The 72,089-nt window shown below is 25.8% G+C and overlaps 3 protein-coding genes across 3 annotated transcripts; all 3 read right to left on the bottom strand.

The window, feature by feature from the left end:
• Positions 1-24,795: 24,795 nt before the first annotated feature.
• Positions 24,796-25,810, bottom strand: LOC129611460 (general odorant-binding protein 28a-like). Its single transcript, XM_055524638.1, has 4 exons — positions 25,663-25,810; positions 25,494-25,582; positions 24,933-25,066; positions 24,796-24,871 (listed from the first exon to the last, which is right to left on the bottom strand). Exons 1-4 carry the CDS (start codon positions 25,808-25,810, stop codon positions 24,796-24,798), a joined length of 447 nt encoding a protein of 148 aa, XP_055380613.1.
• Positions 25,811-30,341: 4,531 nt separating this feature from the next.
• Positions 30,342-31,757, bottom strand: LOC129611462 (uncharacterized). Its single transcript, XM_055524639.1, has 4 exons — positions 31,622-31,757; positions 31,440-31,528; positions 30,517-30,650; positions 30,342-30,417 (listed from the first exon to the last, which is right to left on the bottom strand). Exons 1-4 carry the CDS (start codon positions 31,755-31,757, stop codon positions 30,342-30,344), a joined length of 435 nt encoding a protein of 144 aa, XP_055380614.1.
• Positions 31,758-33,671: 1,914 nt separating this feature from the next.
• Positions 33,672-35,239, bottom strand: LOC129611493 (general odorant-binding protein 19d-like). The gene is made up of 4 exons (XM_055524674.1): positions 35,048-35,239; positions 34,891-34,979; positions 33,858-33,991; positions 33,672-33,797 (listed from the first exon to the last, which is right to left on the bottom strand). Exons 1-4 carry the CDS (start codon positions 35,187-35,189, stop codon positions 33,722-33,724), a joined length of 441 nt encoding a protein of 146 aa, XP_055380649.1. The 5' UTR covers positions 35,190-35,239; the 3' UTR covers positions 33,672-33,721.
• Positions 35,240-72,089: the final 36,850 nt, after the last annotated feature.

A 72,089-nucleotide genomic window follows, 5' to 3' on the forward strand; every position in this document is an offset into this window, starting at 1 on the left:
TTTTAAAAAATTTATTTTGATTCACATAATATACTGAATTCGCTAATTAAAAAACTTAATGCATTGCACTCTATATTCATTTTACCGGAAATTCATTTCTATAATTAAACAAATTGCTACATTTTTACTATATTTTGAGTAATTTTCATTATAAAATTCGGAGGGTGAAAAGTTCAAAGGAAATAGCGCTGAATTTATTATGTGTACATGAAACATACTTTCGAAATTCAAAATTGGAGCAACTTTAAAACTTAGTATTACCGTAATGAATTTAATTAAATCATTACTGTGCAATTATTGTTCAATTGGTGGGGGTGACTGACCTGGAGATATTGCCAGTGTTATTTTGGAATACGACACAAGGTCCTTAATGGCAAAAATACGAATCCGAACAATTTGAAATTACAAATTTCATGGATTTGTGAAAAATTTTTCCTTTATCCTTCTTATGCTAATACTCTGGATTTGTAATTCTTGTCGTGATCAATTATTGCAATTTATTTAATTTTTTATTTTTATCATTACATCACCGGAATCGGATTTAACTTAAATTTGCTCTTCGTTATGACTTGGCTCTTTTCATTTTCCTTAATAAACTCAATTTTGTACCTTATTTACTTTGGCTATAGTGTACGGGGTAATTTTCATAATGAATTATTTTCGCTTTAAATATGAAATATTAAGATATTTTAAAATAGATTTAATTTATTATTGTGTGTGCGTTATACAAGAAAAAATGAAAAAGAAAAACCATGAAAATTCAAAATGAAATTGCGAAATTGAAAATTTGTTGCATTTTATTTGTGAAAAAGTGCAGTCAGTAACCTCAATATTTATTTTTAAATTTTAGCCATAAAATTTGAAATTTCTTAGTGAAATATCAAATACATACTACACAGATATTTAATAGTAAAAATAACAGAATTTTTGATTTGGGTTGGCATTATGTATTTCATTTTCCGCCATTATTTTATGAATTTTATTACAAATGCCGTCTTAATCTATGTCGTTGGAGTTTTTATAATGCAAATGAGGTTGATTTATTTAATTTTCATTCAAAGGGTCCGAAATTATAAGTTTCAATAGTGTTAACCTCTAAATGCCATAATAAAGTGGAAGCATCCGTTTCAATTTCTCACAGTTTAGTTCATTTTATTGAGACGATGGCCGCTTTTAGGACTCTCTCTGAGAGAATAAATATTTTCTAAATGAATTTAATATGAAAATTGTCGTGTTTTTTTGAAACGTGGTAATGTCACTTGTTAACTGAAAGCGTTTAAAGAATAATATTAAAATTTATTACCGTATAGTAGAGCATAAACATTAAGTAAACATACTCTTATAAAAATTATGTACATCTGCTAAAAAAAAATAATAGTATTTTTTAATTTCTTATAGAATTTAAAAATACGATTTTTGCTTTCAGTTTTTTTTCTTTTCAATTGCAGTTTATGCAGAATATCTGTGTATGAAATTGATTTGTTAAAAAGATCATTGATCGACACTATAAGTATTTTTGTTATAAAAATAAAAATTGAAATACGGAGATGTGTGAATTCTTGAGGGTTTTTATATTGCCAGTGAAATGTTAAGGAAATTTTGAAAACATTCAAGTATCAATACAAATCGAATAGATCGAATTAAAATTTAGGATCCAATTTTATATTTATTTGACTGAGATTCTATTAAGTTTTTGTTTGGAAAAGTTGGTTTAAATTTTTGATCCTGACTTTCAGTGGTGTTTAGATAAGAACACTACTCAATCTATATTACTGCCTTTTCACAAAAAAAACCTTTTGTATTGAAATTTACAACTGCTAGTTCATATTACTTTATTGATCGCAGTATGGTCATTCCCCAGTATGTCAAAATTCTAATATGTCAATTTTAAAAATTGTTTACTTGCAAATGTTTACAATTTTGAAAATTTAGCGATGACGCAATAGACATAATAATTGTCAAAGTTTTGACAAAATGTCAAAATGAACTATATGTGTGAGTTCATTTAAACAGTTTCGAATAAGCCTTTATCAATTTTGAAAGTTTGAAAATTTAAATTTCCATTTATTTCAGATTCAAATAAATAATTTACTGCATTATGCTTGATACTCAAAACATTTTGTATACGTATTTAAGAACTTATTAATTATGAAAACTTTTTAAAAGACATTTTTGTTTTTCATCTCAGAGAAAATTTTGATCTGTCAAAATAAGATATGTATGTAAATATTTGTGCTTTTTTAACAATCAAAATGTACCCAAATAGCACCTTACGTGGCTCGAGAAAAATTTTAGATTTTATGACAGTTTTTGAAGAAGATAATTGAAAATTATCAGTTTTTTGAAAGTTAAATGTCATTCATTAATAAAATCGTGTAAACATAAAGTAGCCTTGAAAATAAACTATTTCTCATTCACAATTTATTTATTCACTAACAATTTAAAAATTTTCTAGCTTCCAAAATCGATATAGACTTATTTGAAGCTGTTTTAATGTACTTAATCATATAGGTCAAACACACTATGCCCCAAACTTTATCGTTAATTGATAGAACTAGCTTTATTCGTGCTCATTTCTTCAATCAGAACTTTAAGATTTTTCTATCTCTTATCAGAGCAGACTTCAACTCTTTAAATCAAATCAGATTCATTCTTTGACATTAATTTTATTTTTAAGAAATTGGAAGAGAAGAAAGAGTAGCCAATTTAATTTAAAAATAGTGTCAAATTGGTCAAATTTTAAATGCTCCAATAAATATCTTTGTTTAATAATTATTTCAAATTAAAATTGATCCACCTATGCCCCAATCAGCTTTTTGCTTCCATTTTAAATTTTTTATTATTTTTATAGTTTTTCTTTAATTTTTTCTTTTACAAATCAAATTTGAACATGTTAAAGCATGTTTTAACAAATTTTTTATTTTTTTTTTTCATTTTTGTGTTAATTAAATGACTTTTGTCCAATTATTGCAAAAAATTGATGAAATTAAAGTTTTTCCATGTTTAGTAATGTTTTTTTTTTCTTGTTTAATTTTTCATTTCAAAGCAAATTTTTAGAAAAAAAAAAACTTTTCTGTTTTTCCGTTTTCTGTTACGCGGAAATTTGTAACAAAAAATTAAGCTAAATGAGTGCAAAAATAAAAAATTTTACTTTTTTTACTAAATTTTTTTTTTTAGTTTTGATGAAATTGATACCAATATCATTGGCGCAAGGGGAATAGAAAAAACAAAACAAATAAAAAATTGAATTGGTTCACAAAATAAGTAAAACAAGCAAAAAAAAGAGAACATTAAAAATTGCATGCGAGAGAATTTTTTCATTTCATTTGAATTGTGCAACACGAAAAATATTCTTTGAAATTTACAAAAAAAAAAAAATTACATGAAAATTTTGTACATACATACAAATTTTTTTGAAAAGATTTGAAAATGGATGCTTTTTATTTTACGCTCTAGAAATTTTTCTAAAAAATTAAAAACAAATTTTTTATTAAAAAACAAAAAAAATGAAGAACAAACAAAATATTTTTGCTTTGTTCCTTTCTTGTGCTTCTTAGATTCGTATATGTTCCATTTTTGCCAATAATATTTTGTACCTTTGCCTATACATATACTTAGCATAATTATGAAAATTTTAGAATTTTACAAAAAAACAAAAAATTAAGTGGAAAAAATTCCCTTTTAACATTTCCTCAGACAATATTTTTGCATGCATAGCTTAAATATTGAAATTTTTAATATTTCAACAACAAAATTAATTAATAAGACCTTGGCTAAATTCGTGTTTGCTGTTCTGACTGCGAGAAATCTTATCAGTTAAAATTGCACTGCAATAGAACTACTAAACTAGCGTTGTTAACAAAAACTCTGGTGTCAAAAAGTTTAATTTATTAATTATTAAGTATTCTTTACTTATTTAGGGATATTAGGTTAGGGATATAAAAAAAATTTTATGCCGTCGATTTGACGTTTGATATCTTTTGCAATTCTACCATCAAAAACGGAATGCTTTTTGCAGCAATCTACAAAAACCTGCTGCCGTTACAGATCTTTATTAGAACTGCCTACGCGAATTCAACTCTTTTCATAAACGCGGTATATCGCGATATACTCGTATAACTAAAATTGCGCTACATATTTTTATTCATAAAGAAATATTGCTAATCTAGCTTGTTTATAAAAATGGCTAATTTTTTACAATACATATAGTAAAATTAGTGTGAGTAGCGCAGTTAAATTATATGAACTGTTTTGATTTTATAGAAGAATATTTAAATATGAATTGCATATTCTTCACGTAATGTTTTTCCAGTTCATATTTCGTTTAACGGTTATTATTCTGCAGCATTGCATTTATAAAAATATCTATAATTTTAAGAAGCTTAACAAAATAATAAGTATTAAAATATTCGTTAGTATACGAGAACATAGGTGCAACATGAATTAAGTTTTCCCTTATAGCCTTTTTTCAAATTACAAAATATTCAGAGCTTTGAGAACTTTTGCAAATTTCCAATATATATCAGATATTTTATTAAATATGCTTTTTTTCCAAATTTTTTATTTGTAATTTATATAACGATTCAATTGAATAATTAAATAAATCCTTGTTTTCTCGTTCCTTGTTTCTGGGTTTCCTTCCTTCTTCTGGGTTTAAATCCTTGTTTCTGGGTTTTTAAACTCAAACCAAAATAGAGGAAAATTACAAATTTATTGTAATATACTAAATATACTAAATATTAATTTATTAGACTTATTCTACCAAACGCGTCGTATTTAAAAATTTGTGAAGTGACAGATTTGCTATTCTTCTAGACGCACGTCTCACTATTTGTCAAAAAGAGCGTCCATAATGTTATTCTGCATTTTTGAAAAATGTCACATTTAGTTGCGTATATTTTGTTTTCGACAGAGATATTAAAGTTGCTGAAAAAATAAAATTTTAAAATTTTTAGTTTAAATATGTATATAATTGATATTTTGAATTTATCTTTGATTTAAGGGAAACTTTTGCTTATAAAATGTTTTTTCTGTAACTGAAAATAAGGAAAAGAATTTCGGTAAATTACCTAAATATCGAAAACAAAGCTACAAATAATTACTTGGAAATTTCATTAAAAAAATTTTTTTTTGAAAATTCTATTTCAACTCAATTGAATCAATTCTAGTTCTCTCGCTAGTTCTATTGGATTAAATTCAGTACGTTGTCGCGAATGTTTTTTTAATATCGGGAAAGAAATATTATTTGAATAGGTACCTACTACATTGCAATATTGTGGAAGTAGCATATTTCGAAAGAACGAGACCAAACCTAAGAAGCAAGCGTTATTTTCAATTAATTTTCAATATGTGTAAAAACCATGCAGCGAACATTTAATCAATTACATTTTGATATTTTATATTTGAAATAAGTAGTCCTTGGTTGGCAAGTTATAATGCATACTTCAACAGATAATATTTATTCGTATTCATTTTAAAAACAAAAATTTAATTTTTCAATTGAGAGGGCCCAATTCTATTTCAATTATTAAAAATGTGCGGTATCATACCTATTAATCATATTTTTTTTTATTTTTTTTTAGAAAACCATGTTAACATGAATTGATTCGCACGCTGTTCTGTTTCTAGAGTCATTCATACAAGTAGGACCACATAAATTACATATGTACAAGTAATGATTGTTAATAAAATTACACCTATGTATGTAAATGGTTAATTGAAGATCATATGAGGAAAAAATTGACATGTTATGATCTATTTATTGTTCAATGACAAAATTGAATTGCTATTATGACCGGATTGTGATTGTTACTATAACAAGGAATTAATTTATAAGACAATAACAACAATTATATGGTGTAAATCTTGATTTCTGTTCTGAATTGCGTTTAGAAAAAAACATGTTTTTATCATAAGCGAAATCTTGTAAAAATTCAATTAATTTTTATGAAAAAAACTTAATAAAATTTTTTTTGTACATTTAATTATTAATATGTTAAATTATAAAATTCTATTTGTTCTAGTTGTACAAGGTCTTTGAAACTATTTAATATGTTAATTTAATTAAATAATTGTATTTTAATTTTATTTTGACAATATTACAAAATTTAATACAAAAAAATTAAAAGATACTGTATTGTCATACCTATATGGTTTGTGAAATATAAGATTTATAACTATGTTAAGAATTATAGAAACTTAAGAATGTAAACTAGTTGAGAAATTTTTCAATGTTTGTCAAACTCGCAATTGAAGAGAGCGAACAAACAGGCAAAAGGCACGATAGGGCGAAGCTAATTAATGCATATTTTAATATTATATTAAGGAAGATTTAATGCTAACATATTAATGACAATCTATTCAACTTTGTGTATGAACGGTCGGGGAAAATGGGAATGGGAAAAATATTATGTAATGTTTAATAATTTCTTATAAGGAAGTTAGATATGAACCTTGCTTTAAATCATTTCACTTAAAGTCGCGAATATTGGGCCCCAAGAACAATTTAAAGGAAGGAATTACTATAGTTTTAAATAGGCTACTAGTTCAAAGAGTTTTGATTTACGAGTATGTACATATGTCATACTCGGTAGAGTAATAAGAAATTGTGTTTTAATAACAGAAATAATAGTGCACCTATTCATTAATTTATGTAAATAATTGATATATAAGATGTAAAAGAAAATTAGTGCTTACAAATGTGAATATACAAGAAATTTTAATTTAAGTTTAAGTGTCAATAATTGGTCATTAATGTAAAACTGGCACTGTTCTACATGCGTATATGCATATAAAATTTGCATATTTGCGTTCTACAGGCGTATATGCATATAAAATTTTCTAATTTAATATTTTGAGCACTTCAATTAATTTTTCTAAACAATTATGCTAGCGTTATATAGTTCTCATAGTTTAAGTATGAGAACCAACGAGTATAATAGTAAGAAAGTTGTTTTGAAAAAAACCTTGTATACATATTTTTATTGCATCTACTTGATGCATTTTTATTAGCGATATCTTCAAATTTCCCATAAACAGCAATATTTTCACAAATTTCAGCCAACTTGGACTAAGCTCAACAGCCTAAAAATGTAAAATTATTATTTTGAACCCACAAATACAAAGTAAATTCATAAAACAGAATAGTTGTCCTAGTGTGTGGTGATTTTTACAAATTTATTTTCTCAATGCCCGGAATTCTTTAGTTTCTTTCTTAACAACTAAAAAGAGTTTATGTCATGTAATAAATAAAGTTGAATACATTTTTAATTATGTCATTGACTCATAAAATGATCTTAATCTTTTAAATTATTTTTTTTTTCAATATTAAAATATTTTTCCGCCTTTGGTTTAATTACACATTTTTATGTATTTTATGAGATTAATTACTTTGTTACACATCATAATAATAATTTTTTAACATCTGATCTTTACTAACTGTATTAATATTTACAACAGCATCTGTTGATTAATTTGATAAAAAACTAAAAAAATAAAAATATTTTAATTACAAATACAAAACAATAATTAATCTTCATATATAGATAGTTTGAAACACTGTTTAATTGACTTACCCTATATAAATAATTTGCTTGTAATTGAAATGAACACATTTCTTTTAATCTTGTAAAATTAAAATTGTAAATTTATTATTTTAATTTAAAAATTTCTCTGATGCCTATATAATGAATTCTCTGTTTTAATTTTAATATTCTGGAGTGATTTTCTTGTTCGAACTAGTTAAACAAATAAAGAAGAACATTTGGAAAAAAATGTCTGTAGTTATGGCACTTAACTTTTCAATGACATAATTTTCAATTAGGACCAGAACGTTGTAGGGACTCAAGGTTATTTGAAACTTTTCAAATTCACTAGAACAGTGACTCTTACTCTATCTCTAATTTGTTTTTAATTTTCCAAATCCACTGTGACACTAACTTCGACTCCGATTCCGATTTGTTTTTAATTGCCCAATTCGATTTTGACCATGATTCCAACTACAATTAGTTTTTAATTTTTCAATTCGACCCCAAAATCCGTATTTGAATTTTTGAAAAGTCTTCAAATTTTCTACTTCAAAATCTGTCAGGGATACAAAACTTTGAATTCCAAACCTGATTCATATTGGACACAAAGCTAATACCATAACCATATAGCTATGTTTTATATGTACAAGGTTTGCGTCTAAGATATTATTTAGACTTTAGAGATTTATCACTATTACAACTATACGAGTATTAGGAAATTAAAGCACTGCAATAGTGATATATTTAACAATTTTTGAAAAAAAATAATGTTCTTATTGTAACTTTGTCTGTCTCGTAAAAGCTAATAAAATTGTTTATTTCAAGCCATATTTTTTTTCGCTTTTAAAATAAAGTACTTACTTCAGAAATTTTTGCTATATAAACACGTTATTTATTGTAATGGTAGTACATTTTAGATTTATGTAACATTATTATTAAAAAAATATTATTGTGTATGAATAAGTATGTATGTATGAATATAAGATAAGCAATATCTCAAGCAACTTTACGATGACGCCATTGAATAAAGAATAAAAAAAGATTTTCAAATTACCGCTTCTATTATTCCAGCATCTAGATCTTTGATAATACAACTTAAATAGGCATGTGCAGCTTCACATCTATTATAAAAATAAAATAAGAAAATTTAATTAAAAATTTTATAATAAAAATTATAGAATTAAGAATATAAGGAATAATTTTAATATTTTATTGTCTGAAATAATTGAAATGCTCAAAATGCTCGTTTATGTTTGATTCATTACGTCATATTTAATTTGAACTGTTTCCAAGTTGAGCTGATTTTTCGAATAAACGTTCTTTGCTTCCTTGAAAATGAAACGTTCTTTGCTTCCTTAAATTTGGCAATGACATCTGACATTAATATGTCCCTAAAATATTTAAATTCGTACATGGAAATATCCCAGAGAGAGAGAGAGAGAGAACAATTTGCTTCAAAATGAGAATATGTAATTCCAATTTTCATACTAAATGTTATTTTAATGAATAAAATAGGGCCATCGGAAACGTGAAAGTGTCATGGTATCAAGAGAATGTTGAAAATTATTTGGAATATTCGGATATTAAGTATAAAATTTAACTTTAATTTCACATAATCTTCGGATAATTGCGAAATATTTTATTCAATGAATCTTGAATATAAAAATTTTTAAGTTAATTAAAACTGATAGTAAAGTTTTATTGTCAGTGACAATTTTAAGTAAACAGTAAAACTGTGGAATTGTTCCAGGAACAATTTCCGGTAGCTTCCCGCAAAAATTTCTTAACATATATTTAAAGAATCTAAATGAGATTTTACTCTTAATAGTTCTTAATGAAAATCTAGTTCTACTTGAATAAAATTCGTTGTATCTTAAATATTAGATGCATTTAACCATTCGTTATTGAAAAGTCACATTAAATCAATTTTTCATACCTATTGGAATCCAAATTTTTTGTACACTCTTTAATTTTGCTGACATGATCTTTTAATTTTTTCTCATCGTTTCCAAATACTGGTTTACCAATTTCAAATGTTTTATCACTACTAATCTTACTATCAGCTCCCATCTTAAAAATAAAATATTTAACAAGAAACTTTAAAAAAAAAGTTGGGTCTTAGAAACTTACGATACCCAATTTTTCCAATAAACAAGCTTCAAAACATTTTGCTTCTGGTGAATCGATTTCTTCATGATTTTTTATTTTAGCCAGAATATCTAATGAAAATTTATGATTAATTAATACAATTTTATTTTTTTAATAATTTTATTAGGTAATTAAAAGGGTGCAGTTTAGTGACAATCAGGTGTACGCTGGCAAAAATCTTTTAACTCCTTAAAAATTGATTCTTAAGGTAAAATTTTGTTCTACATTTATTTAATTGCATACAAAAATTTAAAAAAAAACAAACTCACCATCAGAAAAATTCATTTCCTTAACACATTGATTTTTAACTTCAATAATCTTCGATTTTAAAGCATCAACTGGTGCTCCATTAGAATTCGCCGCTATTAGAGTAATGGTAAAAACGAAAAAAATTAAAATTTTCATTTTTTGTTTCCCTTATTTTTGCTTAAATGAATTTGTATTTCCAAAATTCAAAAATTATTTGATTAGTTATTATACGAAATTTTTGTATTTATAGAAACTTAGAAGAAAAAATTTTTTATAATCATACTAGATTAACGAAATTCTAATAGAAGTTCTTGCACAGGGTGATTTATTTTAAGAAAAAGACGATGATACTAATTTAAAAAAAAAACTGCAAACAGTAATAATACAAGAGCTGGAACATTTATTTACTAATTCAAAGAGATCCCTATACACTCTTTGGAAAAGGAAAATATAATGGTTCGTTGCATACATTTAGGCGGAGATACAATATATTTGCTTTTAATTGAGATAGCGGAGAGTATTATTCAATGTAAACACAATCAATTACTGTTACGTTATTAAATTTATATTCAAATCACTTTAACTGATACAAGTGTTAGATTAGTAAGATGAGTGATGTCCGAAAGGTGGATCGAAAATTCGAGAATATTTAATATTTTCTAAAATTTTATGGCCCTGTACAAATAAATATGATTATAAAATAATTTTCAAAATAGTAAAAAGAATATTTTATTAAATTATACATTATGTCGAATGAAATGTGCTTGATATTTGATTTTTAATTTAAAAAATGATTTTCCATTTTACATATTCTTCTAAACAAAACTGATAATCATGTTATATTGAGAATACTCAATTAAAATTAAATTATCAAAATATTAAATTAAATTTTTTAAGCAATGATCTACTTAGTCATTCAATTTTATTACATAAGAATTTTTAAAATAAAGCAAATTACCTACCTCAATATTCTTTGTCCAACGATAAATTGGACGAATAAATATTCTTTTAAGTATATTTGGGCAGTTATAGTCACTCGTAGCGTATGAATGCATGAGCAACGTTTAAATAAAGAGTAATTATTTGCTATATTGAAAGATTTTGTATAATAATTCGAATCAATATTTAAAGAATTGAAAATAGTTCAATAATTAAAATATAAATTTAAAATTATTTTGAGTTGATACGGCTAGGCAAAAGATTTGGACAAATATAGTGTTAAATTTTGATTTTTATACCTTTGTAGTTTGTTGTTGTAAGAATTTTCAAAAGAAACCATCAAGAAAGCTATTATAAACAGAGTTTTTTTGCCTTGACTAGTACTAACGTACTTGTATTCTAGTATATCAAGAAAAACTAAAAAATACTAGAAAAAAATTGAAAATTCGTACGGAAAGACGGGGCACTGCGTTCGGACAGTTCTTACTAAAGAGATAGTGGATAAAAAAGCGACTTTAAAATTCATCATGTTGTAAAGTGAGAAATAAGAATCGTTTATGAAGTATACAAAATAAAAAGATTTTCTCGTGTAATATAAAAATAACAGATTTTTTCGTGTTTATTTGGAAAGTTAAAAAATATTGCATAAGAGAAGACTATGATGTCACAAGATATGAATTGTGATTGTTTTGCTGTAATTTTTCTCTACAAAAATTAAATTTTTAACGTAGAACTTCCATAAAAATCGTATATGGAACAGTTATTTTAATATAGTGATAAGTTGACTTACAACATAAAGAGGAATTTTTGGTTCGCTGATCTTTTCTTTATTTAATTAATTTGTTTATTTTTAAATTTATTTATTTTTAGAAAATTATTATTAAAAATTATTATTGGAAACATTTTACACAAAATTTTAATTCTGCACCCTTCAATTTTACTTATAAAGTCCTTTTAGATTATGTATAAATAATATGCTAATAATTCTGTGGCTGGGTTATCACCTAAGCAAGAAACAAATTGGCTTGCGAACTGGCATCTATACCAAAAAAATAACATTGTGCGTAAATTAAAGTAATTTTTTTAATTAAATTAAAAAATTTCATTTAAAAATAAAAAAAAAATCTCACCTATTCATTTAATTAATTTGACTACATGCTGCTATTGCAAGTGTAGCAGCTTGTAATACTTCAGGATCCGGTCCTAATACAATTTGTGAGGCAATTGTAGTAAATTGTACAACATCAATATTATTATTAGAACCCAACTAAAAAAATGTTTTTATAAAATATTAAAATTTTTATTTTAATTTATTAGAATACTTACAACTCCAAGTTGATCAAGTAAACACTCTTCGTAACAATTACCTTTATTGTACTACAAATAAAAATAAAATTTTTTTTTTAATTGAAATTTTATTTAAAAATTTTAATTTCAAAAAACTAAAAATTTTTTGAATACTAACCAATTTGAGATATGCAAGCTTGATTTATTTGAGCTGAACAACTTGCAATAAAGAATCCAAGCATGAGTAAAATTTTCATTTTTAAATAAGTGTTATGTTTTTTTTTGTAGTTTATTTTAAAACTGTACAATTTGAAATTTTTAGTGTAAATGAAACAGTTCACTGAATGAATTTTCTATATATAAGCCAAAAAAAGAAGTTAGTATTGCTAAAGTCAAAGTACTTTTTGTTTACTCAAATGTTTTTTATATTAGGAACAAAATAATTGTAAATTCAATGATCAGGGATGATCACCTTTCATATTTTGGGTACAAATCGATTTGATTGATGACAATTGAGTTAGAAGGATTCACGTTATTAAAATTATTTAAAATTTTGATCCCGCATTCGGAAATTTATTTTGAAAAACTTATGATTTAGGATTTTAGTGAATATAAAAGTTGTAGTCAGATGAAATTTGAAAAATCATTTTTTATTCCAATGAATCTTAATGTGATAAATGATCTTTTTATAGTAAATAGTTTATAGTGATATACAGAAGACAATTTTTGTAATTACACAATAGAACTACATTTTTTTTTGAGCATTATAAACTAAATACATGATGGTACTATGTATTTTTGAAATAATAACGTATAACAGTTGCTGCTTCTTTTGTGGTTAAACCCAATTTTATTTCTCGGGGACTACAAAAAATATACCCTTACAAAATGATAATTATATTCAAAAAATATAAGAAAATAATTTTTGTTTTTGCCTCCACTTAAGTTACAAGCTATTTATTTATTAAATAAGAATTCACTTAAATTGTTAAAATTCCCGGGTGAAATTTAATTATAATGTAACATATAAGCGTTAGTCGTAATTGTAAAAATATGTTATAAGTAGTTATAGCCTGGGTGTTAATAAATATCATATTTATTTTTCAAAAATCAAAATTTTTCTCAAAATACCACCTTTTCTCTTTCTTAAAAACAACTTATTGTAGTTTCAAAAAATATTATAAATTTTTATTTTTTCCGGGCAAATTCAGTTTTCTGAAGACTAATCTATAGTTTTTCTTGAAAATAGCATTTTTGGTGATAGCATTTTACAATTTGATTCGACCAACTTTGAAATTGTTCTGAATCATATTAAGAATAGAATGACTTTAAAATTGGGCATCCCTATATGAACAGGGAAATAAAAAATACTATGTTGAGTTTACAATAATTTTATTTAAAAAAAAACATAATAGCCAAATTTTTATTGTTTGAAATCAATAAAACTAAGTCACGATATTGTTGTTAATTAAATTTTATTTATTTTGGGCTTATGTCATTTAGTCAACAATTATAAAGAAAAACTGTAACTAAGTAATCATGTAGAGTATAATAAAGCATTTTAAAAAAATTGAAAATTCTTAAATTAATTTTTAATTTTAAAAATTTTTCATATTAAAATAATAGTGGAAAATATTGTAAATGGAGGAAACTTGTGTAAAAGAGACCCCAATTGTTTGTAATATTTCTGTAATATGGGAACAGAGACCATTTTTTTTGAGATTGCATGCGGATTGCAAATTATGAATGCGTTTATATATTTTGACAGCTCATTCATAGTTATCATTTACTTTTCTCCTGTTATAGAATTGTCAAAAATAAATTGAGTACCCTTTACGTCATGTTTTTGCAGTATTGCGTTTATGAAAGTCTTTATATACTTTTGTACAAATTTCAACTGTTCCTACTCCAAGAAATTAATTTTCATTCAGAAAATAATTTATTTTAACGAAAAAACTTTTATTTCAAAAAGAGTATCATTCCCATTTACAGTAAATATCTTCAATTTGAAGCATGAACGGAATCGACATGAAATTGATATTATGAGCATAATCACATAATCTATTCAATAAGGTAAAATACCTTTAATTAGAATTTTAGTACGTATTTAATTACGTACACAAAATATTATGTCCGAAAATTATTGTGCCATCAATGGGAGAGAAATTTTACCTACTTATATCAGTTCTGTAATTTCCAGTGCACACTAGAACTATTGCACTAGAAGTTTATTAAAACAAGTGCACAAAATTTTCAATATATACGTTACTTAAGTATGTTAAATTTTATAGCGTTGTCAACATCAAATCTACAATGAATTTTTTAGAATTTTACTGTAAAAAGTTGATATTGTGAATTTATACCACATGGCAACCGTTTTTTTTTTTCGAACTTTCAAAATCAGCTGTTTTCATTAGATCTTCAAAATCTTAATAATAAAATATCTATTTTAATTTTCGAATTTCTTGTGATTATAATTAAATAAACCGATATTGTAAGATTTTAAAACTTATACTAAATTTTGAATTATAATTTATTATTCAACTATTAACTTACGAATTTAGAATTTGCCCTCCAAGCAAGTCTTGCAATTAGATTAACTTGGTGGAATTTATTCTGAAATTGTTACAATTTAATATTATCTGCCACATTTAACAAGCTAGACTCTAAAATTGTTACTAATTTATACTGTCTGCAGATTGGTAAAATTTCATTCAATATTTGCATTCGAAAAGTGCTCAAATTAATCATGAGTATATGTATGTATATGCGTAGTTTGCGAATTGAACGGGTTTTTCAGTACATATATGAGTAAAAGATAACCTTAACTTTTTAATTCAGCATTTTCTTTCATATAACTTTTTTTGTTTCTTTCATATTTTCTTTCATATAGCTTTTCTGTCGGTCTGTTGGTCTGTCGGTCTATCGGTCTGTGTGTGGACGCGTGTATCTCAAGTTCTGCTGAACCGATTTTGATGAAATTTTATATGTAAGTTTATTTCCACGTTTATCAGGCTTCGGGAACTGCACTTTTTAGCGGGCCTGTTTTACGTTTTTCAACATTTTGAAGAAAGTATTCAACCGATTTACTTGAAATTCATATATATAAGCTTTTCTCGACCGTCCGCAAAAATTCCTAGCTTTTGGAAGAAATCAGGCATCAGCAACTGGACGTTTACTACGGGCCAAATATATATTTTTGGGTATATAAAGAGAAATAATTGACCGATTTCATTGAAATTTAATACTTGAATTCCTCGTATTAAAACAATGAACATATAAATTTTTTGGAAAGATCAGGGCTCGAAAACTGATTTGCGGGCCGATTTTACATTTTTCATCATATCTACGGAACGAGTTGATGGAATTTCTTGAAATTTAATATTTGAGTTCTGGTTAATTGACGAGCATTTCTGGGAATTCGGGTAGCACAAAGCGAAACTCTACTAAGAGCCAAATTTACATTTTTCTAGGTATGTTAACTATAAGCTTACTAATGTCCTAAAAATTAGAAAGAAGTATTTAAAAGACATTTTTATATTATTCTGGAACCCTTTAACTTAACTAGACAATATACAATGCGGTCGGTTATGTGCTGACCAAATCAGATTTTTTTTATTGTTCAAATGTCAATTTGACAAAATAAGACATTTCAAATATTAAAGTTTAATACCAAAATAACTCCGAGAACAAAAAATCCATCTGTTGTAGATTAGGAGGGCTATTTCAGTATTTTCATCCACGTGCCGAAAAAAAAAATAGGATAACTACACACTATGCATTTGTTTAAAGTAGTATAGTTGCATTCAGTTTTGGTACTCATGAGTAGTTTGAACATGTAAAAGGAACGCAAATAATAATGCTGTAACGCTAAAGTCATTACATTATACAAAACAAAAAGCGTTTTCTGCATGTATCTATTTGAATTATAATTTACATATTTACAATAAGAATCTTAATTTTGAAGTAACCGGGTTACTGTAAACACATGAAATTAAATTATGGCCAAAATCGCACCTGTAATTAATACATATTAGATTTGAAAAATCTCAAAATACAAAAATTACCTGTCCATTTTATAATTTTCACTACATTTTTCGAGTACATCTCTTGCTGTTTCAAGTATTTGAGGATCATCGCCCAAAACAGGAATCATTAATGCGATAGTTTTATCGATATCAAGTACATTATTTTCATCCAACTACAACAGAATTCAAAAAAAAAGAAATTAATAATATTTTTATGTATGAAAAATGAAATGAATTCTAAATGAAATATGTGATAAGAATAAAAAATATATGATTTTATTTAAAAACGACTACAATAAATGACAGACCCGAAAACAAGATGTTAATATTTTTTTTCTAAAATAAAATGTGAAATACTTTTTTCCATAAAGCTGATTAGAAGATTATTGAACGGGAATATTCCCAAGAATTAAAAAAAAATTGTATTAGAACAAAACGGAACTCACATAATAAATATTAAGGAAATGTGCTTAATTACTTCCTTAAATACATGATTAATTATCCGTACAGAGTTTTCGCGGCAAATTAAATTTTTTGCTTAAAATCGATCAAAATTATCTAGTCATAAATTATTTCAAACGTTATAGTGAATTTGTCCCATTTCTCAAATTTTCGAATACGTTTCTTAAAAAACAACCTATTCGGAGCCTATGATTCTAAGTAGTACATAAATGGATAATTTGGCGGAAATATTCCCACACAATTTTAATATAAAAAAAGCTTTTTTTTGTTGAGAACTCCTTATGCGAAATTTGAAGCAAAATTGACTCCTCCCCTGTTATATGAACGTATATGATAAATTTTCATTAGTTCATTAAAATTGTTCAAAATATAAATGTATTGATGGACTAACTTACTACATCGAATTTTTCTATTAAACAAGTTTCATAACATCGACCCTCATGTGTATCAATGGCTAATGAATTTTTTACTAATTGATTGATATCTAAAAATATACAAGCACAATATAATAACAATTTATTTAATTAATCTTAAAGAAAATAAAAATTGAAAATTTTTTATTAACTTTCTGGTGCTCCGGTTTCAGCCAAACAAGATTTTTTTGCAGCATTCACTATTGCTTGTATCGATTCCAATGAAATTTTGGATAGATTTAATGTTAAAACGACTTGGCAGATTATTACAATTAATCCAAAAATCAAAGCAGTTTTCATTTTGCGTATATTATTTTTCAACTCTAAAGTAGAAAATCCACGGCTAAAATAAGAAATTTCGAAAGCTAGAAATTTGATTTTATAAATTGTGTGTGTGTATGTATACAAATACATGTGCTAATGAAAAAAAAAATAATAAAAAAGATTAAGCAAATAAATAAAATTTTATTTATCCAAATGTTTTAGATATAGATAGAAGCGGTGTGTTCCAATTCTCTAAAAATTTTCATACTCTAAGAAAGCTCAGCAAATTTGACTGAATAATAGTTGACAACAAAAAAAAATTAGCATTACTTTTCAGAAAATCACCTTTAGTTAACGAAAATTATATTTTGAAGTAATATAATTTTTGAGGTGCTCTTGCAGGTGATTCAAAAATATTTGTGGCAGCTTCGAATTCCGACTGAAACGTATTTTTGATTTTATAATTCAGAACAATTTGAAATGACAAAAACAAGTGAAAAAATTCGACTTTCCTTCGAATTGAATTTACGTTATTGCAACAATGAAAAACATATTATGCAAATTTAGTTTCGGAATGCCGAAATTCCTTAAAATATTGTTAGTTTTTATGTGGAATTAAATATTCAAATTAAAGTTAATTAATTTGACAATCAGTTGAGTCGAAATTGAGACACACTCTTAAACACATACTAAAATACCTCCTCAAAATTGGTTTGTACCTTTTTATCTTGTGGGGACGTGCATTTGTATTGAAAACTCGATATGTGATAACACAGTGGAACTATTATCTCATAAATCTTATGAGTCCCAAGAAAAAAGTTCCAGTTCTTACAAACTTGTTACTCTGACTATTTTGAGAGTTTATAAGTTTCTTGTAATTTCCTACATATTCTACATTTTAGTAAGCTTAGAATAATCAAAATTATTAATAAAGTAGCAATTTAGTTTCACTCTACTAATTTAAAATTATTTGCTTTTGTTGTAGATAGAGTAGAGTAAGAGTAGCTTTGATTACGTTAGATTTACTGAAGGAATGAGGAAAAAAAAGTGAAGGGAAGAAAATATTTTGGTATCAGAAGAAAAAAATTACGTTATCTAAACAGATCAAAATTTATACTCTATTTTTTAACTAATTTTTATAAAATTATTTTAATATTACTCATAATAAAAGTGTTGTAAATGATGAGGTAGCCGGATCATTTGCGATACATTTAAGGAATGCAGTTGCTGTTTCACATCTGAAATATTTAATAAAAATATTCATTATTAAAAATTTGATAATTTTGGCTATTTGAACGAAATAAATGTTTACTTGTTACTTCCAGTCATTTGTGAGCATTTTCCTATTGCGATTACAGCAGCCTCTTGATCAGAAAATACAGTTTTTCCAAGTTGAGCCAACATGCTAGCATCAACACTGCCATCATCATATACCTAAAAATACGTTACAATTGAGTATACGATTACGGATGATCTATCTAAGCCACCCGGTTCTCTTGAGGAATCTTTCTAAATCCCCGATACTAATTTTCGATATCTCGCCCTGATATCCAGATCCCCGCTCAGAGTCGGACTAGTGAGAAATTTGCGAATTACTCTTGAATTTATTATAATTCAATAAGGTTAACAAAAAGGGTGGATTCTTCATTTTAACAATATAACAGATTCAAATATTTTACCTCCAATTTGATCTAAAAATTTATTTTCGCACTAGGGAGTCAAATTAAACAAGGGGAATATGGCAGACCAAACGATTCTGTTCTTACTGCATATGTGTTCTTTTTAGAAATTACAGGAATTATTAAGCCCTATAGAGATAATTATTTTCATTCTTCATTGCATTTTTTTCACTCATTCACGGATATAAACTCATACAGATTCTTCTTTTTTGCGCTATGCTGAATTAAATGTTATATTTAATTGTAGACTTCCGGCTGAAGTCTACAGTTTATTTTATTCTCTTCTAAAGAGAATAAAATAAACTAAGTTTTTGTTAATAAAATAACAACTTACAACACCAAGTTGAGTAAGTACACAGGACTCAAAACATTCGCCGGCTACAAAAGCTATTAAAAAAAAAAATTAAAAAGAAATTTTATAATTCAAATTTAAATTTTTAAAACAATATTGCACTAACGTTCTGTTTCACAAAATTTTTTGAGTTCATTTACAAATCCATTTAAGAGTTGTTCTGGTTCCTTATCTAGTATCTCCAACCCATAGTCATATGCATTAGCTGAAGAGGCGACGATAAGTAATGCAAACACAAATAATGTCTTCATTTTGAAAATCAATTACATTTATTTATTAGTTAAGATTTTAAAGTTATTTTTGACTATATTGAACATTTCACTTGAATTCAATGAAATTAATAAAGACTTTCGATCATTGAATCCCTTATATAGTCGAAAAAGAAGTCGAGGACTTCTTAAAGTTAAAGAATTTAAAAAATATTTATCCAGTTGGTTTTTAATTAAAATTTTTTTCATCATATCAATATTAAAGCTCCGATTGTTTTATATGCACCATTCTGTTTAGGGTTAATTTTAGCACCAATTTTCTATTCAAAACGATTCAAAAATAATTTAATAAATTCTGTTTAAACATTTGTGAATATTTATTCTTTTTTTTATTGTTAGGATGACGATTAAAGTCTATACTTTAACACGTTAACATCCATGCTCATAATAACAGGTGAACAAAAAGAAAACTTACGTTAAGTGCAACCTGTATCAGAGGAGTAATTCCTAAATTTTAAGAAGATGTATATACTAATGTTGTAGGCCATCTTCATATTCATCGATGAGCACAGGGTCTACGAAGCATTTTAGATTTTCTTAACGGTACTCAATGTGTTAAGTTTCAATTTTTTTATTTCTTAAAAAGCATAAAATTATGTTTTGCAAAATTAGCAATTAAAAATTATTGAAAAAGGTTGACGTAGAAATTTGATTTGTGAATATTAATTTTTTACTATTTAAATAAATTAAAGGGGTAGAGAATTTAATTTTAATTCCCGTCTATTGTACGAAAGTTTTCTTAATGGAAAAAAAAAATCCCAAAAATATGAAATGATATAGAAAAGAGAACTAGGGAATTTACTCGGTCAATCTTTAAATATGTCTCTGAACAAAAATTACAGAGCTTTTAATTGTCGAAAATAACATTATCCCACGAATTCAACATTAAAAATGTTGGAAAAAGGTTTCATATTTCAAAAATTTTCTGAATTTGTTTAGGAGGTACCATGCGCGTTCATTGTTTTACTAGGATTTAGTTATTGTTTTACGAAAAAGGAAAATAATGTTAGTACTGCCTTCATTGAAACTCAAAGTTTATATGTTATAAGCACAATTTTCTTTAAGATTGCAAATCTAGCATGAATATATTATGTAGCTTCAGTTGTTAAAAATGAAAATTATGCATAAATTTAGGAGGAATTTAAAAAACTAAATTTTAAAAAAGTTTATATTAGCATAAACTTATATATATATATATATATAACGTGTTAACCTTTAGGTGTAAAAGTAAAGTTTTATGGAATAGTATTGACGAAGTATGTAGAAGAGATATGACATTTTGGAAACTCTCTGGAATAATAGTTTGGGGGCAATAGTAAGTACAAAGAAATTTTACATTACTCAATAGTTAGAAAATAAGAGAAAAGCCAGTTTGAGATGACGATTAAATTTTAAAATCAATTTATAAACTTGCATTCGTAAAACTTGAATAGGCAACATGAAACTAATAGGAACATCTTTCCTACTTAAACTGCTATTTTTCAAAAACTTCTTCCCATTGTCAGAATTTTTTCTGTTTGTAAAAATTTATGCATGAGCCCAGTGTTCACAGTTCAACGTAGATTCAAAGAGAATGGTTTTGCAAAATAGACGTATATGTGTTACATAATTTATTCGATTTGCTTGTAAATAATTTTTCGGCAACAAAAGTTTCTTTCTTACTACAAATATTAAAGTTCACTGAAATGCAATAAAATGTTCGCTTTTTTATAATTTTTGCATAGTTTATTAAATTATTTTAAAAAACGTTTTTTTTTTTGTTAAGTCGCATATTTTATATAGTCTTTATAATTTTTTACACCAATAAGAATACAAATTGTGCTGTCACTGAATTAGTTGATAAACATGTAATGAAATTATTTGCCAATTCACAACTAAAATAATGTTTAAAAATGTCGTGTTAAAGATTTTCACGGATAAAACAAAAATAATAAAAAAAAAATAGTACCTGTCTGTTCCAGCATCAATGGCACATGATGCTGCAACACTTGCGGCAACATCTAATACAGATGCATCACTTCCAAAAACAGCTGCTCCAACTGAAACAAATGCATCGATGTTAATGCCACCGCTTGCGTCAGACTAAAAAGAGTATAAGATTTTAATTAATTTATAATTCCAAGATTTTTATGACTTACAATTCCAAGTTCACTGAGTAAACAAGATTCAAAACAAGATCCTATAATAGTAGAATAAAAATTTTTTTAATAATTTCTTTTTGATTAAATTTTTTAATGGTAAAAATTAGAAATTTCTGGTCACAAACCGCCAAGATCAGCTAAACAGCTTGCTTTGGCTGCAGCAATATCTGCTCTTAATGCCATTATTGTATTTCCTACAATATCACCAAGAAGGCTTGCTGAAGAAGCGGCAATCAATAATCCAAATAAGAATAAAGTCTTCATTTTGTTATTTATTTTTTTTATTCTAACTGTTAAGTGCTGGAATTGAAATTTACAAAATGAGTAAAGTATTTTGATAAATGAAACCTCTATATAAGCAGAAAAAAGTTTAGACTTATTGAAGTCAAAATACTTTTACTCATAAAAGTTATTTATTCAGATGGTTTTAATATTAGAAATATAAGGATGTTTTATATGACATCAGGGGCAATTGTTTATTAATTTCGGAAAGAAAATTAGAAATGATATTAAAATTAAAATTTAAAAGTTTCTATTGAATAACAATTATTTTGCACTCCGTTTCTTGCTGAATGCCACAAACAACACATCTTGTAAATTCTAGAGAGATTCTTAAAAAGAGAATATTCTAAGCAGATTCTAAGTACGAGTACATTCTCTTGAGAGATTTTTTTCAAAGGTTAGCAGCTCTTATAAAGAAAATGCGCGGAGTGTAACGTAAAACGTCTGGGTAATTTCGATTCTTTTTGTGTTGTATTCCGGGAAATTTATATTAATGATTTTCTTAAAATATAATTTTCTATTAAAATATTTCAAATTGTCATCCCTGATTATAAAAATAGAAAAATATTGCTAACGAAAAAAAAATATTTATTTTATTTTTAAAATTTTTATAAAAATTTATTTTTATTGTTTAATTATTATGAAAACAAAATAAGTTTTTAAATAAAATAAATAAAATGTTAAACACAATCCAAAAAATTCAAAAGAAAAGAAAAAAACCCGAATTTGCTTAAGTTTTTTAAAATATTTTTTTTTTCCTCTAAATTTGCTCTTAGCAAACTAATTTTATTGTCTAACGTTATATTGATGTCATATTTTAATGTACTTGTTTATTTTACTTGACCTTGGTTTACCTCTGATGATCAAAATGTTCGAATATTTAAACTAATAAATTGAACTCTAAAAAAAATGTTAAAAATCTTTCTATAATATGTTTCGAGCTAACATACTTGTAGAACCTAAAACAAATATTAAATATATTATAGAGATTTTCTAAATAACTGGTTTTGAAACGGAAAGCTTACAAGTTTCCGAAAAAAATGCAAAACATAATAAGAGCTTAAACGAATAACTTAAATGACGAAAACAAATCGGTTAAATTCGAATGTTTTGTTTAGTTTTAGTTATTTTCCTTATTTTGAAATCCGTACGGAATTTGTTTTACATAGAGAGAAATTTCACAAACGAGTTCTTTCGGGCTCCGAACGGATTGTGGATTTAGAGTTAAAAAAATTATGTTTTATTATTTTTTATTTGTGCTTGGTAGTTTCACTATGCCTGGCCGTCTATCTCTAAGTCTATCCGTCTATTTATCCGTGATTGCGTCAGTTCGCCTATCTGGACGTTTGTAAAGTTTTCATTCGTGCACAATACAGGTACGTGATTGAAGATAAAGAGCAGAAATTAATTACATAAGTTATTGTTTGCGCGATACTGTCATTAAATAGATAGGTTAGATGTTTCTCTGCCTCCCGCTTCTATATGTTATAAATCAATAAAGTCAGAAAAATGCATTTCCTAAAAGGTTTCCATAAGCCGAACTTTTAAATAGAGAATAAGTAGCATTGCATTTTCTCATCAGTATTATTTTGTATTAATAAACAAACAAAAATCAAAATAAGCAAAATCCCAATTTCAGAATGTCAACTAAATAAAAAATTTGTTTGAATTGAAAGAGTTCGACTGTATACATTAAAATATTTATGTTTATCATAAAATATTACATTGTTGTCTGGCAGAATTTAATTGTTTTCCTTAAGCACGTGTACCCATAGGTCAATGAACGATACCACGGAAGTAAAAATATTTTAAAAATTATTAGATTATCACAGAAATCCTAAACCGGATCATCCTAATTACAGTAATAATTACAGTAAAAAAAATTTGCTATTCCGTTATCCGCCATTTTCTTTGTTGTGTGGAATATAAAAAATATTTAATCTTATAAGGTTTGCTCATAATTTAATTTGATTAACCTACACTCAAAAAAACATTGAACATTACAATTTTTCGAATAAAGCCAGAACACACCAAAATTTGGAAAAGCAAAATATTAATTGTGTGTAAAGTAAAGTAGTATTAGTTGCTTTGAAGGAATTAGGGCAATGAATTAAGAGTTAAAAATAAAGGGTTAAATAAGGGTTACAACTTAAATTTCAAGTAAATATTTAAATGTTAAGTGTGAATTGTAGAACCAATGTAGGTTGAAGGTGAGTAATTAAAAATAAATTATATTTTCTATTTTGCATACTTGTAGGATAATTAATTAATATCGAAAAGATAAGAGTGCTACATAACTAATATTTGTTCTTACTTCAGTTGCCGTTTCATTTCGCTTTAATGATTCTTTCAGCTTTTTTTTAAGATGACTAACATTTAGGTAGTAAGGAAAACCAAATTTAGTTCATTAATAGCTGTGAAATTTTAACAGCTGCCAAATTTTGATCACCGCCATCTGCTATTAAAGATTGAAGTAGATAACACGGCTTGTTCTTATATTAATACAGATGTATATAAAAAAATATTACATTATTGTCTAACCCTTAATCATTTCTTTCAAAACAATATTTTTGTGTAAATAATAAAAATATTGCATAACGATCTTAACAAAAAAATGTTTAGTAAAAATACAATTGAATTAAATGCCTTTGACAGTCGTTTGACAATCAATAAAAATTATAATTGTTAAAAATTTATTTAGCACATTACACATAAAATATTGTATTATCATTTTGGTAATAGAATTCAATTGACATTTATAATAAAACGCTTAATCCTGCTGTTACGGGAGAACTCAATAAGCATGCAATTACATTATGAGCGAATTCACATCTAAAATGATTCAATAATTACATTAATTCACCACATTCAATCTATTCAAAATCCAAATTACCTATCCATTTGATAATTTGCACTACATGTTTGAACTACTTCTGTAGCAGCTTGTATTACTTGAGGATCATTACCAATTACAGGAATCATATATTGAACAGTTTTCTCAACATCGATTACATTATTTTCGTCCATCTAAAATTAAAGAAGTTTTATTTTAATCAAAGATAAAAAAATTATTTTAGGAATATTTAGGATCTGATTAATTAAGTTTTTAATTCGCGTCCATTTGTATTTCATTGACAGCTGTCAATTATAAAAATTGTGAATCGAAATATATACGGTTGAACAACGAATAAGCGATTTTTGACAGCAATTAAAGAATGATACTTTCGAATATATTTGCAAATCTGAAATCTGCAGCTATTTATGTTTGCAGATAAATTCTGTATAAAAAAGAAATTTTCATATTTTTCGTTCTGTAAATTTGAAATTAGTTGGCTTCGTTAATTATAAGTTGTGTCTTAATGTTGGCCGAAAAGAAATTATCCGATAAAATTATTTTGTTTAAGTTGTGAATTTTATAACTATATATTTAGTTGAAATAAAAATTTTGATTTACCACATCGTATTGTTCTATTAAACAAGCTTCAAAACATAAACCTGCACGTGTTGTAACTGGTAATAAATCTCGTACAACAGTGACAATATCTAAACATATTATAAAGAAAAAAAAAAAACAAATTAAAAATTGAAGTTTTCAAATTATTTAAAATTTTTTTTAAAATAACCTTGTGGTGCTCCTGATTCCAATAAACAAGTTGCTTTTGCTGCATTTGCTTTCAGTTTTAACGCATGTAAAGCTTGGTTTACAACGTTTGAGAGTAAACCTGCTTGACAAACTGTTATAAGTAATCCCAACGCTAATAAAATTTTCATTATTTTTTTATATATTATTTTTCCCAGTTAATTTTTATTTAATAATTTCAAAGAAAATAGGAAATTTTCAAAAGTGGGAAATGCTTTTATATTCGAACAAATTTTAATAATTTTTTCTATTAAATAAATAAGTAAAATTTTATTTATTCAAATGTTTTTCTTAAACCTTTTCTACTTGGAAAAAGTTAAAATTTTTAGCAAGTTGATTAATGTAGCCGAATTTCAATTAAATTTATTTTTTTAAGCTACAAGATTAGCATCTTCAAAATTTTATTAAATGATTGAGAAATTTAGTTTTTCTTAGTGTAAACGACAGTATAATTGTTTCATAATTAATTATAACAACATTATAATTTTCATGATTTCTGGAAATTTCAATAATGGTCGAAAATTTGTGAAAATATTAAGGAGTGCAGTGTCATACAATATTTCGATTTTATTTAAAATTATAAAAATTATAGAAGAAAACCACATTGCTTTTTAAAAACAATATGTATTATTTTACAGATTTATTTTTAAACCTAAAACAGGTTTAAAAGCTAGGGCTTCTAAAATATTGTAAAGTTTTTGAAGACTGTTATATTACGTCAACGAAAAAAATATCGGTATTTATAAAAACAACTAAAAAAAGTTTCATAGGCTCATTGAATGATTTTAGTGCCTGTACTGTGAAATTTTTTGTTTTTCTTAAGTAGCCTACTGCTTAAGCTTTGCAGTGTTTATATAAGTGTACCGTTACACACAACACATAAATAGCTAAAGTTAGAGTATGTATTCAATAAAGTCAGCCAAAAAGAAATTTTTGATATCTTGAGTTTTCACCTAGGAGGAGAATATCTTTCTTTAACTCTGCAAGGGTTCGGCTCTGGGCGAGGCCAGACTGATATAAGGTGCTAAACACAAGTGATCAGGTGATCGATTGGGGAAGATCAAGTGTTGTGGGGCTGGAAAAGATAACGAAAATTATTATCGGGTATTAAGATGAATTTCTCAAGAGAACCAGGTGGCTTTGACTCAATAACGGTCTGATGATCATCGGGTAGTGGTAGAAAAATCACAAACTTGCACTAATTGAGGTGCGATGGTCCTGCTGTACCCGGCACGTAAACCACCAAACCAGAAGCCCTACCTCCTTAACCGGTCCCAATAAACTTTTTGTCAAATAATTTTTTTTTGCAAATTAACACCTACACGCTGTAACAAATATGGAACACGCTGTGTATATAGGTATATATTGATTTTAATACTTGATTACTCCAATATTGTATGTGAATATAGGAAAAATAATTGAAAATATCATAAATAAAAGTATAGTATAATGTAAATAATATTAATATTCCTTGAAAATTATATTTTTTTTAATAATAAAGCTCAAAAAAAGGAAAAAACAAAATAAAAAACAAATACCCGATTTTGATGACTTACGTCATTTTAATTTGTATAATGTGTTTGTATTTTTCAATTACAAAGGAAATGCCATTTGTTTTTTGAATAATATTTTTGAAAAAAAAATTAAAATATCGTTCAATTATAATATCATGATTGAATTCAGCGGTTAATTAGATTAGTTTCAGAAAAAAAATTTTATAGACGTTTTTATAGAAACTTGAATATTTTATACTTTCTGAAAACTACTAACTTTACACTTGTCCAATATTTCAAATGCTCATTCATTTCAAAGGTGTTAAATTGGGAAAGGGAGATTTCTTTTTTGTTGAAATAATTAATTTTTTTCGTATTTATTGAATTTGAGACTCTTTTAACTTACCGTTTTAGAAAAAAAATCCAAAAAAAATTTATTGTATAAATTCGGAAAAGAGTGATTTAATCCTTGTTTTAGTTTTAACGACCATAAGTTTGGTACTTTCCATTTTGCTGTGGAAAATTTCGAAAATTCAATTCGCATCCTCTATATGCTTACAGAATTTAAATTTTTTTCCGTTTGCGATTCAATAAGTGGTCAGGAAATAATATGTTAAGACTTAAGACTCCCTCTTGGAGAAATTAATTTTACAAAAATCGATTTGAATACGAAATATCAACTTTCTACTTTCTAAATCCTTTCAAATCAACACTATTATTTTTCCTAGACGGAATTTTTTTAATTTTTCCTAGACATTAAGTCAGAAATAAAATAAAATTTATTTTAACGGTTTTTTTTCCTGCCAATTATATTCTTTTATTCATCCTAAATATATGCAATAAAAATATGAAACTAAAACAATAATTTTATTTATTCATCATTTTCGCCTTCACAGTTCTTAGAGTTGCAAGCGTGTATTTTTGTTTTTGTCCTTTAAATTATTTTTTTTTATTTTTAAATTACTTTAAAACTTCAATACATTTCAAACTAAAAAATTAGTTTTCGAAGAAAAATTCATAACTTATACGCAAATTTCTTATTTACAAAGAAAAAAATGTAAGTCAATTCATATGGCTTGAATTTCGTAAAGGTCCTTTTAAGACTTGGAAATTATTTGAAATAAAATTAACTTATTTAAATGCTCGCAAAACACTAATAAAATGGCGATCTACCTTTGCCGTTTCAAAAATTTGTAGAAACTGAATTAAGTTTTCAAAATGATTCTTATTGTCCGAATATTTTTTCCTAAAATTTTCGATACGACTTTCCTCCTCAAAATAAGTTAGGAGGGATATTAAAACTTTTTGGCAAATTTTACAAAGTGCAAAATTTTAAAAAAGTACAAAAATGTAAAAAATTGTTAGGTACTCCTATTTTGAATATTAGAGCTATTTTTTAGCACTTTTCCACAAAGAAAAATGGGAAAAAAGTGCTTATTATTTCTACTCTGTTCGTCTGTCCGTGCGTTTGTTTACAAAACTTCTACACCCTTAAAGATAAAAAGCTGAAATTTAATACGTACATAGATCTTTACTAGAAACTTATTTCCGTAGAACAAAATTTTTACCTATCTCCCCCCCTCTAGAAGTTATATCCCCCCGAAACCCTAAAAATGGCCTTTTTTAACTATTTGTTGCAATGAAACCATAAGCATTTTTGAAATTTTGCAAACACGTAAAGGCAGAGGCTTGCTTCCCCTAGCGCGGTATACTATAGTTAAACTTTAGAAAAACAAAATGGACGTTTAAATTTACCGTTATCTAAAGTTCTTTTTTTTTACAAATTTTTGATGTCGTTTTTCTTCTAGACCCCAGCCTGTTGAAGCTTGAAATTTTAGGGGCTTTTAGACACTAATTCGTTAGAATTGGTTAGAAGATTCGCTTCATTTCGTTAGAAGAAAGTTTTTTTCCATGTCCACCCCTCTTCAAATTTCTCTGGAAATTTTTAAAATTTGAATTTTTGACACCTTATATTTCCGAAACTGCAAGCTTTTTCAAATTTCTATAAACGCAAAAAGCTAACGGTAAATTCCATTACATTTAAAAATATAATTATTTTTCTTAACTCACGCAATTAAACCTTAAAATCGAGCATTATGTTAACCCCACTTTTATATTAACTTTTGCTTTATTTCAAAGACTGCATATTATATGCATCATCCTAAATATATGCAATCCTAGTAATAGTTTTGTATGTGAATGAAAATAATTTTAATAGTGTGATAGGTATACATAGATTGTATTTAAAAGCAGAATTTTCACTTGTTGAAGGGAAAAAGTGCTACAATACAAACCATTGGTTTTACCCAACTTTATTTCTTTTCTTCTAATTCTCAATAGAGTTCTCTTTTCAATAGAGTTGTAGAACCTTAAAGCCTTAAAAACGCCAATTTTCGACTATTTATTGTAACGATAACACATTTTTCAAATATAGCGAATGCAGAAATATAGCGACATGAATGCTTTCGTTTTATCCCGGTATAACATAATTGAATATTGAAAAGATAAAATGGCTGTAAATATCAACCATAATCTAACCTCCGTTTTTCTTCTAGACGGCAATTTGTAGGAGTATGAAATTTTAGCAACTTTTAGAAAGTAATAAATAATTCATTTCTTTAGAAGAACATTTTTTTTTTATTGTCTTTTTCGACGCCCTGTATTTCCGAAATTGTAAGCTTTTCCAAATTAAGCTATAAAAACGAAAGCGTAATGGTAAATGTCATGTCATAAAAAATTGTACATACTTATTTATCTTAACTCACTAACTTAATTTTGCAATTCAGCCATTTTTAACATTTCTTTAGACTTTTTTCTTTCACTCACCCTAAATGTATGCAATAAATTGCTATATTTCGGTAAATGTGTAGAATTTGTTTTATGTTAATTATTGGTTTTATACAATTTTATTTTATATGATTTTTGTCATACATTTTATAGGCTATTGTAAATAATTTACATAAAAAATCACAGTTCTTATATTAATATTATGTAAGTTGGTGTTATTGCATATAATGAAACTCATTCAAATATTTTTTCCCAAATTTTTAATTTTATTTTGTTATACATAAAAATAATAATAATTATGTGCTAACAATCATAATTTTGTGCTTCATATAGTTAATATTATTCTAGTATTTTTCGGATTATTTAATTATTATCATTTAATTTACAATAAGAATCTTAATGGTGAAGTAACTTGGAAACGGAATATACATGTAATGAAATTATGTCCAAAATCACATCTAAAATAATATTATGTGCGAAAAAGAAAGTTTTTAATATAAAATTTTCCATGTCACTTAATTATTATAAAACTAGATATATAAAATATATTTTTATACCTGTCCATTTGATAATTTGCACTACATAATGTGAATACACGTCTAGCAGCATTTAATACATCTGGATCATCACCTAATACAGGTCTGTTAACTTCAACAACAGCATCAACATCCATATAGTTATTTTCATCAATCTAAAAACAAATATTAATTAATTTGTATAATGTTAATTTTAAAATGAATCTTAAGTATTATGTAAATTGAAAATGAAATTTGAATGAAAGTGGTGCGAAAACTTAAAAGAAAAAATGTTTATATGAAGATGCACACTTTGTGACATATTATAATATTCATTCAATTTTCTTGCAGTTGCACTGTAGTTTGTTCATACAAATTGTATGATGTACTCATTTTTTTTACTAGTAGATGTATTATAAGTACAACAGTGATGGGTTAAATATTTAATTCTATAAATTCATATAAGCTTTAATTGTACTTCTTAGCTATTATTCTAAAAATTGGTAAATGCAAATTGAAAATTGAATAAACTGAAATAAATGTATGTAGTAGAGAATTTTCGTAATTCTGATATGCTCTGAAAATTATAAATTAGATTTTGAAATTCTTCTATGTCTCACAAAATTGAATATTTTGCTCTTGCGAAATTGTAACATACTCGAGTAATTATTTAATATCGAACATTAGTCCATTATACTGTTCTTCTAATTTATAATATTTCTTGCGGTATTTATAAAAATCACAAAAATTACTTTAGAACTTTAAAAGTAATTGTCCATTTCGGATATGAATTTTTGTAGATTTTGCACTTTGGATTTACTCTAATCTAAGTTAGAACAGAATTATCGAAATGCTAAATTAAAGAGCATATATTTTATTACTACAATTTATTGTAGTATAAAATTCTTATTTTTAAACGCCTATACTAAATGTAATGAATAAAAAAAAAAATATTTTTAACTTACAAGTTGGAATTTTTCTAATAAACAAGCTTCATAACATCTTCCTTTACGTGAAATAACTGGTTGTAAATTTCTTACTCTCGAAAAGACATCTAAAAATATGAACAGAAAAAAAATATTTTTAAGTAAATGAATTGTTTGTGTTAAAATTTTTAAAAAAATTTCATAATATTTTTTTAGCAAACCTCCGGGAACACCAGTTTCTTCAATACAAGCACGTTTTGCTGCATCTACTGCTGCTTGTAAAGATGTTTCTGTTTGTGGTGTAGTTTGTGCTGAACAAGCAACAACAAATAATCCAAGTACTAAGAAAAATTTCATTTTTTTTTTAAATTATTTTTTGGGTTTAACTAACTATTTTGAATTTTCAAAATTGAGTAAAATATTTGAAATTTTCACCTCTTTATATATGCAAGAAAAATGTTGAATTTTCTACTTTTTATACAAAAATAAAATAAAAAATTTATTTATTCAAATGTTCAAATTAAAATTTCAATATTTTAGAAAATACAATTATTTTATAATATTCTTGTATATAACATAATAAAATTTTTAGTGATTTATTATATACATATAATAGATGTATGTATTTAACGATATTTTTTAGAAGATATTAGGTAATATTAGAAATTATAAATGTTTTAGAAAATATAACAGAAATTATAGAATTAATGAGTAAAAGGACAAATGTTAAATAAATATTTCAAATGAAAAATGTATTACAGTGAAAGTATATTACTTACACAATTTCCATAAAAAAAAATCCTCTTACTAGATTGAAATCAACTTTTTACTAGATTGAAGATTGTAGATTACAGAATAGGGCAATGGTGCACGAACCAGGAACCAGTGAGAATTCTCACATGATTCCGCGGCATCATTATGATTACCTTATAGAGCTTTTGGTTATAATTGCTTACCCAAAAGCACCTTCACTTGCGGAAGCCCCGGACTCGCACTCTATAGCTTCACCCTTTTTCCTTCACTTCACTCCTTAGCACTTTACGGATTTTGTCTCATTCAATCCCGCAAAAGGGCTACGGTCCAACAAAACAGGAATTGGCCCTTTGCTTCGCCAGCATATCTGTTTCCTCATTTCCTTTTACGCCAAGGTGTCTTAGCAGCCACCCCAATGTGACCGGATTATCCTTACCCAACCAGTTAAGCATGCCGAAGCACTCCCACACCATTCAGAGAGGAAATCTGGCAAGAATCCAGGGTCCTTATGGCAGTCTGACTATCGGGCATTATCGTTATATTGCACCTACAGTAACCCCTATTCAGGGAAATTGGACGCACCTTTCTATTTGTTTTAATTGAACACATACATATATATTTATTCATATGTATGAATGTATATGTTAGAATATAATTTAATTACAGTTTTCGAAATATTTGTTTTCTTTTATATTATAAATGAACAGTTAATGAAAATTTTTCATTATGTGTGTTTAAGCTTTGAAATAATTTGCTAATAACTGTTTTAAATAATATTATAAATAAAATAGATAATTTCTTTGTTTCTGTCCATTCAACTATTTTGTATGAAAACTTTTAAAAAATTTTGAAACAGTTGCAATTTTTTTTCAGTTTATTAAAAATTTCTGAGCAATTTTAGATTAGATGAAAATTTGGTGGAACATGTGTTATGGAGTGGTACAAATAATTGATAATTTTTTGATAAAATTATCATAATTTTAAAATTTCTATTTTATGAATTTTTATTTAGATTACAACAAACAATATTGTAATTTTTGAGTACCAACGTTTTTTCATATCAACTTCTTATACTCGTAATATAGTTACACTGGCATATATTTTAGAAAAATTTCCCAAAATATTCATATATGAAAAGAAAATTTTCTTATAAAAGAAAAAATGTATAGTACACTTTTAGGTTGATAGTGAATTGTTTGGTACGGCTTTGATTATTTCAAATCACATTAATTTTTATTAATTGTTCAATTATCAAATTCTGGCCTAATTATTGCTTTATTTTTTTTGCTTGGCTTTTATAATTATTCCAAGAAATTTAACAATCTACCTCTAGTTAAGGTTTCAAAAAGTTATTAATTATTACATTAAATAGTCAAATAAAAAACTCATTTAAAGCAATATTCTAAATTCTAATATTTACAGTTTATATATTATGTATATTAAAATCATATTTTTATATATTTGATAATCACAATTTGTGCCTTCATATTATAATAATTAATTTATTAATATATTATTATTATTATTAATATCATTTTTCGGATTAATTACTGTCATTTATGTGTATTTTACAATAAGAATCTTAATTTTGAAGTTACTTCAAAACGGAATATACATGTAAGGAAATTATGAGCGAAATCACATCTAAAATTAAAATTAAAAGTGATAAAATTAAAATATTAAAATAATTGTCGTTAAGTTTACCTGTCCATTTCATAATTTGCACTACATAATGTGAATACACGTCTAGCAGCATTTAATACATCTGGATCATCACCTAATACAGGTACATTGACTTGAACGGTTTTCTCAACATCAACATAGTTATTTTCATCCATCTAAAATTTTTACGATATTAGAAAATTATAATATTTTGTAATGAAGCTATATGATAGTTATAACTAGAATATGTTGAAAATTTCGTCGGTTAAGAAGCAGAAAGCATTAAGTCAGGAAACTGTGTTTTGAGTAAATTAAATTTGAAAAAATCGTAAAATTATAAAACTAATCAATTAGTGCAATGGTCTCTTTAATTTCTGGATTTATAGACTATATTCTGGATTTGCATGATTTTTTGCCACAACAAGAATTATATTATTCTGATTTAATTCATCTATGAAATCCGAATCCTCAAAAAATGCACTTAGTGCTTTCTGCCTTTTAACCGACGATTTGATGTACGAAATATTGTTGGGGTACTTATTGGGTTATTCAGAAAAACGAACCACTAATAATACTATTATCGTAAAACATAACTAATTGATTAATAAATAATGAGTGTATATAATAATTTTTTTAAAAATTTTACGATAATTATTTTTATAATCCAGTGATTACTCGTAAATTCTCATTATAAACCTCGTTATCTAAAAATTACTCCGATAGTAACTCAAAACAAAGAGGATATGAAAGCAATTTTTTTTACAGTATTTTTTATTTTTACGATATTACGTTTTTACGATATTACGTTTTTTTTTTTGTGCAAGGATCAATTATGCGACATTTAGATAATATTGTATTGATTAAATCGATTTAATCCATTAATTTGTTTTAATGAAAATCCATTTTTCAGAGATCAACTAGATTTTCAGAAGTATATACGTTATGGAACCTATTGGTCACTATTCTTCTGTCTATAAAATTTTATAGGTTTTCTAATAATTCTCTAAGAATTAAGCCATTAAGTATTTAGTTTTGCCTTATACATTTACTCAAATTAATATTATATTCAACTTACAACTTGGAATTTGTCCATTAAACAAGCTGCATAACATTTTCCTTTACGTGAAATAACTGGTTGTAAATTTCTAACTCTTAAAACGACCGCTACAATTTTTTATTTGAAAAAAAAAAATTCAATTATAGTATTTCGAATGTGTATTTTATTCCTATACCTTCTGGAACACCAGTTTCATCAATGCAAGCTTGTTTTGCTGCATCTACGGCTGCTTGTAAAGAGGTTTCTGTTTCAGATTGCGCTGTAGTTTGTGCTGAACAAGCAACAACAAATAATCCAAGTACTAATAAAAATTTCATTTTTATATAAATTTTTATTTTTATGTCAAAATTTATTTAAGAAATGTATATAATTTGAAATTTCCAAACTATGTGATAAAATTTTAAAAATTTTTAGGCTTTTTATATGTAGAAAAAAACTATGAAGTTTTTTTTTTTTTAAATAATTAAACTAAAATAAAATATTTATCCAATTGTTTAAATATGTTAATTTTAAATCATTATATTTTTTATAATTCAATATTAATTTGTAATTAAAAACACATAAGAAAGATTTACTGTAATGTAAATTTCGACAGATGTTATCTTTAAAAAAAAAGGAAAAAAAAAAATATTAAATTTTAAAACGTGCGTTGGACAATTTATTAATTACGGTATATTAAACTATTAATTAAACCTGCTTCGCAGTCAAATAAAGCTTTTTCAGGTCTTCTGCTGATAAATATAGTTTTTTTTTGTTTTTCAATCTTGCTTAGAAATTCGTTGTGCATAAAATAAATAATTTCGCATATTATTAATTAATATCGTAAGAATCTATTATCGTAAAGGATGTTTCATCGTAAACAAAATTAGTACAAACAGATGATTAATTTTTTTTAAATGCGATATGTATAATTTTTACGGTATATAAACGATAAAAAATATACGATATACGAAATTTTCATAAACTCCGGTTCTCCGTTTTTCCGATTTTGTTGTATTCTGCATCATATTTTTTTTTTATTTTTAATATACTACAACGTGAAATTTCTGTAAAACACGAGTTAATTTTGTTGCTGCATTGTGATTCGTGTTATAGAGGTCGGACCGGACCGTATATACAAATTACAAAGTTCTTCTCTGAATCATTCTCTTTAAAAACATTTCACTTAACGCATTGATTCTTTTTTAATTTTTATAATTATTATCATTTCATTTGAAGTAATTTTTTCCAATAATTTTCAAATATTAAGGAAATTGACTTCTTTCTAATACCTTCAAATTTGAACAAGTTTATTTTTCACAAATACTAATAAAATTTTAAAAATATTTTATTTATTTTAATGTTTTAATTGAATAATAGAATATTGTTATTTGTTAAAGATTGTTGAAAGGAGATAGGCACTTATATAGACACTTGGAATTCAACCTTAAAAAGTGAAAAATGCTTTGAAATTTAAAAGCTATTATAAGCAATTTTAGGGTAATTTTTAAACTGTAATCGACGGTCCACTCTAAACTAAGCCTCTAACGTTTAGTTTATTTTAAATGAAAAATGCCAAAGACTCACTTTTTTGTAAATTATTGGCCCGAATAAAAGTGCTGCAGGCAATAATAAATTAATATTCGTATTTTATAGTTTGTGCTAAAATATCGTAAAAGTTCTGTTTTATTAATTTATTTTATATTCTGTATTATTAAAAACCAAAAATGTAAAAATATTAGAATTCCTAAATCCCAGGTGAAGAAAACAAAAAGTGTTCTAAAAGAATTTTTATTATAGTTTAATCGGTCTAATTTTGCACACATCTAATTAAAGATAACCTTGAATCAAATATTTTTGATTAGGTACAGTTAACAACAAATATATGTATGTATGTATATAAAATAAAGAAAAAAGAGAAAATCAAAATGTATGAAAAGAAATAGTTAAAATAGGCCTATTTCTGAAATGGACAAATGTGCAAATTCATGTGGTTAGAATCTTGTCTGGCACAATTTTAAACAGTATCTGTGATGAACATAGCTAACTGACATGTAAAAAGTCATTACAATTTGTTATGAGTTTTATTAGGTTTAGCTTCGCTATTCCTGAAACTTTTGTATAAATATTTTTATCAAAATACTGGTTAGCTTCACTTTTAATGAAAGTAAGTTATTGCTTAGTATCTTGTAATTAGGAGTGGTGGAAAAATTGTAAACATATTTAAAAATTTTAAACTAAAAAAGCCGCTGACACCGATAATAGATCTCAATAAATAGAAAGAAAATTTTATAAATTCAAATTGATTACACTTAGAAATTATTAAGCAATAAGACATCTTTATGGTTGAAACTTGTTGATGCTTTGTTGTAACGGTATATGATGAATTTGTAAGAAAAATTGATTTTACAGTCTTGTGAGATTCTAAAGAAATTGAAGGAATACTTTAGGATTCAATGAGTGTTAGTTATTTGAGAACTACCATAAAGGTTTGAAATTTTTGGAATCGTATTACAATGGGAGGCAGGCATCAACAGAAACTGGAATGAGACATAAGAAAAAAATTTATTATTATGCAGCTATTATTAATCATAACTAATTACAATAGTCAGGAATTTTAAAAAATAACTGATATTATTTGTTAGAAATATTTTGGCAAACTGTGGTAGAGGTTCTGCGAATTACGCAGTCTAACTGTAAGGAGTGGATATCAGTGGATGTCACAAGAGACATGGGCGATCATAAAAGGTGAGATAAGGAGTGCGACAGAACAAAAAACTTCTGATAGAATATACACATAAATATGACCAGATAGAATATACGAAAGACAAAGACCATTAGAATTAAACACAGAAGATTTCTATGACAAGCAAGACTCAAAGATCAAAGGACTGGGGAAAGCATGTTGAAGAAGATCTAAGCATCAACTAAAGATCCACAACAACAAAAGAAAGAAAATTTAAAACTCAAAAACAAGGGCAATAAGCAGCGGTTGGTATGCCTGGTGAAATCCCAGAGATAAACGAAAAACAAGCGGCCAATGTCCTGGTGTGTTTTGGAATACATATCAAATATAAAAACCGGAAGGTTAACAGGCTAATAAGATTCTCGCGTTAATAATCGTAAGTTGTTATGTTCTTATACTTTAATGAGAACAATGGTCTGAAAATTATATCTGGAATATTCTGGCCGAAACAAATGTGGTATAAACAGTTGTGGGCAATAACAAAGTAAAATAAAATTGAAAAACAGATAAAATTATCTGAAAAAATTGATGGATTTTCATCAGTCAGATGGAATTGGTTGGAAGAGAGCGAGAGGCAAAGGTGGGATTGGTTGAAGGAGAGCAATTGCTAGGAATACAGAGGAAATTGGGAAGACATGGATGGTAATTAGAAGGATGGCTAGGAAAAGAAAACTCAACAATACGGTAAAATATGTGGTAAAATTTGGTGAAATAGGCGGAAAAAGTTTGACCGACTGTTCTTCTTTTCAAAAGTTTTTTTTTTTTCGTTTCAAAAACTGTAAACATAAAAGAGGCACAACGTTAAACCAATAAAATACGACAAATAAAAATTTGCTAAACCAAATAAACGCGCGTTTGTTTGTACTAATCTTTAACAAAAGTTCTTACCTTGTTTTCTTATTAATATTTGTCACTTTATGTTTTGTATCCAAATATATGTATGTAAATTCAAATGTTTTATATCGATGGTGTTGATGGTACATGTTTAATGTCGATGAAAAGCAATTCGGCAGTGAATAACAGTTTTACTAGTTATAAAAGCATAAAATTTTCCTAATATTTGTAGTAATTTTTACATCCTTCGGCACTCCCCCTCTCAGAATAGAAACCCTCTTTCGTGAAAATAGTCCTGTAGTGTTCAATTTCTCTTGCAAATTTTAGTTTTTCGTTCCACTTGAAAGTGTATTTTGGTTTCCTCAGCTATCCTGCAGATTTGTTAAAACTATTATTTTCTTGGTCGAATTTTCTTACGTGTTCTCTAAGAAGCTCGGACAAGTTGAGTCACGTCTTTGAATGAAATTTTCTGTTTCGGTTAATTCATTTTGTTGTGCAATTGAAAAAAAAAAATTTATTTGGTTGGTTTCAAATTTTGAAATGACGTATAACACTTTTAATTGCAGTAGCTACGAGAATACAATAAAAACTAGGGTTTATGAAATAACTACACAAATTCATTTTAGCACATTGTCTTCTATCAGGTTGCAGTAAGAGAACCTTGAGGAGTAAGATCTTAGTTTTCAAAATTTTAGTTTTCTAAACAATTTGGACTTCTAATTCTTACACTAATTTTTAATTTAGTTATTCTGGTTTTTCTCTGAACCTTTCACATATTTCATACCTTTCATTTATTTTAATTTATGCCTATTTTTATTTAATCAATATCAATAGAATTTTGTGTTTTTTTTTTGAAAAAAAAAGTATAATTTGTATATTTAATTGCCACACATGTGGGTATTTGAATAAAAATAATGTGATATCACCAAATTGTTATAGGAAAAAAATTTAATACATAAGAAATTTTATAATCGAATTAAGGTTGATTAAAACAAGAAAAATTAAGCATTAAGAAATTTTTAAAATTTGGCGATTTCATTACAAAGGTACGCATAATAAAAGATTTTCTTTCAATTTTCCGAAAATAATTTTTTAATATTTTGGCTTGTATTCTAAAGCGTACTAAATTGAAATACATTCAAAAATTTTATTCAAACTAAGTATATCGACAAAATCCGACAATTTTATTATTTGAAAAGTTTGCAATTTAATTTTGGTAGTTTTTTCGAATAATCCCTTCCATTAGATTATTCCAAATCATAATTCAAACAAAGACCTAAAAATTATACCAGTGCATTTGAAACCAAATAACAGTTTAAATGTATAACATTATAAGTGCAGTATACTATTATAATAAAGAACCCAATTTATTATAACAAAAAAACGGTTGTGTGGATTAGTTACGTACATTAATCCCTGGCTCCATCTTTTTATGTGGAAGGTAAACGTCATTATTAAAATTTATAGTTTAGTTTTTACTTCTGTATAACACGATTCCCATGTAAAAGACAATTCAATAAGCACTTTTTTCAAAAAAATTTTGGAAAAGTTCTAAAAACTAAACCCAACTACATGTAACAGAGTATAACATTTACAATGTGTTATATTATTCCTGTTGAAGTAACGTAAAAAACACCAAACATGAATGTTACATTAAAGTTTTCGAACTTAACGTAAACGGTTCCGAGAGCACAAAATCATAACGATTACGCTAATACGCTGAAATTGAATACATATGTATATGGGGAAAAAGCAATTTTAGATGTTTTTGTTCTGTATAACACTTTTTTTTTCCTGAGTGTCCTCTGGAAAGTAAATACAAAATATTTTATTTTGTAACATAAACACGATTATATAATCAAATATTAAAAACGGTACACGTTTACCTTTTATTTGTTCATTATTTAATTTCAAATAATTTCAATTGTAATATGAAATTAATTTTCATAAATTTTTTTTTTGTTTTTAAAATTTTAAATAAAATATGTGGGTACAATTAAATATTTGTTCAAATGTTATTAGTATTTAATGTATATAAAGAAATATGATTTCATACATTTGTTTTTGTTTTAATTCCTGTATATTTAGGCACAAAATTCTACCATTGTTAATTAATAATTTTCTTGTTATATTGTATACATATATAGAAATTCATTAAAATTAAATTAATTGTAAAAGAATAAAAATTAAATATTTGTAAAAATAAATGTAATTTCTATTTGTTAACAAATTAAAATTTCTTACTTTTTAAGAAATTAATTATTATTAGTAGAATAATGTCCAAAATAATTCTATCCGACCTAATATTTGTCCGCCCGAAGTTTTATTTCAATTATTAAAAATAAGAAATCTGAAAAGTTTTTACAAGAATATTTTAAAATATAACAGTTTTTAAATTATTCCTTTATACGTGTTTGTGTGCGATGGTTTAGTTGAAAATAGCAGTACCATTGTCATTAAAAGAAGCAGAGTTGATAACAGAAAATAGCTGTCATAATAAAAGGCTCATTCCTAAAAGTGTCGTTGTACTTAGTACAGGCAAAAGGTAAAGCCTACTTTCTATAAATTTCTAAATCTAAATTTGTTTTTTTTTGTCTTTAACATTACCCTTCTATTCTGGACTACCTCCTATGAGGCTTATTTTGGAATAATTTTCTTTACTTAACCATATTATATACAGAACTGTATACGAAACCATTGTGTGGAACCCACAGTATAAAAAAAAAATTGCTCTGAAGTGGTTACATGTGAAATGTTTTCTACATTTTGAAACCGCATTAGGATGGTGGTATTTTAGCACAATTCACTTTATGAGTTTAGTTTTTTAGATATAAGCCCTTATATAATGTTGTTTTGTTGTTGTCGATTTCAATTATCTTGGTGATATTAGCTCGAACTATTAAATAAAATATTATTTTTTTTATTATCAATTGAAAAACAAATGCATTTATTACGATTTTCTAATTCTAAATAGGACCGTGTTAAATAATTTTAAAATAAAATTTTACGTGCCTCCATCCTATAACTTTCTTGAAAGGAAGCGGTTATATGCATATACAGATAGATTTTGATATACTTGTGTAGATAATCAAAACATATACATTATTAAATCTTAGAATAATAATTATAATCTTCTATTTGTAATGTTTAAGTAATTATGGCAAAGCTCAAGAGTATAATTAAATAATTTACTTTTAAAAAACTACCAATCTGCATTGTTTTTCTCCCTATACGCATTTTGTTGTAGATTGAAAGTATATTTTATATTAAATAACGCGTTTAATAAAGATTTTACATAACTATAATATTAAAAATATTTGAAATTCCTGAAAATTATAATTATTCCTTAAGGATTTTAATAATTTTTTCCTATTTGTATTTATAAATTATAATAATTATGATAATTTTTGTTGTACGTAAGTACATACGTGTGTACTTATGTATTTAGTGTGTTTAATAATTCATTCTCGGTATTCGTTTTGTTGACATAATATTTTTATGGTAAATGTTGACAAAATTTTTTTTGGGGGCAAAGAAAATTTTATAATTAATTATGTAACACATACATTTTTTTTTACGATGTTTTGCCAAATTTTATAATTTATGGTTATTAATAAAGCCGAAAACACTTTTTTATTTTAATATTATAGAAGCTAAAGCAATTGTTTTGTTATAGTATGGAGCTGTGATTATTAACCGGAAATGCGAACACCCCCGTGTTGTTTTCTATATGTAATAAAAAAATCTAATTTTACGAGAATAAGGGTACGGGAATATATTTTCGCATTGGAAAAGATGCGGTACATTAAAAAGTTTAAGAAATATTGATTTATAGTAATTTTTAATTTTATTATATATCCAGTTAGAATTTTTCATAATTTACTTTAAAATTCTCATAAAATTTAGTTCCTGCATCTCAATTAAATTCGGAAGCATGGTCAATAATATGTTCAAGTTTAAATTATTTCTGAACGTCAAAACTAAATTCAAAGTTAAGTTTTTTGTTGTTTATCACAATTTAGACTGAATTCGGAAATTGTTGTTTGTTTTTTTTTTCAATAATTTTGTATTTAAAAATAATAGAAATTTACTTTGTTTTCGAAAGAATCTGAAATTTCGAAAATTTAATTTCATAATTTCAAATTTCTGAAAAATTTTGAAAAAAAATTTTGTTTATCTAAAAATTAATAAAAATTCCTGGACGCTTTCAGATAGAAATCTTCAATTTAATACACAAATGCAGGAATTTCCGATTTTCTGTAGAAGCAAAATTTCGAAAAAAAATTTTGTAATATATTAAGTAAGTGTTAAGATTTTGAGATATTATTCTAAAATGTTTGAATAATTTTCTGAAATACTAACACTTTCCCTTCTATTTAATTTGGTGAGATTTCGCTTATTGATTAAATGCTATCAAAATTTTGTATTTGACAGTCTAAAGCATGTGTTAATTTGAAATATGTTTGATTTTTTTGTGTTAAAATAGATTTTGTAATTATATAATAATCACCAATGTGTAGACTGCAGATCCTTACAACAATTGTGTTAAATTTTAAAAAATGAATGAATTTTTATTACTCTAATTTGAAGTTCACAATTTCGAATTGCAATAAATGAAAATAAAAATTTTTTTTCCTAAAAAATGAACAATTTAATTAAATTAAATTACAAACTATTTATAATTAAAAGACATATAATAGTTTGTCTATTATCCTTAAAATTTTATTATGATTTTTGTGTTAAATTTTTTTTTAAATTTTAAAATTATTTTTATACCCGCGATTTTTTTTTTTTCAATTTTTACACCTTTCTATTATATAAGTTTAATTTATTTTTTTCTTCATTTTTATAAAATGTTATAATATTTCTCTTATCCTTTTTGAAAAATAAAACTTTTTAATAGGAGTAAAAAGAGTATAAAGAACCCCTTAGAAACAGAAAAGTACCTTCAAATAGATTTTCCTTAAACATAATAATTATTTTTAAATTCTAAAGGATAACTTTCTATTTGAAGAAGAAGAAGAAGAGTTGCAGCCCAGTATTCTAAAGAAGAAGCAGAGAAAGAAAAAAAAAATACAAATTTTAATCATTTGAAAAGGATAACAAGTCATTTTAATGGTTTTAATCAACGAAAATCTCTTTTCCAATTAAATTTAAATGCGCTATTTTAACATAACAGGTTATGGCAATGCGGGGTACAAAGTAAGGCGAGCAATGAATGATGAGAGAAAACACTTCTTTTTTATATTGCAAATTCTATTTATTCTCAATTTCTCTTTAATTATATTGTAATCCTTTATTATTTCACCTTTTCGAAAAATTGAGAAATACTTTAAAGAAAGAGAACCATTCATTAAAAATAGTACATTTTTTTAACACTGTTGCCATAATAATAATAACAAAGAATAATTGTTAAATGTACTTATGTATAGGAGAAGTTTTAAAGAGGTAAATTGAAATTGAAAAACAATATAAAATTAATGTTACTAACCTTAATGAACTTGAGGAAATTAAATTAATTTTAAGCTCTGAGATAATTATGTAAATCTTTAAAATATGTACTTTAAAGTAAACCTTGAAAATGTTTTAACCCTGTTGTAGTTGAAAAATTATTGAAATTTTCAAAAGTTTAAGAAGTATGAAGAATTTCAATTGAAACATTTTCTTAAAATATATTATAGTTTAAGATCATATTACAGCCATGTGATTGTGATGTTATTTACGATGATGTTAAAACTATTACGGCTTACGTGTGACACGGCTTAAATAATAATACATCGAACATTGTTTTTGGTCTGATAAAAATTACATGAATTCTCACCAGATTTCTTTGAAAATGAAATAACGGAATAAAATCAATTGTTCGCATTCATACTATAGTGCCGACATTTTTTCTTCCCTTAGTTAGAGACTATTTTAGGAGGCATGGATGATGTGACTTGCGTATTATAAAAGGGAAATAAAGGAAGGAACAAAAGAATTAGATTAGTAAGAAAGGGTTAATTTTTTTTATTTTGTTAACTTACAAATTTAACAAAGTTTATGCTGATCATTTTACTTAATTAGTTTTAAAATGAAAACAAAAAAAAAAGCATTTAAGATGATTTTTAAGTGAACAAATTTTGCAAAATGATTTTTCAAAATTCTTCAATTGAAGTTGAAAAGTTTTTTATTTTCTCTTATTTTATTTTCAGTTAGCATAATGTGAATGCTTTAAATTTAACTTAAAATTTCATTACAATTGAGTTTCTATTTAATTAAACGAACGGAATTGAATGTCATAGGCAATTCTAAGATCCTATTATCTCTTTCGAGAGAAGCTTCTATTAATTCAAGTGAACTTGATCAAGAGGATGATCAAGTGAATTGGAGCTTGTAATGAAATAAGTGGTTTTTTCGATCAAATTTGCTCAGTATTTCGGCATTTGTTAAAAATTTCTTAATATTATTAGTAATATCATTTGCATTTCATAAAATAAGGCTCATATGCTAACAATTCATATAGATAATTTTAACTATGATATTAAAGGATTATGTTGAATAAAAAATTTAAAGAGTGGTCACACTTGAAGTGTCACACTAAAATTTTATTTTTGCGCATATACGTATACTAAAAATAATATTAGAAATTTGTGAGTTTCCTTAAATAATTCTTAGAAACAGATGTTTTTACAAGCTTATAGCTCGCAAATGCACCATCATTAAAATTCTTTCATTAAAAATGTTCCTTCTAATTACAATTTCTCGTACTACACTTTTTATATATGTTTGTAATTAAGTATACTGCATAAAAATATCTAAATTTTATCTGGGTTCATCAAACTAATTACTCTTTGTTTTGCCCACTTTTTTTTCCAAATTCTTATAGTGAGAGCGAAAGTAATTTTCTACTTAATTTTCTTCTTTTGCTATTTTTTTTACAATGATTAACGCTTAATAAATTAAAAGAGCATTAAAAATGTTTTTCTCTTTTTTTTTTATTTAACACAAGAATTTCAAGCAAACACAGAAATAATCAAAAATGTATAAAAAATCACAACAGGTGTACTCCCTAGTTTTTTACAAGAAATGCAAGAAAATAAATTTTTCCTAGTTTTTTTTTTTTTCAACAAAAACAAAATGTCTGATAAAGAAAGAAGAATTTTTCAAGATTATTTTTAAAAAAGGATTACAAAATTCTAATGTTTTTAAAACAAAATGGTGAAAATAAAAATTTGTTATTCCGGGAAAAAAATGTAATAAACAAGAAGAACATGAAATTATTTTTACATTATGAACGTGTGAATGATTCAAAATGTTGATTGTCATTAACAGGTTTTATGCTCTCTCTCTTTTGTGTTTTTTTTTTTAAATTTAAGTTAGTACATGTGCTTTTTGTTAGTGTTACAGCAGGTGTTACATATCATGTTTGTTTTCATTGAAAATTTTTGAATGTTTCAATGAACTTTTTGCTTTTTGTTCTTGTCTTATTTATCTATCTTTTTTTAAGGTACTTAAAATGTTTGCATGTCATAATTTCCAAGATGTACATGGATGTTGGGTGCATTCCTTTAAAAACTGTATAACACTTGAAAAGTATAACAGTTTGCGCGTATAACATTCTTAATTTCACTAGTCTAACGAAAGAATGCTGAGAGATGAGTTGTGACACGCATTTATTCCGGTAGATGACTTTATATTGTTATATGAAAAATAAATGTATTCGACTTTATTTCAAATCTGTACAGTTCTGTTTTACTGGATCTGCCGATAATTCAAAAATAAATAAGAACAACACCCTAGACTAAGTCCTATACAATCACTTCTCATTACAATCATAGGTAATAAAGTTTTCCCATCGGCATGTGGTCCTCTAAGGATTAGCAAATAACTATCAGAATACAAAAGCAATTTACAATGGATAAATTAAACCAATTAATATTTAGTATAACAGTTTTTAGTATGTATATTTTTCTGATAGTTATATGTAAATCCTCTACGGATTCAGAAATATATATCAGAACCTATAATGCATAATGTATAACAGTTTTTAGCATATACATATATTTTTAATTAAAATATAGATGTCTCTCTTTATCTGAATTTTTATTATACCTTGTTTGTTTTTTGCAACTTTTAACACCTCTATTTTTATATTTAAATTTCTTAACATTTGCAAATTTCAAATATACGTTAAGATTATTTATAGTTTTTATGTTATGTCAAATTATAGGAAACATGTGTTATACTCTAAACATAATGTTATTAAATTATAGGTAAATTTTATATGCATAAGTTTCTAGTACTATACGAAAAATAAAGAATTCTATTTTTACTAAAAATAACATTTTGTCATGTTTTCTTTTTTGACTAATATTTACTTTTCTTTTGGTTTTTTTTTGACATAAAACATAACCTCCAAACTTTACTATTTTACTATAAATAATATCATATTTTAATGGTATATAATTAGTGTCAGGATTATTTACATTTTTTATTATGTTTATTATTAGTAGCAATTTTTTTTTTATTCAATAAATGCGAATTTATTGATTTTTAAGAGTTTGTTGTAGTCATTATAAGTATATAACCTCTTGAACCCGAGTAGTATGACGGAAATAACTTGACTTGTGTCACAAAAATTTTCAATAGAAAAATACAAATATCTTATAGTTTGTATAATGTACTTGTACATTTGACATATTTACCGCCATTTAAAGTTTATGGCTGATATTTTACATAATAAAAAATTTTTATACACATTTTATTTTTGCATTGTAATTCATGCCGTAGACGTTGACAATGAATATACGTTCCTTTATACTCACAAAGAGTAAAATTCCATGAGGAATTTAAAAAATAAAATTTTTCTTTCTAAGATTGAAAGTTTAAGGTATTTAGATAATTTTTTTATCGGATATTGATTTTTATAAAGTTAAAAATATTCGCAGCACATAGCGAAAAAGCAAAAGAATAGGAAAGGAAATGTTTTATACGACAAAATCAGCGTTAAAAAATTAACGGAAATTACTCATAACAACATTCACTTTTTTTTTGTGTAGTTCTTTTTGTTTTTGCTTTGCTCTTCATTAATAAAGCTTTGTTCAATATTGCAGCATTAAGTGATTGTTCTGAAACACTATGCATTTTGAAATGCTGAGACAAATGAAATTGAATAGTTTTTGTATGAAATTCAGAGCAAAATAGAATTGGTAATTAGAAATTTTCTCATTGACGCAGCGGCATTCTTCTTGATACTTCTCAAGCAGTTATAAGGTCTAATTTTAAATAAAAATCGAGTACAATCGGAAACAAATGCTAAATGTCAGATAAAAATCAATACTACACCAATCAAAATTTTTGATATTTTTTGGTTGAAAAGCTTCATTTTATGCCTTTAATTCTTCAGCAACTTTTATTACGTCAAGTATTAAATGCCTACATTTTGGTCTGAATAGTTTTCAGTAAAAATACTTCACACCATCTTCAGGAAATTTTGAAAAGAAAAAAAGAATACCAAAGTTTCTCTTTCAAACTCTTCTCATTTTAACTCTAATCTTTACTCTTTCATAACAAAAGCGATTTCAACTGATTTGTTGCTATTTCAAAGTGCTTGACAGCATGAACTGAACAAAGCTTTGGTTTTTTTTTATCCTCTTCTTCATACGATAGAGAAGATAAAATTCACTATAATAAAACTACAAATAAAAAAAAAATCGTGTAAAGAAAAACAGCCAATTTGATGACAAAATATAAAATTTATTAAAGTCATGCGGATTATGTGTATATGTACGACATTATGACACCTGCTAGATTTTTAGTTTTTTTTTTTGCAACAGCACCAAACACTCCTTTATCATCCTCTCTCTCACTTTTTTTTCTATTTTTGTTGTTTGATTTATTGCTAAGTTTATTAAAGTTTTATTCTTTTCTTTTTTCTTGTCTATCTTTGTTTTTCTGTTTTTTATTTCTTTGCTTTTACGTTTAATGTTACTTTACTACATGTTAGAGAGGAACTTAGGAATTTCATTACTCTTTTTCTTTTTCTGGATATATCATATTGTGTCTACTCCTATCATATGTGTTTAGTGAGTTTCAGAAGGTTAAGTACATATAAGTAATTCATGATTCTTTTGTAATGCCTGACCCCAATGAAAGGGTAGTTAAAAATCGTTCGAATTGGGAGTAGTTTTTTGGAAAGAACTTTCTTCTGTATAAAAATACAATTATACGGTCATGCGGAAGTAAAAGCTAACCTGTAAATTTAAATTTGATAAATTTGTCTTCACATAAAAGTATAGAGTCATTTACAGGCATAAATGCGGCGTAACTTTTCTCAATTAATTCTTTGTATATTGGTTTCCAACCTTATGTAGCTTAAAGTGTTATACACCTAGAGTGCTGTGCATTCACAAATAAAAATTAAATAAAGATTTTAGTATGAATATGTTAAAATTTGTTGGAATTTAACTCCTCTAAAATACCTAACAATTTTTTATTGTTATATATTGTTATATAAGACTGTTATACATGTTTATATGAGCAAAAATATCATAAGTCAAAACATTGAAAATATGTATGTCAGAATATATGTATTAGTAAACCCTTACTACTCTAAGCGTTATTATTTCTACTAGAACAAATTAATTTATAAATCAGTACTAAAGTATTTAAATACTTTGACTGGGCTTTGATTTAAAAAATTTTAAAGCTTATTATTTGAACCAACAGGACTCATCTAATGTTGGTATGCGTTAAGAGTCAAAAAAATAACATGACAATTCCGAGAGTTTCATTCAAATTTTCATTATTGGAATTCAAAATTTGATTTTTATGTTGTGCCTCAATAATTTTACAAAGCATTACTGTACGGTTGCAATTCATATGCTCTCCAATTCCTATAGTATTCTTTAATATTTTCAGTACTTGTTGTAATATTCAATACGTTGTAAGTCGAAAACGAGACTTTACAGTTGCAAATTTTGAAGATCTTTTTTGTTTTTTTATATTTTCATTTATTTTTTATTTGTGATGCAGAAATAAAAAATATAATTAGAGTCAAATGATAGAAAATCGAGGGTATTTTTGAAATCTTTGCGCTCTATTATATTTACAATTGAAAATCTTGAAATTTTAAGAAAATTGAAAATGTTCTTTTTTCAATAGCTTTTGATTGAGCTATCGTAAGACTACATGTTATTATGGCAGAAAATTTTTTCTGCTTATGCTGATTTTTCGCTTCCCAAAGGTGTTTGGACTTTCACTTTAATTCAATGCATAAGAATTGTAGGTTGCCACAAAAACTGCGGCCAAAATCTTAAAATCTCTAGCATTTTTGTTTGTGCATTATAAACAAAATATCAATTTTGAATGTTATTGCACTTGAAAAAAAAAGTCTGTACATTCTACAAAATTTGTACTTGGAATGCAATAAATAATTTTTGTCTAACATTCTTTCCGAAGTGAGTTTTGTTTTTTTTTGTAGAGAGCTTCGTTGTATTTCTTATAGGTTAACGTAGAAGAAGTTTTATTCCTGCTTTTTTTTCGTCAAAAACTAAAAAAAAAAACTTATATCCTCATTTTTTTTTTAAATAAAATGTTCGAAAAAAAAAACTAGCAAAACTCGTGTTTTAAAGGCAATTCTGTTTTAAAATGTCAGTTTTGTTGAAAAGTTTATAGAAAATCTTTTTCTATAAGAAAAAAAAAAGTCAACGTTGTATGCAAAATTTTCATTTTTATTTTATAAAAAAAAATGTAGAAATACAAATTGGTGTGTCAGTATGAATTTTTTTTTTATTTAAAATATTTTTAACTATGAATTACTTAACTATACACTATAAGAATAAATCCGATTATATAATAGAATTTTTTTAAAGAATCTCTTCATTTATCAGAATTTTCAGAGCATAAAAAATCTGACATTAAATTCATTATATAAAATAACATTTTTATATTAAAATTTCATTAAAGATTGGGGATTAATAATAATCACTTAAGTATTTATTAAAGAATCTTATAAAAATCAAGATTATGACAATAAAGAATTCATTAAGAATTTTTAACAGTGTTCTAAGTAAATGAAGTCGTTTTTAAAGAGAATTTGTATGTGCTATTTTGAAATTAAATCGGAAAATGTCTTGTGTCGAGTTTTAGGACGGTTTCAGATGTGTTTCTTAAAATCATAATGTCGGTATTATGTAGGAATCACGGAACAGCTTTTTTTGTGTTTCGAGAAAAACACATTTGAAAATATATACACAATTATGTTAATTTGCTGGTTACGTGTAAAATTTACAACGTTATTTTTTCCGAAAATACTAACGTTAGAGTTACGTGGGTTTTTTATAAAGATAGTTCAGAATTTTTTTGTACATATAATTCAAAATTCTCAAAAAAGCATTATCGTGACTCTTCCATAATACCGATGTTAATACAATATCATTTAAAATAATTTTAGAAAATATCAGAGTGAAATTTTTTAATTTACAGTCAAAAGAATATATTCAACGCATAGCTTATAATTTGCAGACTTCAACTTTCATATTTTGAACTAGATTTGAGAAAATATTTCCTGTATTTATGTCACATGAACTGTCAAAAATGAAAAAATTTACTTACGAATTTTAAATGTACAACTCAGAAATTACCTAATGGTAATCTCACCAGATTTTATTTCTAAGAAATTGTTCTCTATTTTGACGTTTAATACGTTTTTCGCCGGTGATGTTTTGGTACTACTTTTTTAACATTTATTGCAAATTTATAAAAACAAATGGATATTGATGTGCAGTTTAATTTCTGTAGGCCGTAAAGAAAAAGTCGAGTTGTCTCAATGTCTTTTATCGCAGACTTTTATTTATTGTAAACATTGCAATTATACCGTGTGGCATTTCAAATGGCCATAATTACATTTCATTTTACCAGAATTATTATTTTTTATTTAAATTTAAGTTGCTTTGCCTTGTGAACACAGGATTTTCGATGATTACTATTAATTTGTATCCAAGTCATTTTGCTATTTATTAAAATCGCATTATCAATACCCTTTTTGTACGTAAATCGTGATAGAATCCTTATGTCATACACTTCTTCTTCTTCCTCTTTATTATAGAACATTGTTCTGTTTTTACCACTTAACCTCTTATATATTATATATAATAATTATTTAATATAAAACATATATACATATATATACATATATACATATTTTTTTTTCTATTGATTGTCGGTTGATCCAGATGTCCAACATTCGTACCAACGCTTAGGCGGTCTACCAGGTTGCCTCATTGAGTTTGGTCGGCCACTGAGTACCTTATAAGCTATGCTTTCTGGGAGCATTCTGCGTACATGTTGGTTCCACTCTTTTCTTCTTCTGCGTCCCCATTTTTCTACTCCTTGAATTTCGCATTTTTGTAGCACTTCTTCGTTGGTTTTATGGTCAAACATGGTATATCCTGCTATTGATCTGATCGTACGCATCTCTGTTGTATTCATAATACTACTTGTTTTTTTTGTATCAGCCCTTGTTTCTATCGCATACGTTAATATCGGTCTGACACATGTTTTATAAATGCGGACCTTGCTGTTGATGCTCATTGTTCTATTTCTCCATATCACATCTCTTAGATACCCGGTTATAGAGGCGGCTTTTCTGGCTTGCGTTGTCACTTCTTTGTTGAGGTCACGGGATGACGTTATTATCGAGCCCAAGTAATTGAACTCCATTACTTGTTCAACACTTTTATTATAGACGGCAAGCTTGCATCGAAGTGGAGTTTTTGAGAAGGTCATTGATTTTGTTTTTTCGACAGAGATTTTCATATTAAATTTTCCTGCTACCTTTTCGAATGCATAAAGCATTCGCTGTAAGTTGTTTTCGTCATTAGCAACAAGCACTGCGTCATCGGCGAAACATATAATTTTTATTTCATCGTCGCCTATTCTGTATCCACTACCCGCATTTTTGACAGTCTTAATTATTTCGTCCATCACGATGTTGAACAATATTGGACTTAGACTGTCACCCTGTCTGATACCTTTCGTTATTGTTACCGGAGATGAAACGACGCCATTGACTTTAATAGAAGTTTTGTTGTTGTTATTTAATTCTTCTATTACATCCACTATGTTGTTGTGGACATCTCTTCTCCTTAAAAGGGTGATCACATCATGCAATTCGACTCTGTCAAAGGCTTTTGTTAAATCGACAAAGCACATGAAGGCAGGCGAGTTGTATTCGATTGCTTTTTCTGATATTTGTCTCAATATGAAAATAGCGTCTGTTGTGGATCTATTTGATCTAAAGCCTTGTTGTTCCTCGCTTATACCAGTGGAGGATACTTCGGTTGCAAGGATCTTAGTGAATAATTTGGATATGCTATTCAATAAAGTTATTCCCCTATAATTCTCTGGTACTTGTCTACTTCCCTTTTTGAAAATTGGAATCGTTAGGCTCTCTTTCCATTCTTGTGGCACTTGACGATTTTCCAGAATTTTGTTGAATAGGTTTGTAACTTCGCTGCGAAGATTCGATCCTCCATATTTTATCATCTCATCTCTTATGTCATACACGTATGTCATTATTATTTGAATGACATAAAGAACCTATTTAAAGAAATATATAGTAATTCCAAGAGTATAAAGTAATTGCAATTTTCCTGATATTTAGATTAATTTTTAATTGAATTTTTTATTCAAATAAAAATAAAACATTTTTTGATTGATGTACATTTGCATGTGCTCTAAATAAGAAACGTCAATTGGTTACAAAATCAAATTTACTTTGTATTGGTAAGTTATTTACAAAAATTTTTAGTAGAATTTTAATATTTTATACGAAAACTATTTCTCACACTTGATATTTGGTGATACTTTAAGTACTCACTAAGTCTATTCTTATTAGGTGATTAGAACCAGGTGAATATAGAATGGAGTTGCTCTAATTCTCATTGTTGTTCAAATTTATTATTATATAATCCTTTACATTATCAATATTGACTGTAATTTTTAATTAATATTCTATATATCCAATTAGGCCTAATTAATAAAATACAAAAATAAAATATTTAAGAAACACTTGTTAAAATACCTAAACTATAAGTAAAATAGTTTTTTTGTTATTTGAAAAAAATATTTAACCAACATTAGACTATTGTTTTAGCAGAATTTTTATTTTGTCGAAAAAACCTATGTCGATTTTTTATTTATCCAAAAATCGCTAAATTATAAAACTGTTTAAAATTAGTAGTTCTGTTAAAAAATAAGGCCATACTTATATACTCTTATGTTATATGAATACATATGTACATATACCGTTTAAAGTTGAAATTTGTTTGTGGTACATAAGCGCGTAAATTACTGAACCGACTGAGCTGAAATTTCATTCATTCTGAAAAAAAAATATGTCAAACAGCAGGAAAAAATGCCCCTATAAAATCACTGTATACCACTAAACAATTAGCAATTATTCCCCTAAGATATAGATCTTTGCGAAGTTCTCGTTTTGTTCGTAAATTTTTTGTTGAGTCAAACTCTAAATATTGGGGTTTCTATAAAGAGAGAATTTGTAGCATTATCAGTAAAGCACTAAAAATTAGTTTTTAACAAATATTTTTTATTTGTTGAAAGAAATGCCAATATATGTTAGCTTTTATTGCGACAGTCACTTAAAATATATCAAAATTTACTTGTATGACATTTTCTGATTTCTGTCACTTTATTCTTAACACCGTGTGACTTGGCTGTCATGTGAGGGAATTTAGTTCAAATTTTATAACATAATATTAATATTTGAAAATAATTTCGGAAGTGACATTTTTCTAGCCGTTACTGACTGTAGATATGGACAATTAGCTGGCTAGACTACTGCACAGCTGTGGAGTAGCATATTCTATAAATATGCTCTTCAACATTTATTTTTCCCTTTATAGGTTGATCGAATTAAACCAAATCACCCTACCACTTATAAAAGTAATACACGTAATTTAAATTTAATGAAAGCAACCAATCGACTTACGATACCCTTCCCCCCACTCAGTAACAATAATTGTCCCATGAACTTTTTAAAAATTTTATTTATTTATGTAAATTGTAAATAAACAAACTATAACAAATAATTTATTAATATAAAAAATCTTAGAATACGAAACCCAGGTGAATATTTCTGTTCTACATAAAATATAAGATATCATTTGATATAGGAGGGAATTCGCACAATATATATGTATACAAAAAGTACAATAGAATAAATATAACTATTTTGTAAAAATAATAAATTTATTTCATTTGTTTAGATTTATGCAATATTCTACCGTGAAATGGAGTTTTATTATGCACATCCTTTGAACAAAAGTTTTTGTTTTTTAATTCTAACATAAAACGTAAATTTTATACATAAAAGGATAATTGTGGAATTGTAAACAATAATATAAAACAAAACAAACATAGTACACAAAAGAATCAAGAAGGTTATGCTTTGTTTAAAATTGTTCAGGGTGATTCGGAAAGATTCAGTGTTAAAGCCGTCTGAGGGATGATTCTTTTTGCAGTATTTTATGAAAAACATTGTTCGTGTAAAAGAAATCGGATGCCTAGCAACATTTTCGAACAGATTTAGCAAATATTAATAACTGGTTCGAATGAAACTAAAGCAATGTGTTGCTCACAACTTGCTTCCAATGTTGGTATACTTTCGTAGCCTTATATCAATGGCTTATATTAGACTTCTTAGCCATTAGATTTTACAACAACAATTTTATTCATAAAAAAAATCCAAGGAAGAGAACTTTGACATCAATTCGCAATCACTCTGTATGTATGTGAGAAGATGTGCTACTAATGATAAACAAATGTAATATAAAAGGTGAATGCAATTTTTATAAAATTCAAAGTAAATAATTATAATTATACTAGACAAATCCCAAAGAAATTTTAAATTTATAACGAAAAGCTGGATAATATGAGAACACATTGAATGAATGTCCTTTTTAAAGTTCTTTGACTTAATATTTAAAGGAGTGAAATAACACCCGCATTGCGGTGAATTTATAATAATGTGTGCACTTAAAATAACAAATTATAGAAGAGTTTTACTAAGAATTTAGAAGGAGAACAGGGGCATATTACACTAAAACACAAACTATTCTTATTGTGACAATTCTTATATCTAACTAGTGTGAATACCAGATTTCTCGTTAATTTTTCTAAAATATTTATGTTGCTTAGTAATTGATCTCATACTTTGATACTTTAAGGTGGAAAATATATAAGAAATTTTAAAGCTTGCAACCTTAATTTGCGCAGCACTTCAGGATTTTTTTGATTTATTGATTTAGCTTACTAGAATTTGAATGTGATAACTGTGTATGTATTTGAAGTGTACATATGAATTCTTTTATCCAAAATTTTGTTTTAAATTCCATTTCGTTTTACTCCTTTTCTAGAATCATTTCAGCACATATTTGCATACTCTGATGTTACTTCCCATTATTTATTTAGCTATGTAAAGAAAAGTTTTCCAATAATCGAAATTCAAATAAGGAAATGATTAGATAGAGAAATGTTTTAGTTAAGAGTAAAAACTATAGCAAAAAGTAAGAATTTTTTAAAGCTAATGCCAAGAAACAGAATGTAGATAGAAGAAAACTTACTGGAGCAGAAATTAAACTTGGAAAATTTTGTTGAATTTTAATACTGAAATGAATCTTAAGTTTGCATTCCTCGTTTTTTTCAATGAAAATTAAGATTTAAATGAAGCAAATTTTTAAATATCTTTGTAGGCAAACAGTTCATATATGAGTATTTTTTTACTGAGTCTTAAGTATGAGGAGCTGTTAAATCTTTAAAAATGAAAATAATTATAAGAATGACTGAAATTGATTTGGTATTTCTGCCTTTAAGAGGGGATTAAAGAATTTTGTAGTTATAGTCGAAAACTATTTCTAATAGGCATGAGCAATTCCGTTGTACTATGGTTTTCATGAATACTCGTTACTTTATTGATCAATACCCGTTACTTTTCAACCGTTACTAGGTAAAATTGCAGTGATTGGCTGCGATTGCTCTGTTCAAAACACAATGAAAAAGAACAGTGATTCAAATGACCACCCTTTTCGTATTAATTTAATTAAGAAGATTCAACAAACCTATGTAATCGATCAGAGAAATATGATCAATCATAATGGTAACGAATACATTTAAAACTCTGAATGTATCTTTCGAATTAGAACTCGGCCAGGCATGATTTAAAAAACGTGTTCAAGAAAACTCAAGCCGCCCGACTTTGTCCAAAAAGTAGAGTCCTAAAAAAAATTGTGCCATTTTTTGGGACTTTTTGTTGTTTGTTGACCTTTCATTGTAGGATAGGACGGTACTTATTTTAAATTAAGATATTAGAATTTTTTTAATAAAACCATATTGAAGTAGGTACAAATAGCAATACTAGATGCGATAACATGAAAAATTAAGTGCGAATATTGAGTAACAAGTATTCTTGATCTACGAGGAACCGATTACTTCGAATCCTCGAAGTAACGAGTATTAAAATAACAAGTAGTTAGTATTCGTACATCACTAATTTCTAACACTATAGATAATAATTAGGCAAGAAATATTTATTTTTAGAATGAAGGAAAGTTCCTATAAGCGCTTTTAGTAATTACAATTTAATATATGGTGTACTCGAAATTATTAGATTTGATCTAGTCAGTTTTTCAAGATAACCTTTAAAAATTATAGTCCAACTCAAAATCATCTTTCCTAATTTTTCGACTTTGTTGTACACATACTTTTGACCTGAACTTAATTTTTAACTTTGTACTCACATTATATTTTGAGTAGCAGTTTGAGTTTCTAATTACAATAATCAAATTATTAATGTTTTGTTTTTCCAATTGATTACACATTGGGCTCATCTTATGCTAGAGAAAAGGTTAAAAAGTCGTGACAAGATTTTTATGATTTTAATGATCAGAAAAATGGTTTTTCTTGTAATACTCGTATATTGTGTTTTGAACAAATAAGATAATTTCGTGCATTTGGCTAATTTACTTCCACTACATAAATTGGAGGTGCTTAATTTTTACCTACATACACATTCCTACTTGATTTACATAATTAAAATTTTTTTTTTATTTTTGGGAGCAAAAGCATTAAAATTATGTTCACTTAAGTGTAAAATTTTTATAATTAAAATTAAAATATCATTGAATTCAATTAGGATTTATAAAAATTCATTAAATATTTTGACCCAAAAATCTAAAGACCCAAATCAACAAAAATTATGACGGATGAGTAAAGGTAATATTTAATTAAAAATTGAATAAAATCTGGGTGAAATAAAATTGTTATGAATTTAGTGTATGTTGAATGTTAAATTTTAATTGTTTTCGAAATTATTTAAAATTTATTAAGTAAAATTTAATGACCTAATACAAGTTTAACATTGCTGAATTTTAAAATTTAAGTGTAATTATGTCACTCATCGCAGATTTATTGGGTTAAGTTGATAACAGTGGTAGGAAGTTGAATCATCATTAAGTTTTTCAGTGCATTGCAATAAATTTATAGTGCATTCGTTTCGCTTATATATTTAAGATGAATTCAGTGATTCGTCGTATTTATATCGAACAGTTTCGAGTTGAACTGGTTTTCCTTATTGTTTTGTCAAATGTTGCACTAATTATTTCAGTATAAATGTACGTTTAACACATTTAATGATTTGCACGAGATTTCTAAAATGTCCGATCTAAAATTGTATGTGAAATTTTAAGAAAAAAAATAGAGAAAAAGTATGGTACTTCAGTTTTCGGGTTCTTGAAGTACTAGCAGTTTTCGGAATTTAGCTCTGGGGACTCAATTCTCAAGTTAAATTCCCTGGTTCGTGAGTTGGTTTTTGTTTAAATTGAGAAATTTCAAGTTCTTTATCAGTTATCAAAAATTTTATGGAAGATAATACCGTAGGAGGAATGCAATCTTTGACACGTTTCTTTGAAAATGTGCGCAATTTAATAAACTGGCACGTTTTGCGAAGCAATATTTTCAATATGAGCTTATATTAAGCATTTAATCTAAAATATCACAAATTTACTGAAATATTGGAAAACCTATGCTTGTATGTGTATAAGAATAGCGCAGCTAAATTCTTTAGGTTCCCTCGAATGCTAACTAACCTTGAAGGATAATTAGATTATTTTTTTATAAAATTAAATGAATATAAAAAATTTCGTAGAAAAAAAAAAAAAGCAAGAATATTTTAAAGATAAATGAAAAAATTGTGCGCTCCTTATTTCGTGTTTTTTTGGTCACTAATTTGTTTAAAACTTAAGGCTATGAAAAAAAAAATATTTTGTTGTTATCCATGAAAAATTTTCCTTCTCCAATTAATTCTTTAAATCGAATTTAAAAAACCATTCTATTTTTTTTTTTTATCCTATAAGATAATTTTAAAAAATTTTCCTCTTATAATTTTTTCTACCGTGAAGTAGAAACCGCACTAATTTAACATTTAGACCTAAATTTCATAATATTTGTGTAAGAAAGAGAAAATCTGAAAAATTAGGTAAAATTTTTTGTTACCTAAAATGGAAATATTCATAATATTTTTTATAATGAACGTTGTCTCATAAATCTGAGAAATTCTTGTAAAGTTTCTATTTAGTTTGTAACACAAAAAATATTAAGGAAATATTTGTAGTAGTTAAACGTGGTAATAATTTTCCATAAATTTCAAAGCTAAATCTTTAGACCAGTTATGTTTAAGTATTAAAATGTATTTATAGTGTTAAAAAGTATAAAGATTGTGCGAGTCGAAATACTTGAAGAATATTTTGTACTGTTAAAGAATATTACCCGATTAAAAAATTAGCTTATTTTCCTATCAAGCTAGTTCATACAACGGAGAGTCTTTAAAAGAATACAGAAAAGGTTTCGGAGAATTTGAACTGTTTCAGAATTATGTACATAAAGAGTAGTGATAATTTCTAAATATCGCATTTACCTATTTTATGAGTGTGTGTTCAGAAGGAAAAATTTGAAAGTAAATTAAAGATTTTATTACTAGACTGGATACTTGAAGAACGGGCTCATTATTAAAATTAAATTACCAGGTAAACGGGTAAGAGCTGGAAAAATTACAAATTCAGATTTTTTAAAATTTAAAATAGATTAATTCAAGTCTCTTTTACTTAAGTCTCTATTTATTTTCTGTCGTGAAGTGCCGATTCGGGACTGAGACAGTATTAGAAAATTTAAGATCTAAAACGGTTTTAAAATATCCCAAGATTAACTAGGTCAATTTTAAACTTTAATTTTTTATATTATATTTTTTTACAATTGATTTTTGTTTCATCTGGATAACCATTAAGGCTAAGTAAAATAACAACAACAATGTAGCAGTAACAAAAAAGAAAATAAGCTATTAAATTGTTTTCCTTTGAAAATTTAAGGACATTAAATAATTCGAATATAGAACCGGGATAATGTATAGAAAAAAACAAAAATTCTATTATGATAAGGATTAAAACCGGAAGGTAAAAATATGAGTTGGAAAATTTGAAAAAAAAAAAAAAAACAAAGCTTTTAGTACCGTATTACATTATAAGCATTAGTGCGAATGTATGGGAATAAGAAAGAGTAAAGAAATAAAACTGTAAAGTCTTTTATAAAACATAAATTGTTTTCCCAAATCCCCCCCCCCCCCCCCCCCATTCATTAATAATATTTGCATTTTCTAGAAAATATTTTTAGTTCATATAATTAGAACCTTAATTCGACCATAATTTCACTTAAAATCTCTTAAATCAAAAAGAAATTAATCTTCTTAGTTGCTGAGGTATGTTTGTAGATACTAAGTATATACATACCTATAAGTATGTGAGCATAATATGTGAATATTTTAATTCACATGACCCCGTAATTTATGTGAAAAAACTATGTTAATAATACAATGAATGAATGTGTATTTGCTCATTTATGAGTATCGTATATCCTTATTGAAAATTTTATGCAAATAACTTAGCATTGTAAGCTCTAAGTTTACAAAAAAAAAAAAAAGTAGAAAAATTGATAGTTTTGAATAAATTATTAAGGTTCTTGGAAAAGATTCAAATTATTTTGAAGTAAAATTAAATTAATTGACTATGTGTTGTGTGAGATTTGATTTTATGAGTTGTGAAGTACTTGTATGAGTTATGAAAACCAAAGTGTTTGCGTTCTTTAGAGGATATGCTTTAGAAGATTTAATTCTTAATAAAATTCAATAAAATTTTAACAAAATAGTAAATGAATACTGTGAAATCTTCTTAATTACTTGAAGTTTATTTCCACACATTAGATTCTTAATTACAATGAGCAAGGAAATGGTATTCGTTTGGCACTATTTACGTGTTTAGTCTTAGTATAAAGAAATAGCTAATGAGTAAAAATATAACCGCATTGCATATTCAAAGGGAGGATACTGGAGGGCTCCACAATTTTTGTTAGGAGAAATTTGGTGAAATCCTTTATACCACAGCAGAGGTCCCAAAAAACGTTTCGAAGATAAATTTTATAAACAATATCGTCATATTGTTATATATTATGCATTATTGTGCGGCTTATTATCAGCCAGGTCGTAGATAATTTATATTGGAAACTTTTTTAAAAACCGATCCTGTTAAGCTCCAGGCCTCGAAATACTTGCTATAAAACATCTGGTAGAAGTCACCAGAAGAAATTTTTTTTTCAAGATATGGAGAACTTTTTTTTTATACCCGTACGAAAATATTATATTTGAAGGGAAATATCAATTTTCCTTACCGTTTGAAACGTTAAGAGATAATGTAACGTTAAGATCTGAAATATAGATATAAGCGTATGATTTTGATCAGCGTCGAATTTTGAGTCTATTAATCTTTTTCTGTCCGTCCGTTCCAACGATAACTCAAAAACTAATTGACCTAAAATCACTTAGTTTGCACAAAATGATTAATTATAGTAAATTAATGGTGGAACCCTATTTAAATTGGATGTGATTGAGTCAGTTGGTCGGGTAGATGCCATGTCACTTTAAAAGTTATTTGGCTATATTTTCCAAATTATAGAACCTATAATATTGAATGTTGTTGTGGTAATAAAGCAACCATTACTTTCGTTTGAACGTGTATTTCAAAGGTATTAAAAATTCACGGATAGGATAACAAGTTCGTACGAGTATGACAAAGGTGACATGATCTATTCTAATTTTTCCTCTTGTTCTTACTAGTCTTGTCGTCTACCTAGTCTAGTCTTTTACCACATTTGTACAACCTCCATTCAACAAAGGCTCATACTTTGTGAACATTTCAATTTCATCTGTGAATTGTTTATTTACTCACCGGCTCAATTCCAATTATTATTATAAAATATTAATTACCAAAAATAAAAATTATTTTTATTTAACTTATTTAATTAATTTATGATTACCTTAAAATAAACACAAATTATTTAATTAGCAACACTCTTTTTTTTGTTATAATTTTTAAAAGTCCTATATGAAAAATGCACAAAATTTTTTAATTTGTAATTAAAACTCTAAATTCTTGATTCTCCAATAATGTTCGCACAATTATAAAGGGAAAAGGTTCCATATTTCTCGTTTACAATTATTATTATTGTAAATTAAATTTTTATGACACCTTTCCAAAATTTCAAAAAAAAAAAAAAAATTTTAATTTTTAAATATGAAAGTAAAAAAAAAATTATAAAAATTTTCATAATACTTTCAACAACACAAAGCAAAAGCCCCTTGATAGCAATATGGTTGTAATTCACAAAAAAAAGAGAAAAAAAACAAGAAAAGAAAATAAAAAAAAAAGGAACAAAGAAGAGCCTTTTAAAATTTTATGTAAAATTTTATACACAGATAATGTCCTTTAGGCGAAATTTACAAACAAAAAAAAATGTAAAATGGTCAGTTAATTAACTTTAATTAGTCCCAAATAACACAAAAAAAAAGAACCTGTTCACCATTTTTTTTGTATTTTTTTTAAATAAAATATTATTTGGCAAGGATATGCTCATTATTATTATTATAATGAAGAAAGGATTTTTAGTATTTCGCTTTACGTTCACATAAAAAAAATTTTACAATAAAAATAAAATTTTAGAAAGCAAATATGTGAAGCTTATTTTCTGCAATTATACGAAATTCTTGAATAAAATATACAATACCTACACTGTAAAAAAAGTCTGAACTTTCTTGGAAGAAATCCATGAAAAATGATTAAATTTCTGATAAATTTCCAATGGTGTGTAATTTTAAAATTTGAAATTTTAATTATATTCAAATTTTAAGTATTTATATTATTTTATAGAGTAAGTTTGACGATCTTGGACCACACTATTTTGTTTTTGCAGATTTCTCTATATTATCTTAAATCTTTTTAAACCTGACAAGAGTCACAATCAAACCATGCACTTAAAATGCAAAATTTGAGCATTCAATGTTGAACATTTTTTGCATTTTCAAAGCAAAAACTGTAATTTGCAAAGTTTTAAAAATTGGAGGGAAATTTGGACCACCCGTGAGATAAAGATGGACCATGGTCCATTTAGACAGCATAAAAAATGAATTTAGAAAATATAATTTATCAAAAATTAAATTTTATTCTAACAAAACTAAATTTCATATAAAACCGTGGGCTAAATTCCCCGAAGCATAGTGTTCCACAATACACGAACACTTCTTTTGCAGTAACCGGTTTTACCATAATGGTTTACAATACAAAGAAATATTGTCGTTAAAAATTTACAATTATTTTTTGTAAAAACACTCCAGACACTGAAAACTATAGCAGTACTGACGGAGTAATGACTTTTTTTATTAATAATTATGGCTTCACGTTAGCTGATTAGGCCAAGATCACCGCACTTACTTAAAGAAACTCCTATAAGAAATGAAGAACCATAGTTAAACCGCAAAATCTTATGAAAGAAACATACAAGTATTTATCTATATAGGCCACAACGTCTAATTGGTAATCGGCGAGAAATAGAGAATTTTTATAGTAAATTGTTTTCTTACCAGCTATTACGTATAATAACGTAATTTTAGTAAAATTTTATAATTTAAAAATTGAATTTGTTTACTGTTTGTGATCAAAATTCCAACCGGATTATTTGTAAGCTGATCTACAAGAGTCTAATGTTATAAAATTATTTTTTTTTTTTAATATAAGCCCAATGAAGTACACCTAAATTAAAAACGGTTATGTTGAAATACGACAGTGCAAACAATTTTTAAATGTAATTAATTTTCAGGTCCGGTCCCTCCTTTTTTACTCCTTGTTTTTCATATGATTTTTAAATTGTCGCATAAAAATGCCAAAATTTGTTCTCTGATATTTAAACAGGAACATTTAAAGAAGCTTGATAAATTCGGAAAATTTGTTACACTCGAGTATAATCTAATTAATTAAAAATTTTGACTTTTGTTTCTGGAAAATATTGTTAAAAGTTTCAGAAAAGCTGAAAGTTACAAAAAATTTTACAGTATGGTTATGGCGCATTTTCCTTCGATTTCTATTTGTTTGAAGATTTTCTAAAAGAGATCAAATATTTCATTTAAAATAATAACTAAGTCAAAACTTTCAATAACTTATGCTAGTGAATTTTTTCTACATAATTATTTAATCAATTTAATGGTAAGGTCATTTTCATCACGATTAAAGTATACAAATATTAAAAGTATAAAATAAATATGCACTAGAAATGCTCTCATCTATAAGTTCAATTTTTAACCTCATGCCAACTTGAAAAAATCATAAAAAAAAATATTTCTTCCGGGCAATAATCATTAAAATGCAAAAACTACTTTAAATAACAATACTAAATTCAAATTGCATATACACATACATACATACATATACTCATTACTGTGAATCAATGACATGATGAGAGTCTCAAAAAGCCACCCATATAGGTAGGCTATGCTAAAAATGTTTACATATATTGGTGATGAATAAATGAAAGTGCTTGAGCTACTTAAGTAACCATAAATGAAAATATTAATATTATAACTGTAAATTTGAAACACAATTTCTATATGTTTAAGTGCCTCTTAGAAATTAAAAAAATTCAAAGAATTTTTTATTAAAAAAATTGCAAAAATAATTACAATAATGGAAATAAGTTAAAAAATTAATTAAAAAAATTTTTAAAAAATCAATTGAATAAATTTGACCTTTAATGACCTCAATTGTTATACATTCAATTTTCAAGGGTAATTCTCAAGGTTTCAAATGAAAATAGTCTAACTCCTTTCTAAATTAAAAAGAAAAATAATTTTTAACCCATTTCAGTTGGGTTTTTAATTTACAAAAATTTGTATAGATTTCAACTTATTTGTTTCATTATTTAATTTCAACTTATACTGTAAAAAATTTTCATATCAAGTTTATTATCAATTAAGCAAAGGGTTAACAGAATAAAAATTCTCATATTTCATATACACGTATATATTGTACAATTGCACTATGACTGAGTAAAATTACACACAGAGTAAATTTTATAACTAACATAATAGCAAAATAACTACTTTCAGCGAAATAATTAGCTCGGTGACCCGATTATGTTAGTTGTTCGTTTGCTAGATGATCGTTTAGCCCGGTATTTAAATGTAAACTTAAGGTGTTAAAATTTTCATCTTCACAGCTCGTACGGCCACGTTTAAACTGCGCTACCGGCTGGACTAAGACCTTTCAAATAAAAATATTGAATGACATAAGGATGACCAATTTTATCCATAATAAAAATTTACTGAAAAGCTTCACTGTTAATAGTCGGTAATCTGAAAAGAAAAAAAAATCAAAAAAAAATAAAAGTGTGACAGTTAATCCTTAAAATGATAAGGCTTTCTGCCAGGTTTTTTTTTTTCAAAATTTTTGTGTTTTCTTGGTTAGGCTACTTAACTCTGGGACAAATGATATTTAAATATCATTTATGGCAGTCAACTTTCTAGCAATATGTTAAATTCTAGAAGACGGCCCTTTGGCAAAACTTATTGTTGAATTTTTAATTATATAAAAATAATTCACAAATTTTCCTATTTGATTATCGGTAACAAGTTCGCTCTTCTAAGATTTTTTTTGGTATTCTATTTCTGTTTTCAATGTAAAATGTAACAAATTTCTAACACCTCGTGTGCAGTTTTTTTACTAGATCAATAGTGAAACAAAGTGATTTTGTTAGTATTACTAGTTTCATTAAAAATGTTGTCGGTTATATGCTGTTCACATCAATTATTGGAAAATGATGTTAATATAGTAAACTTTATACTAACTTTGTTGTAAGAAATTCGATAATAACTTTAATTGTTATTATTTATTAATAAAAAATATTTAGACATGCTAGAATCAAAGTATAACAATTGGAATTTACAAGAAATTTTATGATATTTTCAGTTTGAATCTTAATTAAATATTATATGTATATATATACATACATATATTTACATATGTAATATATGTAGGTTTAAACAAAATATTTACAAAATATACAAAATAACAAATTTTATCATATTTTCATTATCCTATATCAAAAATGCGAAAATATTGATCTCTTTAAACCAAATATAATAAATTATAAAAAAAAGATTTTAAATGAAATTATTTAAAATTAAATAATTTTTATTTTATTTTGAGAATATTATTTTACAAAAAAAATAAAATAAATGAAATAAACAAATCAATAAAGAAAATAAAGATTAAAATTTAATTACATTATAAATATGGAATTTTAAATATACTTACATAATAATAAAATTATTTCTAAAATTTATTTTATTACAATGAAATTAATACTTTTAAAATAAAGAGTCAAATAAAAACTAAACGAACATTCAAGTTTTTGCGGACCACAATGGCTCTTTTTAATTATTTATAATAGTACACAAAAATAATGAGAATGTAAGTGGAATTGTTAACGTTTTTTGTAATAGTGCTTGAAAATTAGTATAATATCACAAATTGTTTTAAAATTCCGAAAACGGTATGAGTTCGATGTAGCATTGGAACGTGTTTGAAAGCAAAATAGGAAAAAAATGTTTAATAAAGGAATCGAAACAAATTGTTTCATTTGTGTTACACAGATTTCCAGTTATTCAATTTGATATCCGAATATTCATTTCAATTTTTCGATTTAGAGTTCTTTTTTTTTAAGAAATTTAAAAGAATTGAAAGGAAAATAATTTTATTATTAGAAAGTTGTGGTACAACTATTTTCGGGTTTTAACTTTATTACAATTTTTGAACCAAAATTTAGGTTAATAATAATTTTAATAAAATTAGAATTAAATTGTGTTATACAAACTTGGATTTCGCGAGTATATTTTTTAACTTTAGAATTGTTTGATTGACCGTCAAGAGAAAGTGAGCGATTTTTAGTTTAAATGAATTTCAAAAAATCTTTGATTAAAACAGTTAAAATATTGGATTTAAGATATACTTATTTCAAAATAAAAAATCCCTATAAGGTAGAAATAAAAACTGTATAAATTCAAATTATTCAGTTCGAACCATAATGCATATTTCAAATAATCTCCAATTTCTCATACTATTCGAGTACCTGTTTTTTATGTTATTTGATTCATGGCCCACCAATTATAAGAATTTTCTTACACTGATTTACATTACATTATTCTAAATTATTTCAAGAATAATAAAATTTTATTTTACATCCTGAATAAATTCTTTATTTGTTAATAATATTTTCTATTTACAAAATATTTTAAAATAACAATTTTAAAAGGTATTAAGATATAAAAGAAAAATTATGATTTCAAATTTAAATATGTATAAGATCTAATTTACATAATATTATACAAAGTTATGTGTGTAAGATATGTGCGTATATACTAACAAGTATGTAAATTATATTTTAAGTCTAAGATATTTTTAGAAAGGATATAACAAAGTGTATGATGTATATAATTTAGAAATAAATGATTTTAAAGAAAATATTTAAACTTTTAACCTATAAAATCAAAAATATTTTATATTTAAATTATATTTATTAATAAGTTCAAAAAGTAAAAAGGTCAAAGTTCATTAAGAATATTATATACACGTTGCAGCCCCGGTTCTAATTTGTTCGGCACTTTACGCGGTTTCCGAAAAGTGTCCCTTCTTTTTCAAAACAGTGAACAATGTGTATTAAACATTGCACATTGTACACAATAAATCACTTTCTTGTAATGCAAGATCATACTGAATGCAAAATTAGTCATAAAATTCATGTTTTGAATTAAAATTTCAGCATCTTGTTTGGCAATGTTAGCATATGGATTATGTTTGTAAATGTTATCAAGTTTGTTTAAAGCGAGTAAATAGAAAAATTTTTTAAAACTACGTAATGGAAAAATTTAAAAAAAATTTTATATATTTTAAGTTTATAATAGCGCCTCTGTTTATGGCGCCCATTATAAATGTTTGCTTTACATATATTGTAGACCCGGCACTGACACATTGTATTTACAAATAATATTAAATTTTCATTAATATACTCACATATATTATTTTTTTTTAAATAATAAGTGTCATTTACACTATTTTTTAAATTATACTATAATTTTTTGATGTTTAATATTGTATAAATTTTAAGAATTACCTTTTTTCATAAAACTCTGGAGTTGAATTAAAACATAAAATTTTTTTAATTAGGAAATTTCAAGAAAAGTGTGTCCACTATTTTATAAAAAATTCACATCAGATAAAATGTTGGAAAAAAAATAACAAAAAAATGTAAAAGACTTCTATTTTCCTTTTATGTAATCGTTGTTCTTTATCATGTTCTTGTGGGTTTATATCAACATTTATATGATGAAATACATGATGTAGACACAATGTATAACTTCATCACCTCATGTGAAGTTCTACAGTATGAAAAACAGTAAAATTTTTTTTAAAGGTGAACATTTTTGAAATGAACTTTTGAAGTTCAACAGTGTTAAGAGAGATGCTTGTAAATAAAATTAATAACAAGGTCTAAATAGAAAATCTTTGCGAAAGTTATTAAAAATTTTCACATATTATGTTTTACCCATACTTTTAAAACAATTTGACGCTCGCACCATACTGTTTCATACTCGTAAGCGCTCATAGTTAATAATTTAATTAAAAGTTGTGCAAGTTTAGTTATTCTAGAACAGGAAAATAACTCAAATAACACTGGAACTGTTAAAGAGTTTACGTTGAATTGTACGGAAATAATGTAAAATTTCAGAAGGTGATTTACGGTTAAATTAAAGGTGTTATAATGAAAAACGTCACCTATATGCAAAATTTTTGGTTTATAATAAAAAATCATGGATGAAATATATTTGGTCATATTCTACTAAGGCTAGTTTTTACATAAATGTGCTTAGCCCATAAACCTTGTTCAAGAAATTGTTTGTAATTACAAAAAAAATTTGTAATATGATAAGAGTTATTTACTATTTAATTGAGATTTTTTAGAAGTTAATTAAATAAAAATATAAATTTAAATACATATTATTTATTCATTTGCCTATTACTTCCTCGCAACAAAAACTCTTTAAGCCACGAACATTTTGATTTGTCATTTTTACCCTACACCAATAAAAATTAGGTTGTCATTTAAGTTTTATAATTTTTCATTAAATTTGAATTCATTTATAATTATTTAGCTTCAGTTCTCATTATTTATGCAATATACTAAAAAGCTATATTCACTTCTATCAAATTATTTAGAGCGTAATATAAAAATTATTGTAATGTATAATAATAAAGGATAATTTTTATAAAATGATAATTCTAAAAAGGACAATAATGAAAAATACAACAAAATCCTTAATTTTTTTTCAGTTTCTAGTAATTTTTAATCATTTGTTTACGATGAACTTCACTATTACAAGATAAAAGCCTTTAGTATGAAACGCATTGTATATAATTTTTATTATTCCCTAATATTTACCGGAGAAAATCCTAATTGTGTGAATAATTAAAAATTGTTCCTTGCCCCCTCCTGTCTTTTTGTAATAATCTACAAAGATATAAAATTTCCCCAGAAATTTACATAAATAACTTTTTTTTCGTGTTAAAACCAAACCATAACAATTTCATAAAGGTTTTTTTTTTAGAAATTTCATTTTAAATTCTCAAGGGAATTTTTAAATATTATAAAATATTCTGGTATTATTATAATAATAAATTTGTTATCCTGTTTACAAAACTGTTGAAAAGTTAGAGGAGTAATTTTAAAAAATAAATTATTCTTGTTACATTGAGAGAAAGAGAGAGAAAAAGATAGATAGAAAGAGAGAGAGAGAGAGTGAGGGACTAATCTACTTTACCGATTCGTTCATAATCTACTTTACCGATTCATTTATAATTATTTATAATTTAGTTATCATTTTGTACAGAGTTCAAAAATAAAAGAAATTTAGAAAGAGAGTGAGCAAAATATGAGCAGTTATCAGTAATAATTTAAAAGCAAAATAATGGATGGTTGTAAGTGCATTTAGGCAAGAAGGAGACAACTAATGATTCATAGTCCATAATATTATGATAGACATTACTCCCAATCATGTATTTGACAAACTAAACTTTAATGACATTTAAATAGCTTACGAGAAAAGCAGCCTTTTAAAGATTGTGTAAAATTTTATTCTTGAAAGTTATTTTATTCTCTTGTTGCTCTGCCATATTATAGAGGTTAAAATATGAATTAATTTAAGGGAACAAGTCTTTATAATTAAATTCTCTCAATTGGTTTTTTCTCAATTGGTTTCTCTCAATTGGCCGAGTAATCACTATATTCATCTGTATTTATTTTTACGGTACGTATATAACTGTACAAGGATGATAATTCCTCTAATATTCCATTTTTATTCTACTTTAATAATTTTAAATATTTTAAATCATAAAATACGTACAAATGTTTGTGTATAGATTTAAGATGGCATAATTAAATGTCATAATAGAAGGGATTTTATTTTTACTTTCTCTCTCTATCACTCTCTCTCTTTCTCTGTTTTACAATAATTTCCTAGATAAAAAGACAAAATACTTATTCAAAAAATAAAAAGACTTATAAAACGACACTGAGAAGAATAAGAAAAATAAGCGGAAATAAATCATAAAATTATGACAGATAGAATTGCATAATTTTAATAGCCGGTAACAAGCGTATACAAACAAAAAAAAAAAGTATAACAACTATAAAAATAGAAGAATAAGTTTTTCTTTAAAAGAACAATAATTATTATCGTAACAACAACAATAATAAAAATAACAATAATGTTGACTTTAGAATCATTAAAGTCAACATTTGCATAAAATTTTATTTTACTCTCAATTTTTTAAATTCTATAACCATTTAAACTTTATATATAATATAAAAATTCTTAAAAAGATATCTCACCTATACAATCACTTAAAATTATATAATTTTTGTTTTGATTATACTTTTACTTTCAATTTTACAGCATTTATTACAGTTTGTATTAAGCGAAAGGCAATTCAAGAGAGCAATTACGGTATTTAATACCATGACGTGAGGAGGGAGAACAGTGATTTGTTAGTGAATAGAAATGAAATCAATATTTGGCGCATTAGTCAATAACCTCTCTGAATTCTTTAAGACAAATTTTTTAAGAAATTGTAGAGAAACAAATCAGTTTGGGTTAATGAAACATAGGCAAGCTTTAGCAATATTTCCAAAAATCTCAACACTTATGGTACGTCATATACCTTCGTTTACCTTCGTTTAAAAATTTTAGGCCAACTTACATCAAAACATGATGTCCTGATTTTTTTTTCTAATAAATCCAATAATGTAACTGTTTTGTTACCGTTTTCTAGTAAGTGTTTTACCAGTAAGTGTTTTACAATCACAATAAGTTTAATCTGAAAAGCTCTGTTATGTAAGAAGTAAAATCTAATTTTACCAATTTAATTATCAAGGCTTTGACATTAATTTTCCATCAAAAAATATTAAGCCATCTGCCGGAATGTATTTTATTCTTGTTTCAGTTACTACGAGTATTTCACGCAACTAGAGTTTATATTCTAGGGCTATGAAGGTGTATGAAGTAAAAGTGGTGGTAATTGGTATAGTAAGAAATATATAAAGAGAATAAGTTTGTTAAGAAACGTTACATACTGTAGCTAGAGGTATACGTATAGGACTAATAATCCAGCTCACTCTTCAATAACCCTTACCATAAATCGCTTAAGCATTTTAATCTCAATCGTTTAATAAAAACACTTAAAAACTCCTTTAAAATTTAAATAACATACTTTTCATTTTTATATTAAAGCGTTCCTGTAAATCTTCTCGTTAAATCTTTAAAAGATTCTTCTTTATTATTGTGTTTATGTAAAAATTTCTATATGTATACAATTTTAAGACTAACAATTTGTTATGTCAAATGTATGAAAGTGTAATGTCACTTTTTTAATAAATATTTTTTTCATAATTTTCTTTTTCCTTGCGTAATTTTTCTTTAAAATTTTTTTTCTTAAATGATTTTATGTGACACATTAAATGGGCAATGAAAAAACAAATTTTTTTTTTTTTTATGAGATCTAAATTATTATTAATATAACACTAGAGAGTTTTTATCAGATAAGAAAGAGAAAGAGACATTTTTTTTATTATTATGTATATATAATTAAATGTGAGTGCGTCGGGTTGTATGCTTGCA

This window comes from Condylostylus longicornis, unplaced genomic scaffold (assembly GCF_029603195.1).
Source record: "Condylostylus longicornis isolate FDR11 unplaced genomic scaffold, ASM2960319v2 ptg000049l, whole genome shotgun sequence".
NCBI classification, from domain to species: Eukaryota; Metazoa; Arthropoda; class Insecta; order Diptera; family Dolichopodidae; genus Condylostylus; species Condylostylus longicornis.

Coding starts and splice junctions, on each gene's coding strand:
- LOC129611460 (XM_055524638.1), bottom strand. CDS start 25,810: ATGAAAATTTTATTAGCGTTGGGATTACTTATAACAGTTTGTCAAGCA. Junction 25,583..25,662: donor GGAATCAGGAGCACCACAAG/GTTATTTTAAAA, acceptor TAATATGTTTAG/ATATTGTCACTGTTGTACGA. Junction 24,872..24,932: donor GCAAATTATCAAATGGATAG/GTAATTTGGATT, acceptor GAATCATTTTAG/ATGTGAATTCGCTCATAATG.
- LOC129611493 (XM_055524674.1), bottom strand. CDS start 35,189: ATGAAATTTTTATTAGTACTTGGATTATTTGTTGTTGCTTGTTCAGCA. Junction 34,980..35,047: donor TGAAACTGGTGTTCCAGAAG/GTATAGGAATAA, acceptor AAAAAATTGTAG/CGGTCGTTTTAAGAGTTAGA. Junction 33,798..33,857: donor GCAAATTATGAAATGGACAG/GTAAACTTAACG, acceptor TTTTAATTTTAG/ATGTGATTTCGCTCATAATT.
- LOC129611462 (XM_055524639.1), bottom strand. CDS start 31,757: ATGAAATTTTTCTTAGTACTTGGATTATTTGTTGTTGCTTGTTCAGCA. Junction 30,651..31,439: donor TATTAGAAAAATTCCAACTT/GTAAGTTAAAAA, acceptor ATTTGTTTTTAG/ATTGATGAAAATAACTATAT. Junction 30,418..30,516: donor GCAAATTATCAAATGGACAG/GTATAAAAATAT, acceptor ATATTATTTTAG/ATGTGATTTTGGACATAATT.